Source organism: Pinus tabuliformis, chromosome 1_1, assembly GCF_031772625.1.
Source record: "Pinus tabuliformis cultivar Carrire ecotype Pingquan chromosome 1_1, CPIR1, whole genome shotgun sequence".
Classification (NCBI taxonomy): domain Eukaryota; kingdom Viridiplantae; phylum Streptophyta; class Pinopsida; order Pinales; family Pinaceae; genus Pinus; species Pinus tabuliformis.
Genome location: NC_142297.1, coordinates 107,634,568 through 107,706,656, shown reverse-complemented (window position 1 = coordinate 107,706,656; position 72,089 = coordinate 107,634,568).

Here is a 72,089-nt window from a genome sequence, read left to right as displayed (position 1 = left end):
ACCATCCAATCAGAAGGCCTACATACTGGTTGCCACAGATTATGTGACTAAATGGGTGGAAACAGTAGATTTACCAAAAGCCACAGAGGAAGTTGTAATTAACTTCCTTTTTGGGTTGTTTGTGCGATATGGTTTACCGCGAGAAGTGATAACATATGGGGGAGGGAAATTTGTAGGACACAAGATTACTACCACTCTCAAAAACCATCACATTACGCACATGATCACTTCCTTGTATCACCTGCAGGCAAACAGGCAGGTCGAAAGCACCAATAAGGTCATTCAAGCGATTCTGACCAAGACAGTCTCAACAGACCGGTGAGACTAGGTTGTTAGACTGCCAGAGACCTTGTGGGCCTATCACACAACTTGGAGGAACACTACTGGATACTCTCCGTACCAACTCATCTTTGGCAAAGAATCTATTTTTCTGATTGAATTCGAAATAAAGACTCTAAGAATGGCCTAGGAAGTGGGGTTGGATCTAACAGAAGCCCAAACCAAGCGACTTCAACAGATCAATGAACTAGAGGAGGCTCGACTGCTTGCTTTGTAATGGACTGCAATTATTCAGCAACAAAGGGCAAAGTGGCACAACAACCCTATAAAAAAGAAGACGTTTCAAAACAAGGATTTGGTACTCCTTTACGACTCTAGATTCCAAGATTTTCTGGGAAAGTTGCAAACAACATGGCTCAACCCTTGTGAGATTCAAGAAGTGCACAAAAATGATAACCTTACTTTGACTACCATCGAAGGGTGTGGCCATCCTTTTAAGGTGAATGGGCATCGATTGCATCTCTATCACAAACCACTCACCAAGGAGTCTTTCTGCGAGCAGGTATGCGAGGACCCCTCCATGCAAATCTTAGCTACATGTAGTGATGACCCAACAACTTCTCTTTCAAAAAATTGAGATTTCATTAAATTTTAAATAATGTATATATTCTTTTTAATTGGTTGCAATTCAGTTAGGCATCACCATGTAAATATGAGGATTTTTCTTGTTTTTAGGTGTTTGGTAAGTGCCATTCAATCAATTGAACGATTTATGTTCAATCAATTGAACAACATGTTTTGCGTTCTTTTGATTTTGTTGTTCAAACGATTGAACGATTGTTGTTAAATCGATTGAACAACACTTCCGCGTTTTTATTTTTTGATTTTTGTTGTTCAAATGATTGAACAACTGTTTTTCAATCGATTGAACAACACTTTCACATTTTTTCTTTTGATTTTGTTGATCAAATGATTGAATGATTGTTTTTTAATCTATTGAACAACACTTTCGCGTTTTTATTTTTTGATTTTTGTTGTTCAAATGATTGAATGATTGTTGTTCAATCAATTGAACAACACTTTCGTGTTTTTTTCTTTTGATTTTGTTGATCAAACGATTGAACAACTGTTGTTCAATCGATTGAACAACACTTTCATGTTTTTTTTCGTTTTGATTTTTGTTGTTCAAACGATTGAACGATTGTTGTTCAAATGATTGAACGATTGTTGCTCAATCAATTGAATGACACTTTTGCATTTTTTATTTTTATTTTTCGTTGTTCAAATGATTAAACAATTGTTATTCAATCAATTGAACAACACTTTTAGGGTTTTTTATTTTTCATTATTAAAATGATTGAACGATTGTTGTTCAATCGATTGAACAACACTTTTATGGTTTATTATTTTTTGTTGTTCAAATGATTGAACAATTGTTATTAAATTTATTGAAAAACACTTTTACGGTTTTTTATTTTTTGATGTTCAATCGATTGAACACTTTTACATTTTTTTTTCCGATGTTCAAACGATTGAACGATTGTTGTTGAATCGATTGAACAACACTTTTGCAGTTTGTGGTTTTGTTGTTCAAACAATTGAAAAATTGATGCTCAACCGATTGGACAACACTTTTATGGTTTTTTATTTTTCAGTGTTCAAATGATCGAACGATTGTTGTTAAATCGATTGAACATCACTTTTACGGTTTTTTATTTTTCGTTGTTCAAACGATTGAACAATTGTTGTTCAATCGATTGAACAACACTTTTACGGTTTTTTATTTTTTGCTATTAAAAAGATTGAACGATTGTTGTTCAATTGATTGAACAACACTTTTATGCTTTTTTCCGATGTTCAAACGATTGAACGATTGTTGTTTAATCGAGTGAATAACACTTTTGCGGTTTGCAATTTTTGTTATTCAAATGATTGAACGATTGTTGCTCAATCGATTGAACATTAGTTTTGTAGTTTTTTTATTTTTTTGTTGTTCAAACGATTGAACAATTGTTATTTAATCGATTGAACAACACTTTTATGATTTTTCATTTTTCGCTATTCAAACAATCGAATGATTGCTGTTAAATTGATTGAAAAACAGTTTTACAGTTTTTTATTTTTTGTTGTTCAAACGATTGAGCAATTGTGGTTCAATCGATTGACCAACACTTTTACGGTTTTTTATGTTTCGTTGTTCAAACGATTAAACGATTATTGTTCAATTGATTGAATAACAATTACTTTTTCTTTTTTTTTTATGTTCAAACAATTGAATGATTGTTGTTCAATCGATTGAATAACACTTTTGCGATTTATGACTTTTGTTGTTCAAACGATTAAATGTTTTTTGTTCAATCGATTGAACAACACTTTTGCAGTTTTTATTTTTCACTATTCAAATGGTTGAACGATGGTTGTTCAATCGATTGAACAACACTTCTACAATTTTTAATCTTTATTGTTCAAATGATTAAACGAATTCTATTCAATCGATTGAACAACACTTTTGCGTGTTTTTCCTTTTAAATTTTGATGTTCAATTGATTAAAGAATTGTTGTTCAATCAATTGAACAACACCTTTTGTGTTTTTATATAGGAATAACTGTGAATTCTTTTATTTCATTGTTAGTCGTTGTGCCATCCTCCTTTTTTCTTTTATGTTTTGAATAAACACCATTTGAATGGATTTGTGTCTAACATAAAGAAAAACAGTAATTTCAATACCATTATGACTTATGAAGCCTTTTGATGGTTATCTTTATTCAAAAGCTGATACGGTATATCTTTATAATGACAGACTAAACATCTCTTCTTTGGACACATCATAAAATGATTCATTATTTTCAAACCATGTTGGCTTATGTTTACACTTTCAAATGGATAAATCCATTTGATATGATGATGTGGGGGTAAAAGTATAAACTTTCATTGGCATCTTTTTACTTCTTACACCATCCCTGACCCTTAAGGAGCAAATGAGCTTACCTCTTTTTACAATAAAAAGTTTCAAAGGATGAAAAAAAATGAAAATAAAGAAATATTAAAATGCATCAAACAATGTTTTAAAGAGGATAGGGGGTCTCATCTCGAGCCAGCCTACCATGATCATAGGGATGTAACGAGTGACATTCCATTTTTGGCCACCAAACCAAGGTAATGACCTTCTTGATGATTAAAACTGTCAGAAGGACAGGGGGTCTCATCATGAGCTAGCCTGATCACTTTGTTATATCTTGGTGAATGGCACTATGATCATTTGGTCACCATGCCAGCATAGTGGTCTCTTTATGACAAGAAAAGAAGAACCATCTACATACTAAAAGGAGGACTCTGGCTCATTTGTGGGGTTAAAAAGCAACCCTTTCGAGGCTATGAATGCCTGCTGGTAGCAGCGGCTCTTCTTGTGGTATTGGAGTATCATCTTACAATACCAAATGTTCTTTATCTATTACCACCTATGGATTTGTTTCTAAAGGAAATTTCTCATTTGAATAGCACTCTTACAAGCCAACCTACATGGTAACTTATGTTATATATTCATTACATTATATTTGTCAAATCATTTTATGACAGTCATTAATACTTACAGCCGATTATGCCTTTGTTATTAATACCACTTACAGTGAAAATCCTTTGACATAATGAATTGAAATCTTTGTTTTAATTTTTTCATCCATTTCACATCTGATGACGTGTATTGCTTTAATTTCTTTAACGATTAGCATGTCGTTTTTTGGATTGGTTGCTAGCATTTATAACTTTCCAATGATTTTGCTTGCTTTTCATATACTTGAAGGATGTGGACGCCCTTTTCTCGTTAGAGGGGTGATGGCCTGCGTATGAACGACATGTGTGACAGTTAGGGATAATTGCATGATAATCATTTAAATTAACTTTTAGTTAAGGAATGAATGATGATTATGAATGCGTAATAATTAGAAAGTATTTCTAATTAGAGAAAGGATGACAACCATTATGGTTGGCATGCAGACCGATTATGATCCTGCATCAAGTATTTTTGATGATACAAATGACTTAACTGTATATGATATGAATTCCCAAAACATCATCATTTTCATGTTAAATGCTTTAACATTCTCTATTGTTGTTCTAAATTGCAGAAGTGTAAAACAATTGCATGCAAGTGAACTAGTCACAGGTACAACAGCCATGGGAGGAAGATCTATCCTGAATGAACCCACAGTGCTCATAGTATCATCCCAAGCGCTTGCAATTCTTGAGCGCACTGGCTGGCTACAATATTTGAATAAATTTTAGGGATTTCATGAGGAGATGACATTGGAATTGATGCAGAATTTGCAGAATGACAACACAGTGGTAAAAGGCAAGAACATAACAGTCTCTGAAGTGGTCATAGTTGAAGTCACTGGACTTCCAGCTGAGGGAATGAAATGGATAGACAAACACATCCTTCTTCATAACGCAGTTGAAGTATTCGAGGATCGTGGTGAGAAATTGGTGCGAATAGGGAAAGGGATTCATCCTTCAACGTTAACACAGCCATGGAAGGAATTGGCAGTCATCGTGCAAAGGTACATTACCTATGATGGTCGACACGATGTGGCAAAGCCCCGCCAACTGAAACTTCTAGCCATTTTAAAACAAAAAATTTCAGTTAATTTGACATTTTATTTGAATTCCCTATTACATGATGTCGCTCATCAAGCTAGGAAAGCTAAGGACCCACACACAATAATCAATGATTATGGACTGATCAAATTGATTATCATGAATGGTCTGGCCTAGCAGTAGTTAACTTGGGACAATATTGTAAATCCTACTTTGGCCCCACCTCCAAAAAACATAGCAACAGAGCAGCAAGGGCCAAGAAGCCCAGGTGCAAGAAGGACATTGAAAAGAAAGAATTCCTCTATGCCCTTGAATCTAGCAAAACGTAGGTGCTCTATGTGGGTGATATCCCAACGACATATCTCAATTCAAACAAATGAGGTTGGTCCATCTCACTCACCACCTCCAATTCCGCAAAATGCCCCTTTGTAAGACTATGAGGAGGAAGTGGCTAGGGTATTAGAAATCATGGTGATGTTTGGTGAGGATAGAGAACAATCTGGAAATGTTGAAGGACAGAATTGTACCCCCAACTAGTCTTCCTCTCCTAACGACCTTGGTTGTGAGCAAACCCTGCCATTTACTGATTCCTTAGAATAACAAAGGGAACCAATCCCTTATGTGGGAAAACCCCTTGAAGCCTAGGTGCATGAAGAGGAAGTCATTAGAGAAGAAAATTAAACAACAGACACCGGTCTAGTGGATGCCCGAGCTTAAGAAAATCCTGCAGATGAAACCCTGGGGGATGAAAATCAACTAGGAAATACTATTTTTCTAAGTCCCCTGAGGATGAGGCCTACCGAGAAGAAAACCCGGAGAATAATAATTGTTCAGGAGACACCTTTATTTGGGTCTCTTGAAAGAGAAATTCATGACAAATAAGAGCTAGAAGGTGAAGCTCCATTGAGAGATACAGTTCCAGTTGGAACCCTCTCTGATGGTGACACAATACAACCTGTACAGGAACTAGAGGAAAATGCAGTTACACCACCGCCAGTTGGAAGTCCCAAAATAAAGAAGTCCTACAAGGATAGGCTCAGAAAAATGCTTTAAAAATATAGGAGATAGAAGTGAATATTTGGGAAGCTGAAACAATGGATAAAAGAAGGAAATAGAGCCAGAAAATTAAAAGTGGAAATGGAAACCATAGGAACATAAAGAGAACATTTTTCTAGAAAGGATGCTAAGACCCAAACTGAGATTCTTTTGGTCTGTACAAAGGAAACTCAGACAGAGCCATGTCTTGTAGATGACACTGAAATGCAGTCTGAAGACACCTTTTTTTTCTCACAGGAGACCTAAATGGACTACCCTACCATGAATGCTAATGTTCAAACAGATGCTGAAGAGGACATTCAAATTGATCATTGCATGATTCAAGAAGAAACCGAGGCTATTGTTTAGACTGATCCCATAGAGACATAGGATGAAGAAGCCCAAACAGAGAAGACACCTGCTTACATTCCCTTAGTAAGAGAGGTAGTCATTAGGAGGTTGCAGAATGAACTATTGAAGGTTCAGCAAGAATTAACCCAGCACAAAGAGAAGGTAGTGCCCCTGCATGTACATAAAGAGTTAAGGAAGAAATTCGAGGCACCCATCGTAACTGAAGATGAGAGCTTCACTCAGTACAAGGCTGAGCAAAAGAAGGTTGAAAGAGCACAAGGTAGATTACAAAAAGCTAAAGAGAAATTGGAAACTGTCTGCTCTCTTTATTCATACACCCTATTGTGCATAGCCCCTAGTAAAAATTATGCATTATTCCTCATGGAAAGTTACCTGCTGCTAAAAATAAACGCTGTTAAGGCTGCCAAGTTTGTGAAAATCAAAACTAACCCAGACTTTGTCAAGTGCTTCAGAGAGAAGAATGAGCAGGTAAAATTCCTCCTGTGTGAACTTTATATGCACAATTTCTTTTTTGAAGATGACAGAGACAGCCACCCTAGCCCCTTTATAGGGGATGTTCAATTCTAGGCATTTCTTTCTTTTGCTACCAACCAACTCAAGTGGGCCAAGGCTCACAATATTTTTGAAAGGCGTGAGTATGGCATCGACCTATGGGTTAGGGGGGAACCTAAAAAACCCCTACATCTCTCTGTCAGGCATAAGAAATTTATGAAGCGAGCTGGTATTGTAGGCCAATTAGGGCCATTCCACACAAATATCATACAAGTTGGGAAGGAGTACTTCCAAGAGATCAAGGGAGAAGCCTTGTCTATAGCTAGGTAAAGGTGGGAAGCCTCTAATAGCACTATTAGAAACCGAGAACCATTTGGGTACCAGAACTTTAAAGCTACCTCCTCTTGTTTCTATAAATACAGTGATATGATTTTAACCATGGGGCATGAATGGATAGGATGTTGGTATAGAACCCCAATCATATTGTATCCCCCAGATAAATACCACAGTACTATAATTTGAAGGATCAAGAGGTAAAACGGGCTTTTGTTGTCCTTAATAAGAAAAACGATTTTAGAATTAATAAGGAGGAGGTATATCCTTCCTATTCCCTAACTCACTTGCACCTAAACCATTTGATTGCATGAGGACATGCAACAAGATAAGTTGGGGAATATGTTGGGTTAGGAAAAAGGTATGTTTTCTCTTTGTAAATAGCTTTATTCAACATTTATCCTTGATTATCTTTTTTTATGGATCAAAGTAAGGGAAATGACAACTAAATTTGGGTAAAAGCACTTGGTAACAAATTAGATAAATCTAGCACGAGAAACTGAGTTTTTACTATCTTTATGTGCAGAAGATGCGGATTGGATATTGGTTGTTCAATTGATAGAGCAACAACAACCCATAAAAGGAAAAGACAACATCTGAGGTAGGTAAGACAGCGGGAGACTAGGCAGATCGATGTTATTTCATGATAGAATCAGATCGTGTATTGTGAAATCCTCAGGATCCCTTGATCTCAAGGATTCACTTTTATATATTTACTCTTTGAAATGTTACATATAAGGCTGAAAGGCAAATTGAAAGGAGTTTATAATTTCACAGTTTGTAATTATTCTTTTGAGACATATAATATTGTTATCTCAGTGATGTTGTAACTTGGTTACTTATTTTAATGAAGAAAGACTGCATTTGATGCATACTTATATTCTGAGTATTTCTTAGCGGAGACTTCTGACAACTCTAGGCCCAGTCAAGAGAAGATCTACTACTTTCCTGTGTTATAATCTTTTCTATTTATTCTTTACTATTAGTTAATGTCAAGTTAATATCATTCCACTTATTGTGAGGATTAATGATTCTGATTTATACTTGTTTCTCATTTAGATTTAGATTGAGTTATGTGTTATATATGAGTGATGCTTTGATTGAATTCGTTATGTTAGTTTCAATGGTAGATCGTTGTCCATTCCAAGTTATGTTATCATAGATCTTAGAGATAGAATTGATTGCTTTCCATAATCTTCTTATATAAGTCATTTGATGTTTAGATATCATTTGTCATTGTATTATCGTTTTCTGTTCAATTATCAGTTGTTGTTCAATTAGGATTTTCCAGTCAATTAGGATTTGTTGTTCAATTCAGATTTGCTATAAATTATCATTGTTGTTTAGTTGTTACGGTTCTCTTTTATATTTGAGTGAGTTAGTTTTAATTCTATTTAGATATTACCAAGTGTGATTCTTTGCATTTGTATTTAGATTCATTTGCTTTCGGAACAAGTTAAGTAGAATTGCAGAGTGTGTTACGAGTTCTTTCATAGTTATTTCTTTCAGAATTGTTTAGATTGAGTTTGAAGAGATATTCATTAGCGATTGCAACGATTCATCATTAGGTAACCTCTGAATTCACTGCATATATAGCGCTGACACTCTTGAAATAGAAAGACTTACCTGGGGTTGACAATTAATGTGTGAATTAAGATTACCTATAAAAATACATATTAGTGAACCAACAGTGACATCATCTGAAACCTAACTCTTGCCTCCATAGCATCCGAGTACACTGCTCGAGCTCCTATGTCCAACTCGTCTGAAAGCATGCACATCATTGTCTTAAATGTGTTCGAACCAGAAACATACTTGTGCATGATGTCTACACTGATGGGAAAATCTGGGCTAGTCAACTCATCGAAGTATGAGTCAAGCTCTAGTTGGACCTATTTCTTTGTCTTCGCCTGGGTGAGAGTCCCAATAGATGTGACCACATGTGTGCACACCACAACATCCATACTCTTGAATACTCATGCATGGGAAGCCTGTATGCCAGTGATGAGTTGTGGGAGCTCTTTATAGTTTCAGATCTGACTCTAGATACATGCCTTCAGCTCGACTGCATTGACCCTCATCATCTTAGGCAAGTGAAGTGGTGCTCCCTTGTACTTCATCGTCCATTTTTTCATGTCATCAAAAGCAACATGCAAGTTCATCAAGATACGTGCTCTTCTAGCACATCGTTGCTAACATCCGTTGAGATGGACGACTGCCTTATGCACAATACCAAACTTGGAGTACAAAGCTCACATAACCGTGTCAAGGGACAATACTTCATCTAGTATTTCCTTCTTCAGTTCATCTTAGGCGAACACTGTCACTAAGTCTCCTCCTTACTTGGCCTTTTATAGTTCTTTTGTCATTTGCTCATTCTCAGCTATCAGAAAGTGAACACTTGAGCTAGTGGCTTCAGCATACACTCTAGTTGCATCAGCCAAGGTAGTTGGATGTTTGCACACATCAGTCACGATCACTCATTCCTCAACTTGCACAGGAGATGTATGATCCTATGGAGTTCACACTCTGCGAGACTGCATAACTCTATGATGAGGTTCGTCGAATGAGATGTTGTGCATCTCTCCTTCTAGTTGATCACCAAGGATCTCAGTGCCTCCCTGGTCATTCAAGACTTGCTCATCATCTAGATGCATTGAAGTGGATGAGTCAACCTCTTTGTGGTGAGGCATGAGGGCAGTTTCATGTTCCAACTCCTGCTGCTCCATGTCTGCATCCAAATGTTGAAGTGCTTGTTCTATCTCATGAGCAAAGTCTTCCTCTTATGATAGTTCACCTTGTTTGCCTGATGCCAGCTGTTCTGATGAATTAACTACTTGTATGGGCACTTCTTCATCTGTTTTCACATGTTGTGCCCCTTGTTGTATCTACTGTTGTTGCACTTCCCTCTCCTGTTTGTGTAGCTCTTGTTCCCTTCGGATTTGCTCTTTTAGCTCATGCAACTTCTTCTCTATCTCTTCCATTCTCTTCTTCTCCCTCTTCATGTGATTCACTTATCATGTTGTTGCCTCTTTGCCTCTATAGCCATAGTTTCTTGCTCTACAAGTGGATCTACTCAAAACCTGTGGCTTTTCTCCTCCTCCATGCGATCGACAATCTTCCTCTTACCTTTGTCACACACTGGTATGCTTGCCTCTACTGCTATTGTGCTTATTGGTGCTCTCCATGATGTTGCTTCATGTTGCTTCACTATCCACTCCACAACGAAGCTAACCTGTTCATCGAGTCTGGAGAAACTGTATAAATATCTTCATGGATCCTCCTCGGCCCATTGAAATTCCCCATGGATCCAGTTGAACTGTACTCTCGTGTAGTGATCCTTCAAAATTCAATGTGGGTCATACGGTTTGTAGCTTCGGAGGTCAAGATGATACTTCTTCATCAGTTCTGCTTCATGATCCTCTTGCTTGATACCGTGGATCATATATAACCCAATCCGCAATGGAAGAGCGAGCCAAGGTGCCTTCTTCTTCCGATGTAGTCTAGTTGTCAATCCTACTGAAATGTGATATGCTACTTCCTACATGACAAGTATGTCCAAGGAAAACTTTGGTTGAACATGAGGAGGCTTCTCCATGCTGAAAATTTAGATGAAGATGCCGAACGATGAGGCATGCCAATCAGTAATTCCTATCAGTGCCTCCATTTCTTCCTTCGACATACAGTGTGGCTCCTGTTTGAATATCATCTTATACACTAGGGTGAAAAGATGATCATACATTCATCTGATTACTCCTTTGAAGCTGCATTCGAAAAACAACTTGAAATATGTGTTCACAACAGTCTCAGCTGGTGACCATGCCCACTCCAAGCCCGGGAACTTTTGTTGGGCACAGACTGCATCTAAGATGTAGGTGGTCATGTAAATCTCTGCATGCATACCTCCGGGTGACTATCGAGCCTTGGTTACTTGTTCCTTCATCTGATGAGCCAATATGTCGGACTAATTACATGGTTTTCCTCCTCTAGCCAGTTGGTCCAGTGTAATCACCCAACTCCTGGGGAAGGTTTCCATGCTTGCTTGGCCATATAGTTGACATGAAAATATGACCAAGTATTGATATGCCTTCCTTATTATCTTTGTCTTGTAGATCTGATTGGGTGTCAACCTGAATCGAGTCGGCTCCTTTACCTAGTTCTTCATAATGTCTCTGGAGTTAGCATTGTTGTTGGGTAGGCTAAAGGGAGTCTTCACGATAGTCACGGGCTTAGACATCTGATACATATCATCATAATATCGTGCCCAGAAGGTTTAAAACTTCGTCCCACTAACACTGCTCAAGGTCATCGTCTCGGGATCAGTGTGAGAGATGATCCAGTGTATCATGTCCGTGCATGGGAATGCGGGGTATCTGCATGCAATTTGGTACAAGCTGGAATTGTGAATGTTCACATACACCTGACGGTCTTCGAGGTCTTCCTCAAAAGTGTGTTTGAACGAGATCTTAATGTAGACATTTCTCAGTTCAGGCACAAGATCGAACTTGGGTCTTTTTATTTTCATTTCCAACCTCTTTGGAAAAGGAGGCTGGACAATATGAGATGAGGAAGGTTCTTGTGACTTTGGAATGGTTTGTTCTATTGGTTATGGTGTGTTTTATACTTTAGGTATATCTAGAGTGCCTTCCTCTATAATCTCTTCAATTTTTATGGGCTGAGTCACCACTTTTCTTCATCCGATCTTGATTTCTTGCAGCGACACGAGAAATTCCCATAGCACGGGAACAAAAATTTCCTGCTGAGGTTGTGGTCAAATACAATAGGTAGGAAAAGTGGGATGGTTGGCCACTCTAATATTGTGATTACATTGGACTGCTTCATTGTTGGAATTGGATATTGGCTGGGCAGGAAATTTGGTGGCTCATGGTTGATTTGGTGGGGCCGGCAACTAAAGTTGTTGTTGTTGTGGCTGAATCATTTGTTGTGGCATGGGTTGTGGTGAATAAAGGTTTTGAGGGGGGTAATTTAGTGTAGGAGGGTAAGGAAAATTCCCCTGCCAAGGTTTTTGTGGAGGCGAAAGCTGCCAAAGCATTGGAATGTTCCACATTTGATTATGGGCATAAGGAAATTGAGAATGTTGTTGTGACATACCTGTAGGACATGGCTGCCATGGTTTTTGAGGTTCCATTGCATAGAGTGCATTGGTAGCTTCCTAATCTGCTAGATATGTTGCTTTAATATCTAGAAGAGAAGTAAATTGATCAACAAAATGATTAGCCTCACAGGTTTGGCACACCTCTATACTATCTGTAGGACACTCCATCAAGGGATGTTTTTTTCTACACTTGGAGAAAAACACAGCGAAGGCTTTCTCCACTTCCTCCAACTCCTTCTTAGCCTACAAAACATCTAACTATGAAGACAAAGTGCTAAGAATGTCAATTTTCAAATTTTCAAATAAATATCCCATTTCAGCTCTAGTTACACCAGCCCCTGCAACTAATTTAGTGAATCTGGAAGAAGTATCTCTTGATCCTTTTGCAACCTTAGAATTGCCCCTCGAATATCGTTGACACAACTCACAAACATCATCATAACTCAATTTTGATACATCACCTACTCCCATCAAGTTCAAAACCTCGAGATATTATGGTCTTATGGCTCTTCGTAAGATTGTTCTCATGGTTTCCTTATTCAGCTGGTTCATCTTGGATCTTTTCAAATTATACTAGAATATTTCCAGGAAGTCTTCCAGGATTTTTTCCTCCTTCTGGGTCATACCAAATATTTCTTCCCTCATGTCCCTAGTTTTACAATAATCCTGGTACTTTTTCAGGAATACCTTCTTCATGTCATCCCATGTCGAAATGGAATTTGCAGTTAGTCTCATGAACCATCTGAGAGTTGCATCTTTTAATGTGGCAGGAAAAAAATTCAACTTTTGAGCATTTGAAGAATAATCGTAGCTCCTACACAATACATCAAACTCTAATAAGAAGGAATTGGGATCTTCATTAGAGGTACCACAAAATTTAGGCAAAATAGAGGGAGGAATGTTTTTCATCTGACTAGTCCCAAGAGAATCTTTGATAGGAAATTCGATTGTAAATGGTTCCTCTTCCTTCTCATGATAGTCCCCATTTGTAGTACCAGTACCCTCTAAATGAGCCATATAGAACCAAAAATAAGTGGGACCCTGGTAAGCTACAAATCCTTCAGAGTTTTTTTTTTGGAACTCTGGCTCTTGAATAGGATTGAAGAGGAATTCTTCTTCAGGCTGACCACTAAGCAAAGATGATGTCCCCCTAGTAAGAGGAGATTATTAATGAGCAGCAACAAAGGATTATCTATTAGAAGGATTTTTCTCTGCTATGGGAGTATTTCTCTACTTAGGATTAGTTGTCGATCCCTATCCAGAACTATCAGTCCTTGGTTCAAATTCTCCCAACTCTTTTTCCTTGTTCTTTACAATATTACTTTTCCCTGTCAGTTTATTAGTGAATGAAGTGGTGCTCACACCACCAGTAAAAATACTTGAAAATTTATATTGGCCCCTATTTAAAAAAATCAAAACTTCTACTTACCAAACAATCAGGACGTGGATTTGGCGAATTTTGATCTCTGCAGGTGCATAAGACTTACCCCACATCCTACCACTTTGATTCCCCCAGTCGTGAAAAACTTAAACAAAAATAAATCATACTAAAACACTTTCAGTATCATCTCTTAGCACCTCCCCGACAATGGCGCCAAAATGTTAGGGAAAATTATAGACTTATAATTTGACAGACATAAATTATCAACAAAGGGTAGGTAACCGTGGGAGATGTTGCGCAAAATATATGTAGGCTAATACACTAAGTGTTTTCCCAAACGAAATCACATACACACACAACTTCAATATCCCTTTTTCCCACCAACACTTAGCAGCAAAGGCTATGGAGCGTATTTAATCATCCCTCTAAAGCTCTAAAAATTGCGGATGCTGATCAGAAAGATATAATAGATCAATCAAACAGATTTTAAATTAATTCAACAATTTGCAATGTAGTATTGAAACCTACTCAAATGCTCCAAACATATTCATCACATAGTTTTCACCATTTAATCATCACACATGTGCTGCTACAATTTAGAAAAGAGGAATCAAAAGCTGTGTAATAACTCTATCAACTCATGAAAATAATTAAAAGAACACAATCTACAACTATGGGAGTTGTGAGTAAAGGGGGCCCTCCCTTACTCACAACTCTTTCAACTTCTAAAGGAGTTTACACAACAAGATTAATAGAACATGAACTTTGTATTAATCTCAACAAGTATTACAGTAGCATCAAAGTTTGGTATATCAGCCCCCCCCGCCACCTAACAAATGAAACATAAAAGTATTTATACAAATACAGAGGCATAAACTTGCCCCAGTTAGAAAAAGTGAAATATTGCAACTGTATACTAATAATAATGGAAAAGATAATAAAAATAAGCATGTTGAGTTTGATCCATGACTACAAGCATGGATTAAACTGATCTCGTTTGGCTTTTGAGGTTGTTTCCCACTATGGCCGTCCATGAGAGGTTTGAATATCTGGGTGGTTTCGGTGGTAGTTTTGAGGTAGCCAATAGTACAGTATCCATGTAGATGAATTTCTTGACAAAACCCATGTTTTGGTTCTCTTTGAGGCTGATCGGAACATACTCAATCATCAATATTTCTACAGGAAATCAGAACGGTTACAGGAAATCAACATATCTACAGGAATTCAACAACTCTGCATGAAATGATGGCCTTCCTAAAGGAAATCTTGGAACTGCTTCGGAGGATAGTTGATCTGCATAGGATTTGGTCAGCACTCTTGAAGTTGTAGATAATTCGATTAGGTATCATTTAACTTCAGAAATACTCAAGAATAAAGTGAAATGATACCTTTTAGACTAATTTTCATACCTTAAATCCCACGACACCCTTTTGGTCAAAACACATAGGATATGGAAAAAAGAGAGCCGTGAAGGGTCAAAAAGAGTTCAAAATAGGGGGGCACAAGGCCTTAGAACATTATAAAAAATGGACAAAATCAGGGCTCAACAGTGACCTAGTCACTAATTTCATCATTTTCTACTAGTGATATGTGTCCCATGACTATGGTCTTATATATTTTTACATGGATTTTTAACCAGGGTTACTACAGAGCCCTCCCCCTTGGGGGAACACTATCCTTGGTGTTTAATGACACCTATAACCATTACTGAAAACAAAACATATTGCCCATAGAGATTTATAACATAGCTCATTGCAATATTCACAATGACCATTTGCTAAAACATGACAAACATATCGTTAAGTGGATCTTTATAACACATCTCATTATGGTATTTACAATAATAACCACATATACACACGTACTCATTTTCTTCACCTAACAAATAATCATACTATCTATGGAGCTTTATAAATCCAGCTCGATATAATATTTACAATACTACACACATATACACATTGCACATTTTTGTCAACAAACAAATAAAAGGATACGATGCTTGCATCCAAAACAAGGGAATCCAGAGGCTCACACCTCCACCGTCAAAGTAATACCAGGATTCACCTCCTATCCCAAGAAGTCCAAAATCCACTGTAAGGTAAGCTTTGCATCCAATGTCCAGCGCTACAATTCAATGCCACTTTTCCTCTTAGTGAACAATTATCGACTCATTGTTCCAAGGCACACTCCCAATGTGCATCTGATTCCATTCTGGAAATGCTAATGACCAAAACAAATACATTCCCAACCTTCCCTTCTCTGCTATAGAGTCCCTTATGTTGGGATGGGGTCCCTTGGGTCAAATTTTATAAGTTTTGTTAAAAGTATTGTAAAGTCTCTGCATTTTGAGGAGTGGAGCACGAGTAGTGCAGGTCAATAAGAGTCAAAGGGGGTTTAAGAAGATGAAAGCCCCTTACCTTGTTAGATTCAAGCTATTTTGCGATCCGGCCATGGTTTGTGGACCATGGTATTGTAATGAAGAAGAATATAAAATAAAGTCATAGAAGAGTCATAAGATGGTGAATAAGGAGAAGTACATGAGTTGAGTCTAATTTTATCTGTTCTATACTTGGGCGAAGGGGAAAGCTCTTGTAGCTATGTGTGTGGAGACCTTGGTAAGTCCACAGTTGAGTGTGTGGGCCCCTATTGTGCGTAGGGTTGGGAAGAGTTGTAATTGAAGATCTGAAGCATAATAAAATCTTATTTTGAAGAACTGTCTATGTATCTGTGTACTACTGTTTTATCTATGAATCTACTGTATTTTTTTATTTGTTAATTGCATTTAATCAAGAAAAGTACTTAATATATTCGTGAAGACATAGATCTATTTATTTATATGATTTTATGCATGTTTAGCGCAATCGGTGAAGGACATGATTCTATTTACTATCATTTATTGTAATTTTTGCATTTCAAGGGTTAGGGTTCACGTAGGTCAAGATAAATCCTTAGATCTACAGAAAACATGTCACGTAGCCCTCTAAGTGTAGAAACATAGTTCTACCATCCCCCAATACTGCCTCAGGTGATAATGCAGCTTACGCTATGCAGGTTCTTTCCGAAAGGGCCGATGGTGTAGGGTTTTGTTGGTTAGCGCAGCTAACTCTGAACCTGTGTCCAAGCCTCCTTAAGCCAACAAATGGTTCTATTTCCAGGATCAGGATCTATCTGAGGGATGTGTGATGTGGGGTCCATGAACACCAACAAAGAAGGAGATTCAAAAGTGGATATATTGGAAGTTGCTTGAGTTTGCAACTCATGAAAATTGGAATTCTCGCCTATCAAAAGAAGATTCGTTACAAAGATATTTGTATACAGACGAAAACAGAGTTTTATTTTTCACCTTTTTATGTGAACTATACCAATGGTTGGTTAAATTGGAAAAGGGTCAATCTACCTAGAAGCTGGATAACCCTATTGTATGGACTCCATAATTAGTGAAGCGCTTGGAAGGATCAGAAAATAATGTTGCGAAGGTTTTCGATTACTAGATCGATAGTATTATGGGTGGATTTATCACGAACTTCATGATTGATACATCTACTAGTTATAGTGAAGCTGAACGTCGGTTTTTCAAAGGACCAAGAGGTAAGTATCTGAAGTCTCTAAAAACTTGGATTAAAATGCTATTGTGTGATAAATGGGTTATGCCACTAAATCGATGTTTAGAAGAGACTCAATGGGAGCTACACAAAGTGGGAAACAGTTCAGAAAATATCTAGATACAATTGCTGAGTAAAATCCCCTGTTAGGAGCATCTGATAGTGAAGAAGAAAGCAATAGTCCGAAGACGCCCAGAGTTGCACCGTAATCAGTAGATCAGGGCATTGCAAGAATACCACATCCATCCACTCCACCTCCGACATCACATGTGCCATCACCTCCGCCTCACACACCTATGCCTCCACCTCCACCTCCACCTCTGCTCTTCCGTATGACGAACACTATGAAGATGCCTATATTTCGGTGTCTAGGGACAGAAGAGCCTGATCAATTCTGGTTTGTAGCATATGTTGTGTGGAAGTCACAGAAGATAACGTATGATAATCTAAAGAAAGCGCAATTGGTCACAACAATGAAAGATAGGGTGTTGAGTTGATACATTAAGTATAGTACGACTCATCCAGCTACGTCATTGAAAGACACAAAAGATGCACTGAATAATGAATTCATAAAGCCAAAGTCTCAAGCCCAGTATGTGACTGAGGTAAAATAAATTAAACAGAAGGTGAATGAATCTGCATGGGATATTGATCAAAGGCTAAAGGGTCTGCTGCAATAGACTAATCTACAGATTTAAGATGAGCAACATAAGGACTGGTATATTGCTACGATGTTGCGTCATTTACGGTTACCATTTTCACAACAGAAGCTTGGATTATAGGCTAAAGCACTAGAAATTTCTATGAAGTTGGAGGCTTCTCCTATTCCGGATACAAATCTTGGAATGCAATAGATTTAGTCGTAGTTTTCTAGCCGGCATATGGAGTTGGAGAATCTCAAAAAGGGGAAAGAGGTCCAAAATGAGACCCATTCTGAAGTATGGTCCTTAAAGTGCAAAGGAAATGGTCATGAAAAGGATCATTGCCCAGTATATCATAACTATCTAATTTGGGGAGGTCCTATTCCCCTGAAGCCAGAAAATTTCGTTGGATCAAGTAACGGTGTAGTTCCACGGTGCACTATTTTCTTAATAACAAGAAAACACTCAACTGACAATTACCATTTGTTGCAGATGTTTGTATAGACTCCCCAACAATTACAATTTCTATAAGTTTGTAGGCCATGATGAGCAAAATTTCAAAAGCTATGATTTAATGATGGACAAAACTATGACATATAGAGTACAGGATGAGACTCATCTGCATCAGGATCAAGGCGCACCTGCAGCACGTGGAGGATTTTAGGGACAAGGAAGAGGATGAGGGGTAGGAGTTAGAAGAGGTCATGGATAGGTTATTTTTTACAATTGTGGGGAACCAAGCCACTATGCGCGAGATTGTCAGAACCAGACACACCTGTCTTGTCAGTATTGCAGACAATTTGGCCACGTAATATAAGATTGTCTTGTACTCATCACAAAGATGCAAGAGAAGAAGAACCATAAGCCCACTCAAAAAACCCAAATGATGAGGTCAAAACCACACGAGGATGACCCCAGGGTTAATATAGTTACGCGAAGAAGTATAGCCAACAGGGAAGATAAAGCTGCAGGGAAACAACCAGAAGAGAATTTGTGTGTGCACAGGGTTGCTGACAAGGATACTGAATTTTATTTGCATAAGGAAAAAGAAACATTCATGGAGGTGAGCAAGAGATTTTTGGATTCAGGAGCTTACACATCAAATAATTAGAGTGCATGAATAGAGAAGCCTGAAGAGGTCGTTGTTGCGCAGGAAACAAATCCTTTAGTATTGACATCCTTCTTACATACCTGAATGAAGCTCTTAAGGTGTTACAGTTCCATTTGGGCACATCAACCCCTAGTGCAGTTGTTATATGCCCTAAATAAGTTAGTCATCAAAATGCCTTACTTCCAAAGAAGTTCCATCATTGAAAACTTCCAAAAACCACCTCTAATAAGATCGTCGCAGGTAGGCCTTCATTAGGGTGCACTGCAATGCAAACCATGCATTGACAGGGTGCTATCCAGTGCACTTGGTCCCTCTTTGGCCTGGGCTGAGCGAACTTGAGCAAATTTCCATGAGGGTTTGAAGATTCCTTATCCATTGGAAGCCTCTATAAGTTTCTCAATGCCACCTGCTCCTTTGATTTCGCATTTGGATGAGAAAGGGAATTAGGAAACATCAATCCCCTATCCCTTCTTCCATGGAACTGATTTCTAAATTTAGAAAGGCATTCATTACCTCCATTGATGGCATAATCTCCTTGACTCACCTATAAATAGATCACTCATCTAAGAGATCTAGGCTGAAAAATATTGATTTGTAAGGAGATGTTGGTGCTATGAGATTAGAATTGAGTGCAAGTATTGTCATTGTGTTGGAGTGTTTTGCTTATCATGAGGCCGATGAAGGATTGAATTGGAAGGATCACACTAGATCGAACTCATATGGGTTGAAATATTTCATCTTATCAATAAATTTTTCAAGATTTTTTCCTTATGCTTGTGTTATATGTTAATGCTTTCATATGTATATCATGTTTTCGATTCCATCTTATTTATAAGAAATAGATCATTATGCTTTGACAAGTTTTTGTTTCTGTAGTTGTGCAGGCACTTCTCAAGCGACTTAAGAATGGGAAGGAGCAATAGAATCGGTCAAGGGAGATAAGGAACAAGCGGAAGCTACAAGTAGGTTCTCTGTTCTCTTATTTTATCTGTTGTTTGTAGGAAAGGTTAAGATTACTTTGTCTGTTTTTTCTAGACATGCTACTAGATCAAGAGGGTTAGGCATTTGTCCAAGAACATTAAATATTCACAAAATAAATTGGGGACCATATTGGGGATCATTTATCCTTCTTAGTAGCTTATCAACCTCTTAAGACATTTCTACATACTGTACTTGTGGTCATTTATTGATATCTGTCCTCTTTCATTGAAAATTGAGTCGAAACTGTGCCAAAAATTGCCTTCAAAATTGCTAACTATTATCAGCGCACTGTCTTTCACTGCTTCTTGCGCTGTAGTGCACTTCCCGCATAGGTACAGAGTGATTCAATGCACTATCTCTAACTGTAGCCGACGCTGATCCCTTGAGGGTTAGTTTCCCATCTAGGAACTGAAAGTTTTTGCCAGTTTTCTCCTGTTTGAATGAGTTACTAAATGTCAATAATGTTCTGTCTCTGAAAATGTTTTTTCATCTTCTTAATTTGGTCCTATTTAGACTGGATTGTTGGATGTTTTTTTATGTATTTGTTTTATCATTTGCAATCCATTATCAAAAGATAGTTTTTGATCGATTGTTTTGTTGATAGAAAAGTGTCGTAAAATCGTCATTTTCTTCGAAAAAACTGAAGTGTCGTAAAGTATTCCTTCATAAATAATCAATTGATTTATTTATGCATTTGATCTGTATTTTCATTCAAAGGGTCGAAAATCTTCATTTATTTAAAATTGAAAGTGTCGTACAATCTTCCTTTCCCTTCTAAAAAAAGTTGTCATAAATCGTCATTTTTTATGAAAAAGTTCTGAATCATTTGTGCATTAGTTTTTCTTATTGCATCATTCACATTAAGAAAAACTGAAAAGAAATACATGCAATTTGCATTTTACAGCTTGAGTTTGTGTGCTAAAAGGAATGGTTTAGGGAATTGCATTAGTTTGTGCTCTTTTTTGTTTGTTCAAAAAGTACTTCTATGCTATATCCCTCATAGCTAGGATTTTCATTGTTGAAATTAAACAAAAAGAGTGCTTCTCATTCTAGTTGCATTATTAGGAATTTCATAACACATCTCGCGGTGAACCTTCAAAGCCAAATTTCTAAGCAAGATCAACTTAAAATAAACATCAATTAATCTAAAACCGCATTGGAACTTAATGAAAAACATCTAGAGGTCTAGGCTAGAGACGTGTTCCGGTGTCTTTAAACCTAGTGGCTATCGTTTTCACTGAAGGTTAGGTGATTCCTCCTCTTTGATCCGATAAGTTCTAGTACGGACTTGTGCTCCCTATACTGTCGAGTATATAGTGGGAGACCCCAATAGGTTGAAATCCTTTATCCCTAGGAAGCCAAGTCTGCCACCTTATCCATTGCAACGCACCGAACATAGCATTCGGGAAGATTGGCTACCATATGTAAAGTCCTTGGTAATTTCTCTTTCATTTATCACCAAGGTGTATATTGTAGTTTTGTAATTTGTTTTGTAAACCCTCTTGTCTAGAATCTCCAGAGCAGTCACTTTCATTCCTTTTCGACTCTTTAAAAGTAAAAGGATCATCTGAGCACTTGTCCTTTCAGGATTATCAAAAATTGAAGGCGACTAGAGTCATCTTTTGTTTTTTCTCAACTCTTTAAAATTAAAAAAGCAAAGTTGTGTTCTAGTGTGGTAAAAATTAATTGACCATGAATAACATCCTTATTCCTTAGTTGAGTTTAAGTTGATAAAGTTAATCAGCAATCATGGAGGAAAATCAACCCAAACCCCATCGTTCATAGAGAACAGCGAGCCAACCGCCTTTGCCTCCCGAAGCGACACCAATTCAGACAAAGCGGTCTCGTTTAACTAAGTCTAGGACATCAAGAACTCCTAGTTCTTCATCTAAGTTACCTGAAACATTTGTTTCAGTAGCAACAGAGACTCCAGTTACTCCAACTATTTCTGGTACATCCGTTCCTAAAGAAGAGGTTTCACAGTTACCTGAGGACATTAGCACTAATCCTAGTGTAACAGTATCCGAGGTTTTCCAACAATAAGTTGATACTCAACTTGAAACTACTCGACCAAAAAGTAATTCTGAACTTGAAAAAACCCAACCAGGAGTTGGTCTAGAATCTATCCCAATTCAAATAGAAGTTACATCTGAACCAGAAGTTGTTCAGGAACCTCCCTTTCAAATTATTGTTCATTTACCTGAACATCTGGACTTCAAATTTCAACATTCAGAAGTTGTTACCCCTACGACATCAGTGACTGTTGAAACTACACTTTCATCAACACCAGAAATATTTTACGGACCTGACAGTCAACCTCTTCCACCAGATTTGATTCCCATAGAGGAGGAAATAGTAGAGGATTCCACACCTGGAACCCCATTTCACTTTGGAACTGGGATTAATATTTATCATGCTACTCTTCATTACTTTGCTTCATATGATCCTTCTTCCTTGCAAGTTCCCGTCAAATCTTTGGGACAACTTTTGGGTGAGTTAACTATGGTTGTATAACCGTTAACATCCCAAACTGTAGAATTTGATGCAGCTGTAGCAGAATCTTCTATTGTAACTCCTTCGATGTTTTCTACCACACCTGAGTTGCACCTGTATGGTGAATCGTCTGTCTCGGTTGGTTACCAATCATTGTTTGGAACCCACTCAGGGGTTTCTTCTGCACCATGGTCATCACCCATGTACTCATCTAGAATTCTACCTAGTTTCTCTTAAAATGGAACTCAATAGTTTGATCCTACACATCAATATCAGGATGGGCAATCTAGTCATCAAAGACCTGTATCCATTAAATACTGGATTGCCACCATATGGAGAGCAATATGCTTAGTCAACCTATCCTCCCTATTCCGGAGGACAACCATATGGTAGTTTCCCACAATATTCAAGTCAACTTGGAATTAGAGTTTTTCAATGGCAACTAGTAATGCCAAATCAACCAAGACTTGTGTATCCAACTGAAGCATAAAACGTCTGGATAGACAGTAATATATATAGAAATATTTTATTAATAAGATGAATTACAGATGATGAATGTTTACAATGGGTTGCCTGGCTTATATACCGCCATGGGCACCCTTTGGGAAAGGGCATGATCTTATGATCGTGCCCTTTTGTCTGATTAAAATTAAAATTAAATAATAAACCTAAAGTTAACTAATTTTTTACATAACATTGTCTTCCTCTCGAAGGAATGCTTTGTCCTCAAAGCATAAGTAACGACGGATGTTGTTGAATAATGATTCATTCTCCTAGAAAGCGTCTTCTTCAGGTAAGTCCTTCCACTTGATCAGATATTCCAAGATGATCAAGGTCACACACTTTAAAAGGTCTTGGATTAATCTCTCAAGTTCCGTTTTTTGGTGATGTGGATATCGGTATGGCTTGATGTTGATGGGGTCTGACCCTGCCTTGACTTCTATTCTATGCTCAATTTCCCTATTAGGCGGCATCTTCATAGGTAGGTCTTGAAATACTTTTTCATGCTTCCGAATCAGATCTTGTATCTCTAGTGACTCTTCTCTGGTCATATTTGCAGATAACATCTCTAACTGGTGACATTGTACTACATAAGTCGGTGCTCCTTTTTGACTTAGCTTCATCATCTGAGATGATGATACAACTTGATTTCCTGATGCTTGGAATCCATGTAGCTTGTACTTTTGACCTCCCCATATGAATTTTATAAACTGTACTTGATGGTTGGCGGCATAAGTACCTAAAGTTCGTAGCCATTGGATACCTAAGACTACATCTACTCCTCCTAACGGTACCGTGAAGAATGGAGACTCTAGATTAAAGTCTTGAATCTGCAAATTGACCTTATGGCATTTCCCTACCTTTTCGATCTTCTTACCATTAGCTACCATCACTTTTATGTTTGGTAAGGGAAATGAAAAAATATTGAGTCTCCTTGCCACGGTTGCATCTAAAAAATTGTGTATGCTACCCGAGTCGATGAGAACCACTACGTTGTTCTTCTTTGTGTCCTTTTAACTTTAAAGTCTAAGGTTGTGATATACCTATCATAGCTGATAATGACACTTGCGGAATACTTCCGTCATTTAATTCTGGTGAGAATTCTATGGCATCTTCTGTGTATTCTATGTCATAATCTTCACTGTTTGAATCATTGGTTGCTTCACAATTATATAGGTTCTTTGGTTCTTTTCCTTTAGCACATCTATGTTTGGGGTCCCATTTCTCACCATAGCGTTTACATTTACCCTCTTTTATCCTTTGTATTTCCACATTAGATTTTCATCTTCACGACGATGTGGTGGAACATATCTTATATTATTTGAGTCCACACACTGGGGTATCCTTCGTCTTGCATAAGTTTTTTCCACTTTTGACCAAAATATTGGTTCAGATTTCTTTTCGGCTGTTTTTGCTTTTCGTCTTGCTACTTCTATAGATGTAATGTCATGCATCTCAAGTTCTGCTTGTAAATGGGTTTTGAGTCCTGAGATGTATGACTGAATTAGACGAGATTCTGATAACCCAGGTACTCGTGTTACTAAGGTCTCCCATTCTTGAGTGTATTTGTCCACACTTCCTTTTTGTCATAACTTGATGAGTTTTGAAAAGAACTCTTCTTCTCTTACACCTTGGAATCTTTTAAAGAAGGCATCTTTAAATCTTCTCCAGCTAATGACGTGTGTTGTTTTTTTTCCACCGCATATACCAGTTATATGCTTCTCCTTCCAGTTGCATGGATGCATGCCTGAGCTTTTCGTCATCGTCATTGATGTCATATATCTCAAAGTATTCTTCTGCTTTATTTATCCATGCAACATTGTTTTTTTCGTTTCCCTCGAATTTAAGCATCTCGACTTTTTCCCTTCACTGGTATGTTGCTAATGGTTGAGAGAAAAAAGGGTGTTGATTGGTAAAGTTATCCCAGAGTTGCTTGTTTGCAAAGGCTGTGTTACTCGCTTCTTGGTGGGGTGTCGCTGATTTTTTTGGGGATTCAATTTTTTCATGAGAGTCTGTTGACTTTGTTGAATCTGACGAGATGTGTTCTTGATTCCCTTCACCTTCTTTTAGTAGTTTTTCGGGTGTACAATTCGACCTTTTACACAAAATTTTTAGCATTGTTAAGACCTCTTTGATCCCTGCTTCTGTCTGGACATGGTAATTTTCCATCTTTTTTTCTATTCGATTTGTCGTATCGTGAAGATTTTTTATTTCATCAGCTTGCTCCCCAAGCTTGATCTAGAATTCATTTAATCTTTTATTGACCTCATCGTCGTTGCTATTTATCTTATGCTCTGCATCCAACAATTTTTTTTGGAAATCCGCCATTGTCATTGTCGACATTGAGCGGGTTTGCGGGGGCGTATATTTATTTGCCAGCTAAATTATTTTTCCTCTCTTTTTTTTTCTTTTTTTTATTAAATTAGCTAAAATAAATTTTATACATATAACTTTTAATTAATTAAAAATAAATTTAATTAATTAAATTAACTTATATATATAACTTTTAATAATAAAATAAATTTAATTAATTAAATATATATATATATATATATATATATATATATATAACTTAACTTTATATATATATATATATATATATATATATATAGATATATATATATATATATATATATATATATATATATATATATATATATATATATATAAATAACTTATATAATTTATAATATATTATATATATAATATATATATATATTATATATGTGTTTTATATGGACAGTCACGTATTCCTCTATAATTATTTTAATGACCGAATGGACAGTCACGTCCAACCGTAAAGTCACGCTTAGGTTGACTGTTCAAAACACGATGGCTGATGGAACCCTTGACTGTTTTAAAAAAGAACGCAGTTCTCACCAAGAAGATCTTTAACGCAGTTTAAGTAGCAAAGCCAGATGTTCAACGTAGTTTAGGTCTCAACGCAGTTCTCCACAGACAGATTTTCAACGTCGTTCAGGTCTTAACGCAGTTTTCCACGGATGGCTACGGGTCAACGGTGGTGTGAACAGGTGACAATGCGTGGAAACTAGTGCGGAACAAGCGAGCGGGAGAACAACGTAAGTCAGCGTGAGGGTTGACACTGATGATGGACGGTTGACGAAGAAAAAAGTGTGAGGAACAGACAGGGCCAGTGGACCGACGAGAGGAGCGGAACTTGGGCGGATGGTTGCAAAGATGATGACTTCGAGGGCAGAAGGAACGAGGGACTAATGCAATAGACGGTAGCAACAATGGTGTTGCGAGTAGTCAGAGAACCGTTAGCTGTGCTGTAGTGAGCCCAGGAGCGACTCGCTCTGATACCAATGAAGCATAAAACTTCTGGATAGATAGTAATATATATAGAAATATTTTATTAATAATATGAATTACAGATGATGAATTTTTACAATGGGTTGCCTGGCTTATATACCGCCATGGGCACCCTTCGGGAAAGGGCATGATCTTATGATCGTGCCCTTTTGTCTAATTAAAATTAAAATTAAATAATAAACCTAAAGTTAACTAATTTTTTACATAACACCAACACAACCAATGAAAACTGTATCAAATATTCCTACTACACCTGTTGTTACTACTGTACCACAGTGACAAGCTCAAACTATTGTATCTCAACTGGTACAAACTGATCCTTCTTCCTTGCAACCACAAGTTTCAAGTCAAGAGGTTCAAGTTTCTCAAGTTTTTTTACAACAACCACTTGTTTCTGGAGCCCAGCAACAACCTCAGTTTAGTATACCTTTATTTGGATTGACTCAGGTTTACATTGGTATAGTTGATTCACAGTCAGGTCAATCTTTCATTACTGGGAAACAACAGTTGTCTCAACAACTGTGGTTGCCACAATTCCAACAACCCTAATTCCAACAGTTCCAACCTCAGTTTGGACTTGGTTCACAAGCTCAACCTGGTTTTGGTCAATATCAAGCTTACCAAGGACCTAGGCAACAAGGCTTTGCAGGTTATCAACAACCACCTTATATTGGTTTTGTCCAACAACCTTACCAAGGTTACCAAATTCAAATGCCCTACGATGGTCTGCAAAGACCTATTGCACAGGAAATTCCATCATATCCTGGGTATTCTCAACCTGACTTGAATCGACAGCTGCCATTCGTAGCAACTTTAGAATTACCAGATTTAAATCGGCTCACCAACGATCCAATTGCATATGTACCTTGGTGGCCGGTGATTCCGCACAAGTTACCATCTGATATTCCAAAGTTTAATGGAAATCCTGGAGAAGACCCATCGAATCATGTTATGACATTCATTTATGGTGTTCATCCAACACTTTGAATGATGATTCGATCAAACTTTGTCTTTTCCAAATAACGCTTACTGGTCCAGCTACTAAATGGTAGATTGAATTACCAAGAGCTTCTTTCAATAACTTCACGACGTTAGCCACTACCTTTTTGACCCACTTCCAGTTACCTATCAGGTACGAGACTAGAACGGAACTCTTGACCAACTTTAAATAGACTACCTCCACCCATATATCAGATCATATTCATGAGTGGCGGCATCGTCGTCGAATGGTTAAGACATATGTTCCTAATCAGCTTTTAGCTTAGTGGTTCATAAAGTCCTTGTTGCCATCAATCACCGAGGATGTGGCAAAAGGTGGAGTTATCACAGAAGAGCAAGTTATCACTCATGCCCAATACTTGGATTTGATATACACACAATTTGGCATGCTCTATGATAAAATCTCTCATGCACCTAGACCAGCTTACAGTGTTCCACCACCTCCACAATCGAGTAAGGACTCTCATGCCGGTGACGGTGTGATCAGTTCTTCAAGCACACAAGCAACAGGAAGACGATCTGGTCAAACTCTTACTATTTCCAATCAAGCTACAAATGCATTAGAAAACACTCTTGCCTAAGAAAACACAAGCAACCAGGAGGTAAGAAAAAGGGGAAGAATTCCACTCCTGAGAAATCATCGAATTCCCCTACCGTAGCTAGGAAACCTCGTTATCCATGTCTGATATGTAATGACGAGAATTATACAAGAGATTGTCCATATTGCTCTGAGGTATCTAAACTTTTAAAGACTTCAAACACATCAGTAATGTTGACAGATCCATTTCCAACCACGGAGACACATTTGGTTGCAACTGATAATGCTTCCAAATCCCAAGTGCTTATGTTATCCATCGCAAATCTGCAAAACAATGTTTTGATGTCAACAAGGAATAAAGATTATGGAAATCCATCGTTGTCGAATAACCAAGCTACTGATCAACCTAGTACTTCGACATCGACTTCATCAGAAGTTGTTCCACCAATTGTACCTGCATTGACAATAAAGCCACCAAAGGGAGTTGTGCACAAATCAACATTCAATCCTTGTGCTCGAGCAAACTATAATATAGTGGAAGATCTAGCTCAATCACCTTCCGCTATGTCAACACTCGAGGTGTTGCAAAACTGTCGCTCCCAGAAACAAGATTTATTGTCAGTAATAGGTGGAATAGATCCTACGGATTCAAATCTTGTGGTTTTTAACCATGTTGGATATTCACCACAGTTACCGGTGCAATTAGCTTTCCTAATACAAGTAAAGCTCTCAATAAGAATGTTCACCAAACTATTATTGATGAGGGGGCATCTACTTGCATTATGTCCATGAGTTGCTAGAAAACACTTGGTTCAATGCCCTTGTCATGATCACCAACTACATTAAAAGAATTTGATGGAAGAACATATACTCCATATGGGATTTTGAGTAACCTGCAAATCAAACTAGGGTGCAAGACAATAACTGTTGAGTTGAGGTAGTTGATGGACTCCTTGATTGCAAAATTTTACTGGGAAGGCCTTGGGTATATGCTATGGCTGCAGTCATTTCCACGTACTTTCGTACAATTGCATTCCATTTCAAGGGTGGAATCACAGTCATTGATCAGCTAGCCTTCTTTGCCAATAGTTCACAGGCCACGGGAAGCATTCCGTTGATACATAGAAACCCACCATCACTTCAAAATGTTGGAGTAGGTCTCCTTAAAGATCCTTCCCTGATGGGCACTTTTACCCTCCCGTCACCATCTAGTTTCACAGAAGTGGCAAGAGTGGAGACTTGCAACATGATTTCTTCAACATCATCTAATTTTAAGAAGATTTCCAACTACTTTGAAATTGATGGTCATGGTGAGGCGTTGCTTGTTATGAAACCAGCTCAATAAAAGATAGAAAAGATAGATCAATGCCTTAGAATTCAGCCTCTTCGAGGGGGAAACCTCCTTTACATTACATAAATGAAAAATTCTTGGATGATTCAAATGACAAAACATCCTTTCTATATATAGGAGTCTAAGGAGTCACAATATAATCCAGCCGACCTAGCAATAATAATATAAATCCACAAAAATAACAATAGAGGGATTCTATGGGGCACATTAATAACAATATGGGGGCAATAGGGGCACAACAATATTAATAAGGGGTATAACTACAATAGTAATGGGGTAATCACTAGTACTATAGGGACCCAACATTGCTGCTAAGCCCCATTGAATCATCATAGAAATCAATTTTTTGGGCTTGTGTGGCAAACCCTAATCTGCACTCAAAAATTGTCTAAGTAGATAGATCATTAGAATATGGTACCTCTTCAGATCCTTTTTCACGTATACATTCTACGAATGAAGGAATCGTCCAATCAATGATGATAGGAGAGATGTCATGGGAAGATTATCATCATCATTCCCACCTTCTAGATGACAATGAAGATTATTCAAATGAACTAAATTACCCATCGGTCATTGATTTTTTGTCAAATTCCGTAAATACTATAGATTCTGAGCGTAATCTGTCCAATATAGAAGAAACAATTTCTATAAACATTTTGACCAAGCCTAACATTGTAGAAAACATTCATGTCAGCAAATCTTCTTCTCCATTGGAACTTGATAATTATTGTGCTCTTTTTCACGAATTTCGAGATGTCTTTGCATGTTCTTATGAGGATATGTCGAGCGTTGACTCAAGTATTGTTGAACATGAGATTAAAATGTACCCTGATGTCAAACCAGTATGACAGCGGCTTCGACCTGTTCATCCTAAGAAAGCTACTGCCATTAAAGTAGAGGTTGAAAAACTTTTGCGTGCTGGCTTCATTTTCCCTATACCTCTTACTGATTGGGTATCTAATATTGTTCCAGTGATGAAAAAACAAGGGACAATTCGAGTGTGCATCGATTATAGGGATGTAAACCAAGCATGTCCAAAGGACAATTATCCTACACCTTTTATCGACCAGATTATTGACGAATGTGCCAGATGTGAAATCTTTTCATTCATGGATGGATTTTCTGGCTACAATCAAATCAATATCTGCCCACAAGACCAATCAAAAACTACTTTTATATGTCCATGGGGCACATTCGCTTATCAAAAGCTACCTTTTGGTTTGAAGAATTTAGGGGCTACATTTCAGAGGGCGACGAATTATGCCTTCCATGAAAACAAACACATTGTTAAACCTTATCTTGATGATTTTCCTACTCATTCGCGAAAATGGACTGATCACCTGCAACATTTGAGAGCAATATTTTTACGATGTCGACACTACAAGATAAAACTCAATCCACACAACTATGTGTTTTGTGTTGGCTCTGGTCGATCGCTTCGATTCGTAGTTTCAAAAGACAGAATTTGACTCGATCCCATTAAGGTTCAGGGAATCCTTGACTTGCCTCCCCTTCAAACCTGTTACAGATAGAAAGACTTCAAGGGAAGGCAAACTTTCTGAGGAAATTCATTCTAAACTATGTTGAATTAGCTAAAGGTTATACACGTCTATTGAAGAAAGGGGTATCCTTCCATTGGGACCAAGTTGTGCAAGCTTCTTTTGATGCTCTTAAAGATTCCCTGATTAGAGCATCATTAATGTATGGCCCAAACTATCAAAAAGAAGTTTACCTTGCTGAGAATGCAACAAGATGATGGAGCTTAGTGGAAAGGAGTCGCCTTCACTAAGTGGGCCCGCAAGCTATTTTTGGCACAAATTCTATTTTTAGACATATGGATCATGGTCTATGAGTTGCAGGATGCTATTTGTGGATGATTGGTCATGTTCGTAAAAATAGATGGACTTCTATTTTTAGACATATGGGCGGAGTCTAGTTTTAGACTGCCAGTCTAAAAATAGAACAGTCAAATATTATTAGCACTTAATAATATTTGGACTATAAACATTATCTTATCCTCTTGGAGCACTTTAGTTCGAGCTACAGATGTGGCACATGCAACTACCAGAAGGAAATACGCTTTTCTTATGGGTTAGTTGAGCTATTGCATGAGGGACTTCGGTTAGAACTCAAGTGATTGAGTTTGGTGGAGTTGATTGAGGAGTTGATGGAGTTGTGTTCAGTTTGACTTGGTTGAACTAGTTGTATTTAGTCTAACTGCAGAATACACTAGTGATGAGTGATGTGAATTAATTATTTATTAATTCACTAATTATTAACTCATAAATTAACTAAAGAATACATCAGTTAACTCAGTGCATGGACAGTTTAGTGGGGACAAGTGTTAGAGGTGAGTGAAAGGGCAAGACAGCTATCAGTTGTGACTATAGTTGTGCATGAGATCTTGCACAATCAGTGGGATTGAGAAATTCCAATGAGGATTGTGTGGTTCAGCCAAGGAAATACGAGTTTGCTTCAGCCATTGATCATTATTCTCTTGCAGGATTGCGCAGTAGAGGCAGGCAGACAGTGGAGGAGATTTGAACCTGTGATTGATTCAGATCTGAGCTAGTTTGTGTGTAACAGGTGGAGATAGTACTGAGTACTTGTGAGGAGTATTGTACTATGTATTGTTACATGTTCTCAATCATTATAATATACAGATAGTGTGGGGTTTTCAGTTGTATGCTTTCCCCGGGTTACATACTGTGTTAATGTGTGCATGCGATTGATGTTTCATTGTTTTTAATGCTGCAAAATTGATGATCAATGTAGAGGAGGTTATGTATTATGCATGTATTTCACAATAGTGTATAATCGGGATAATCTCTGTGAATAAGTGTTTAATTATTCAAAATTTCTACATGGTATCAGAGTTGTTGATCATCAGATCTATTATTCAGAAAGTGTTTACATTTTATTTCCTCAGGTAGAGTCTGTAATCGGGCCAGGTAGTCTCTGGATTCATCCTTCCTTTGGAAGGTGAGATATCTGGTAAAAACCCATACAGTCAATCTATGTACGAGAAATAATTTTTTCTCACAAATTTTAGATCAGAGGCGGTTGAGTTTTTGAGCTGGTGGAATTCGAATTTGCAGTAGTGTTCTCTTGGTGTCAATGTTGCGATGTCTTTCAACGGATTGCGATTGGAGTATGCTCTTGAGGGAAGCTCAAATTATATTGCATGGAAAGACAGGATGGAGGTGATGTTAGATGATAATGGGCTGAAGGAGTTCATAGAGGCTAAGGTCCCAAAGCCTACTGATATTGTGCAAGTTGATGCTTGGCAAAAGAAGATAGCAAAGTGTCGAAGGATTCTGTTGGAGGGCGTGAAGGATCACATTGTGCCCAGCCTGCATGGAAAGGCTTTTCCATACTTGATGTGGAAAGCGTTGACAGATATATTCCAAAGCAAGAGCGACCAGAGGAAGTTGGTGCTCAAGGATAAACTCAGAAACATTAAGTGCGAGAAGGGAGACAATATGCCCAAGTATCTCACGAAGTTCACTCAATGCAGGGATGAGCTGGGAAGTGTGGGGGTGACTGTCGATGATGAGGACTTGGTGATCTTGGATGTCCTTGGTCTTCTGAAGAGTTGGCATTCCTATCAGGACTCTGTCAATGGTTAGGAGAAATTGCCAGGATGGGAGAGACTTTGGTCAGATCTTGTGCAGGAGGAGATCAGGCGGAATACCAGGGACGGATCTTCATCAAAGGCAACTGATGAAGAAAATTGCGCTTTGGCTGCCAAAGCAAAGAAGGGGAAGAACAAGAAAGCTTCTCATTCCAGTGCGGAAGGCAAGAAGCAGGACATGTCCAAGGTTAAGTGCTTTCAATGTCACCAACACGAACACTATGCCAAAAATTGTCCGTAGAAGAAGAAAAATAAGCAAGCTGCTGGATCTACAGTAGGAGAGGCCTTAGCCTCGCAGTTTGAGCTTGATTTTTTGTTGATCGCATGATTTCTATCAAGTGTGATGGGATCTGTATGGTTCTTTGACAGTGGTGCGTCTTTTCACATGACATGAGATCGAGATTTTTTTTCTGATCTGGAGGAGAAAGATCTTGGAGTGCACATCGAGATGGGCGATGATGGTAGATACAGTGCAACCGGTATCGGTACCATTTCCTTTGAGAGGGAGTCTGATAAACCCTTCATATTGAAGGAAGTGATGCATGTTCCAGGATTGAAGAAGAATCTTATCTCTGTGGCGATGTTAGAAGACAAGGGATATGATGTTGTTTTCAGCAAGGGAAAGGCTTTCCTGCGCAGTAAGACAACTAGAGAAACCCGGAAGATAGGGGTTCGAGTCAGGAACCTTTATCAGTTGCATGTAGATGGCTGCACAACAATGGCATGCAAGGCAGAAGGATTGGTGAGCCGAGATGATGGCGAGCTATGGCACAGGAGGTTGGGCCACCTTCACCATGGAGCCTTGAAGATACTGCAGCATATCACTACAGGGCTTCCTAAAGGCACTCTTGCGCAGTCAGATCAGTGCAAGGGGTGTACTTTGGGAAAATTTGTGAAAGCCACCTTTCACGAGAAGGATAGTCGTGCCACGACGATCCTTGAGAGAATTCACACAGATGTGTGTGGACCTTTCTCAATGGCTTCGACAACAAAGCACAGGTACTATGTGATCTTTGTTGATGATTTCTCTCGAAAGTGCTGGATCTTCTTCATGCAGAAGAAGAGCGAGACATACTCAAAGTTTTGTGAGTTCAAAGCACTGGTCGAGGAATCGGGGAAGAAGGTGAAGGCTCTTAGGAGCGACAATGGTGGTGAATTCATCTCTGGCGAGTTCAAGGACTTCTGCAGCGCAGAAGGGATTCGAAGAGAGCTCATAGCTCCCCATAACCCACATCATAACGGGGTTGCTGAGCGAAAGAATAGAACAATCATGGGTGCTTCACGGGCAATGTTGCATGACCAGGGCCTACCCCTTCACTTGTTGGTAGAAGCATGCAATACTGCAGTATATGTGCAGAACCGTTGTCCTAACAGAATACTTGGCATGAGTACACCCGAGGAGGCTTATTTTGGTAAGAGGCCTGATATTTCTCATTTGAGGATTTTTGGTACTAATGTTTACATGCATGTGATGAAGGATGCTAGGAAGAAGCTGGAGCCGACCACAGAGTTTGGGATATTTGTGGGGTACACCGATACGCCCCACAACTATCGTGTGTATTTGCCAGACAGTGGCAAGACTGTTGTGCGACGGGATATAAAATTTCAGGAGGAGAAAGCCATGAAGTGTTCGCTTGAGAGGGAGCCACACTTACATGCAGATGAGGAGCTATTAGTTCCTAAGGATGAGCTTCAGGATGTGGATCAGCCACAAGATGAAGTTTATGGAGTGGAAGAGACCATTCATGCAGCGCCAACCATTAGAGGGCGAAAGCGCTTGACAGAAGCTGAGCGACTGGCTCAAGATGCAGAGAAGGTTGTAGGACCACCTACAGCTCAACGTAGACAAAGACAGTCACCTGATCGGTACACTGGATACATGGCTCTTGTGATCAAATGTGTTGTGACTAAGCCATCCTATTTGGAGGAAGCTGTGGAGGACCTCGCATGGGTAGAAGCCATGGTGGAAGAGTATGATTCGATTGTCAGAAACAATGCATGGGAGATTGTCCCAAGACCGGAAGGGAAATCAGTGGTGGGTTCGAGATTGATCTACAAAGTTAAGCAAGCGGCTGACGAGAGTGTGGAAAAGTACTAGGCAAGATTTTTTTCCCGAGGCTTTTCACAGACAGAGGGGATCGATTATGAGGAGACCTTTGCACCTGTCGCAAGGTATTCTTCCATACGGACGATTCTTTCTCTCTCAGCGCAGATGGGGTGGCACATTCATCAGATGGATGTGAAGACTATGTTCCTCAACGGAGTAATTGAGGAGGAGGTGTACATAGAGCAGCCCGAAGGTTTCAAGATCTTCAGCAGCGAGTCGCATGTGTGCAGGCTCAAGAGAGTGTTGTATGGGTTGAAACAAGCACCACGTGCTTGGTACACACGGATAGATAGTTATTTCACCGGATTTGGATTCTCCAAGAGTGAGGTGGATCCTAACCTATACCAAATTGTGGTGGAGGGTAAGTTGCTTATCATTGTACTTTATGTAGATGATTTGATTCTAAAAGGTGATGAGCTGTTGATACTTTCATGCAAGGATGATCTTGCTAAGGAGTTTGAGATGAAGGACTTGGGCCTCCTTCATTATTTCCTGGGATTGGAAATTTGGCAGCGCAGTGATGGACTATTTGTTTCTCAGGGTAAGTATGCTCAGGAGATACTGGAGCAGTTTAACATGCATGGCTGCAACCCTGTTGATACTCCTCTTCCTAGAGGTTGGAGGAAGGAGGATGCTACTTCAGCAGAAGTAGTGGATGCCACTATTTATCGACAGTTGGTGGGGTCGCTTATGTATCTGGTCAATACACGACCCGATATATGCTATGCTGTTAACCAGCTTTCACAAGCTATGGTTAAGCCAACCAAGCTCTTCTAGAAGGCAGGCAAGCATGTATTGCGTTATCTCATAGGCACATCAAGATATGGTTTGTGGTACAGACAGGAGGATGAGGTGAAGCTATGTGGCTTCACCGATGCAGATTGAGTAGGGAGCCCAACAGATAGAAAGAGCACATCTACAGGGATCTTCAGTATCGGGTCGACAGCAGTTTCTTGGTATAGTAGGAAGCAGAGATCCATGGCACTCAGTTCAGTAGAGGTCGAGTATATGGCAGCAAGTTTGGCTGCATGCAAGGCTATATGGATGAGGAAGATCCTGGTCGATTTGTTCAGTTCATACTTGGAGCCTACTATGATTTATTGTGATAACCAGAGTTGCATTAAACTCTCAATCCAGTATTTCATGATAGATCTAAGCACATTGACATCAGGTACCATCATATCAGAGATTGTGTGCAGCGAAGAATCATGTTACTTTCATACATTCCAACGGAGGATCAGGATGCTGATATCTTAACAAAGGCGCTCACCAGAAGTAAATTCGAATACCACCGAGGCAGGATAGGGGTTGCTGATAATCCATATCTTGTTGAGAGGGAGTGTTGAGAATGCAACAAGATGATGGAGCTTAGTGGAAAGGAGTCGCCTTCACTAAGTGGGCCGCAGGCTATTTTTGGCACAAAGTCTATTTTTAGACTATGTCTATTTTTAGACATATGGATCATGGTCTATGAGTGGCGGGATGCTATTTGTGGATGATTGGTCATGTTGGTAAAAATAGATGGACTTCTATTTTTAGACATATGGGCGGAGTCTATTTTTAGACTGCCAATCTAAAAATAGAACAGTCGAATATTATTAGCTCTTAATAATATTTGGACTATAAACATTATCTTATCCTCTTGGAGCACTTCAGTTCGAGCTACGGATGTGGCACATGCAACTGCCAGAAGGAAATACACTTTTCTTATGGGTTATTTGAGCTATTCCATGATGGAATTTAGTTAGAACTCAAGTGATTGAGTTTGGTGGAGTTGATTGAGGAGTTGATGGAGTTGTGTTCAGTTTGACTTGGTTGAACTAGTTGTATTTAGTCTAACTGTAGAATAAACTAGCGATGAGTGATGTGAATTAATTGTTTATTAATTCACTAATTATTAACTCATAAATTAAATAAAGAATACATCAGTTAACTCAGTGCATGGACAATCCAGTGGAGACAAGTGTTAGAGGTGAGTGAAAGGGCAAGACAGCTATCAGTTGTGACTATAGTTGTGCATGAGATATTTCACAATCAGTGGGATTGAGTAATGCCAATGAGGATTGTGTGGTTCAGCCAAGGAAATACGAGTTTTCTTCAGCCATTAATCAGTATTCTCTTGCAGGATTGCACAATAGAGGCAGGCAGATAGTGGAGGAGATTTGAACCTGTGATTGATTCAGATTTGAGCTAGTTTGTGTGTAACATGTGGAGATAGTACTGAGTACTTGTGAGGAGTATTGTACTATGTATTGTTACATGTTCTCAGTCATTATAATATACAGATAGTGTGGGGTTTTCAGCTGTATGCTTTCCCCGGGTTACATATTGTGTTAATGTGTGCATGCGATTGATGTTTCATTGTTTTTAATGCTGCAAAATTGATGATCAACGTAGAGGAGGTTATGTATTATGCATGTATTCCACAATAGTGTATAATCGGGATAATCTCTGTGAATAAATGTTTAATTATTCAAAATTTCTACATACCTGTATCTTGCTGCTGCAGATACAACCATTGGTATGGTTTTAGTTCAAGAAGAAAGTGTAACTAAACATCCTATTTATCATTTGAGTCATAATCTCAATGATACAGAAAGCAAGTATTCATATGTCGAAAAGTTAGCCTTGGCAGCCGTTCAAGCTATGCAGATATTTCATCATTACATCCTCCTTCACAAAACTACCATTGTATCAAATTGCAACCCTATGACATACATCTTGTCATGTCAATTGCTGGGAGGCAAGTATTCTAAATGGATAGTTATCTTACAGGAGTTTGATTTGGAATTCATCAAATCTAAATCAAATAAATCTCTTGTCTTTGCTGAGTTACTTTGTGATCTTCCCTCGTCCTCCAATGATTTAACATTAGAAGCATCAATCTTGGATGATTCTTTGTTTCTGATTTCGTCAAGTGATCCATGGTATGGAGATATACTGTTCTATCTCCAGACCCAAGCTTTTCAGCCTAATACCTCTCGCTCTAAACAGTGACATACTCGATACCAAGCCAAATATTATCTGATCATTGGTGATACACTTTATCGTTGTGGTGTCGATACGATCTTACGTAGGTGCCTCAGTCATGAGGAGGCCGAAAAAGCTTTGAATGAGTGTTATTTAGGTGCTTGTGGGGGGCATTTATCTGGTTACAAGACTGCACAAAAAATTCTACGAGATGGTTATTTCTGGCCATCCATATTCAAAGATTGCATTCACACTGTCAGAAGTTTCCATGCTTGCCAGATTTTTTATCATAAAACTAGATTACCACCTGCACCACTGCATCCAGTCGTTGTTGTTGGCCCATTCGGAAAATGGGGCATTGCTTTTATGGCATGTAACCACACCTTGGCCAGGGGGAATGGGTATATTATAGTCACTATTGACTATTTTACCAAATGGGCTGAGGCGATGCCAACATTGAACGACAGTGGCGAAACGGTTGCTCTGTTTTTTTCAACCATGTGGTTGCCAGGTTTGGAATACCACAAGCTATAGTTATAGATCATGGGTCGCATTTTTGCAACCACATTATGGTTGAATTAATTGCCAAATTAGGACTGTCACATGATAGTTCTACTCCATACTATCCGCAAGCTAACGGACAAGTTGATGTTATCAACAAAGTCCTTAAGTGCATGTTGCAAAGAATGATTGGAGTCCATAAAAGGAATTGGCATTTAATCGTGTACTCGACTTTGTGGGCATATCGAACCTCGGTGAGAAATGCGACCGGATTTACGCCTTTTCAGTTGGTGTGTGGTTTGGAAGCAATCTTACCAATCCAATGTGAAATCTTGTCTCTCAAACTTACGATTGACCTGCTACCTGACACTTCTGAAGAAGAAGCATGTTTTTTGGAATTAATTGTTGCACCGCCAAATTAGCATACAATTTGACCCCATTTTCACCTTTATCCTCATTTTGTCACCTCATTTCATCACATTATGATCATATTTCCATTACCGTATGGGTTCATATTTTCATTTTCAAAAGTTATTTATTTTATGTATTTAAAGTGAATTTATAATTAAAAGTTATAAAAATAACATGTATTTTCTTATACCTAAAGGTGGAATGAGTTTGGTGACATGTGTAGGTGATCTGGAAGGTTCTAAGACACTCTTATGTCACATCCAAGACTCAAATTCGAATTCTCTTGAAGATTTGAAGGAGATTTGAGATAGGGGTCAAGCATATCTCATGGAGAAAAATCATGGATAAAGGAATATGTGTCTCATATTGGTTGTAACCATATGAGGGATTAGTGGATCCCCATTAATGAGTTAGCTGCTTATGTTTTCGTATAAATAGGAGTACCTCCTCCATTTCAAAGAGGAGGACTCTTGGAGCATGTATCCTAACTTATGATGGAATAAGATAAAGTTTTCTCTCTATGGTTTTAGATATAAATTGGGTAAATGTAGTATATGAATTTATGGAATAGCTTGTCACTTTGTTCTTAAGAGAATTGAGCTCACTCTGAAAAGATCAAAGAAACATTTTATTTCATAATAGATCATATTTCATTTAATTGCCTAGATGTTTGAGGATTTGTGTGTGATTGATGAATGAGTTTTAAATTAAAATCTTATCAGCATATGAGGGGACAACCAAGGGTCTAAGTTAGGCTCTCTCTCTATTTGATTTGCATGATAATTGAAATTCATTCTTTTGCTTTTAAGTTTCAAGTTATTTCATTTCTTATGCTTATGAATGAATCTTAGTTTAGTTTGGATCAGTATACAAGGGGACGATCAAGGGACTAAGTTAGTCTCTCTCTCTATTTGAATCTGAACAACAATTAAAATTCATTCTCTTGTCTTTATTTCAAGTTTCTGGTTTTATGTAATCAATGATTTCTTTTCAATCTATAATACTGTAGGGAAGGACAACCAGGACCTCCTCAATTAGGAGCCTCTTCCCTTGCATATTATATTAAATCAAAAATCATTTAGTTAGACATAGAGTTAGTTGCCTACTCCTGCATATATTTTGTTGGCATCATCACAAGCTTATGAGTATCCCTGGTTGATAATTTAATGAAAGCAATTTAAGCAATTGAATTGCCAACATTTTGGTGCCGTTTGCGGGGATGGTGCTAAGGGATTAAGCATTAGGGATTTAATTCAGTACTAGTATTTTTCTTTGGAAAAACTAACTCTTGATGAAAGGATGACTTGGTGACAACAAGATCTTAGTAACATGGGGAAGTGTACATAGGAGTTAGCTTTGAATCTAATTTTTAACTGCATATATAAATCATGATAAATAGGATACATAAATTTCAATCAATCTTTTCACTATAAGAGTTTCGAACTAATCCATTTATCGACAGGATATCTAGAATGATATTCAAGCATTTGGAGGAGAGACAAGAGAATGAGGACTACATTGAATATTGGTTTCAAAAGGTGACTAGGCCACAACATTCTTCCATTCTTCAACGAATCCTAGCATTTAATCCAAATGTGCAATTGATATCTCATATCCTTGTGAACATTCAGGCATATTTTTTAGATTTGGATGTGAGCATACTACATATTTTGATCCATAAATGGCTTCATTGGAAATACTCCTACACTAAAAAACAAAAAAAATCTCATTCTCAAAATAGAATAGTATAGAATAGGAAAATAAAACCAAGCTTGGAGAGTTTTTTTTTTATGTTTTTTATTTTCAAATTTGATTTCATTTTCTTGGAAATTTTGGTGGTGCAGTAAGAGCCACCTCATTCACTAACCATTGGCGGGAAGATCTACAATCAAACGGATATTTGTGAAGAAGGAAGACAAGTGGAGTTTAGAAAGTTAAAATTTGAGGTTTGAAATCAAATTCTTCTTATATTTCTTTTCAAATTTCAGATTTCAATTACATAAAGAATTCATAAGTATGCTCTCCTCTTGCACTTTGTGTGACCTAGAGGATCAGAAAAAGGATTTCATGTTAGTATATCTTCTGTTAAAAAAAAAATCTTTCATTATTTGTTTCTTTTAAAAATAATAGAAATAAATAAAAACACAAAAACGAAAATGAGAATAAAGTAAACAAATAAAAATTCATGGAAGCCAAGGAAACAAATTGCTGCAAATGTTATGTGTGATTTTGAAAAAATGAAAGATAGTTGTGCATTTTCCTTATTTAAAAAAGAAAAAAAACGAATTGCACCTAGCAGGTAACTGAGCAGAGGCCAAATTCGCAGAGGTTAAAAACGTCATTTTTAAAATGCATTTTGTGACCAAATGTAAACGAGTCTAAAAAATATAAAACATGGGTTTTTCTCAGAACGGGGCTAGTTATGTTTTACATAGAATATTTTTGCAAAATTTGTAACCATTTGAGGGATTTCCAGGGTTCTCTGGAGTGTTATTTGTGAGGTTGCGTGAAGAAAAACAAATTTTCAATTAAATGTAGCCAGCAGCCAAGGCCACGGCCATCCATTGGCTCAACAACAAAGCCATGGCCAGCTACCCAGTAGTGTTTCCAAGTTGCAGAGAAAAAAATCAATCAATAAATTTAAAAAAAAGTGATAAAAAAAATTATTAATCAAATAACAAAAAAAATATTAATTATTAAAAAAATTCTTACTACAAAGATGAGATTTTCTCCATGCTTACAACCTGCAACACAATATATATATATATATATATATATATATATATATATATATATATATATATATATATATATATATATATATATATATATATATATATATATATATATATATATATATATATAGATATAAAATCATAAACATTTCCCAAGATTTTATAGAATAAAAATTGGTTAAAGAATCCACTTTCTAGGCAAAAAGGATGAGTTCAAAATATATGAAAAATAATTTGGCAAATATTTTGGAATTCCATTTTCCTAAAAATCTTGGAAATGATGAATTCAAAAGATATGAAAAATAATTTGGCAAATATTTTGGAATTTCATTTTCCTAAGAATCTTGGAAAGGATGAATTCAAAAGATATGAAAAATGATTTGGCAAATATGTTTGAATCATATTTCCTAAAGAATCTTGGATTTAGATTGGCCACTTGTCAAGTTGTTGTTTCAATTTTCATTTTAGAATAATTAAAATTCCAAAATTCCATTAAATTCATAAATGTGACTTGTGATTGATTGGTAACTCATTAAAATTACATAATGGAGGTCATGAGTTTAAATCTTCTAGGGATTGGTATTTGTTAATTATTCTTCAATTTTGAAACAACATTAATTAAACAACAATTTTTCCACCACATGGAAGCACAACATTGACCAATATTTCACATTCACTGCCACATCGTCAGTCAACATGTCACATCATTCATTTGTCATGTCACCCACTACCACATCACTATTACATAGTCACCCTCCATTTGTCAGCTCAATTTTCAACACTAAAAATGGATTAAGAAGAAGAACGATAAGGGTGCTTCATCTACAAAACTATTGGTTTACAAATTTCCTTGAAGAGGATCCTGTAGATGGAATATTGAATCCTGTATACATGCATTCTCGTTTCATAAAGTATTTTTATATGATCATGTTTCTTTGAGTCTTGCAGGTACAGAAGCCAATGACATCACAAACTGGAAAATTTTATGTCATGGCTCAAAAAAAGAAGATAGATAATATTTTTAGATGTAGGAAGGGCACAATCTTGCAACTGAGAAACCTTATGACAATCTTCATTGTTTCACCCAAATTTCAAATAAGCACAACTTTCTCATAAGACATTGGATTTCTATGATTCAAGCATCGTTGGAAATACCTCGACAACATCTACAGAATGAGAACGATTTCAAAAGAGGTTGAAATAGTTCAATAATGAAGAAATTGTTGACAAGACATAACAGGTAAAATGAGGCACTAGTTTTAGTTTCGAGACAGGTAAAAGTTCTTTTGGTTTTTCTTTCATGAATTTGTTTCATTAGTACCAATTCTCAGTTTCTTTTTGTAAATGTCATAAATAGAGAGATTTATTGTTGGGTCCCTATAATACTAGTGATTACCCCATTACTATTGTAGTTATACCCCTTATTTATATTGATGTACCCATGTAGTGCCCATATTGTTACTATTGTGCCACATAGAAGCCCACTATTGTTATTGTTGTGCCCTACAATATTATTGTTATGTAGGCTCTGATTGTATTGGGACCACTTAGACTCCTATATATAGAAAGGAGGTATTTTCACTGGAAATTTTTGGACAGAATTATTTTCTTGTCTGGGTACTCAGTTAGCTCATAGCTCATCTTATCATCCTCAATCTGATGGGCAAACTGAGATAGTAAACAAATGTTTGGAAGGATACCTTCGTTGCTTTGTATCTGATAAACAAACACAATGGGTCAAATGGTTGCCTCTGGCTGAATGGTGGTATAACACTTCCTTTCATACAGCAACAAAAATGACCCCATTTATGGCACTTTATGGGTATCAACCACCATCCATCACATCATATTTAAGAGAAAATTCTAAGGTTCAGGCAGTGGAACATCACATCGAACATCAACAACAAGTCCTCCAACTCTTAAAGGATAACCTTGTGTTGGCACAGAATAGAATGAAACAACAGGCAGATCAGCATCGCAGTGAAAGAAGTTTTGATGTAGGTGATTGGGTATTCCTACGGCTACAACCATATAAGCAAATGTCCCTCAAGCAAGCTAAGAAGGATAATAAATTATCACCAAAGTATTATGGTCCGTACAAGGTGTTGCAAAAGATTGGTACTATGGCATACAAATTGGAGCTTCCTGCAGCTTCTCGATTGCACCCAGTTTTCCATGTTTCATGCTTAAAGAAGGTTATAGGCGACAAGCTCCCAGTTCAAACAATATTGCCAGAACTTGACGAAGAAGGAAAAATTATATTGGAACCAGAAGCAGTTATAGAAACAAGAACTCGACAGCTACGAAATCGATCAATTTCAGAGTACCTTATCAAGTGGAAGAACTTATCCGCTGAAGATTCCACATGGGAGGACGAGAATTTTATGCAGAAGTATCCTGAACTACTCAAGCGTTGAGGACAACACTTTTTGAAGGAGAGGGGCATGTTGGGTCCCTATAATACTAGTGATTACCCCATTACTATTGTAGTTATACCCCTTATTTATATTGATGTACCCATGTAGTGCCCATATTGTTACTATTGTGCCACATAGAAGCCCACTATTGTTATTGTTGTGCCCTACAATATTATTGTTATGTAGGCTCTGATTGTATTGGGACCACTTAGACTCCTATATATAGAAAGGAGGTATTTTCATTTGTATCATCCAAGAATTGTTCATTTATGTAATGTAAAGGAGGTTGCCCCCTCGAAGAGGCTGAATTATAAGGCGTGGATCTCTCTTTTCTATCTTTTTGTGAGCTGGTTTCATAACATTTATCACCTCTCTACTATGATAAACTTACATTTCATTGTAGAAAAAGTACTAAGTTTTTGCAGGTTCGAGGAAGATAAACAAATGACCACAAGAAAGCAGTGTCTTTTAAAGACCACATTTCAATCATTAGGACGTGCTTTTGGGTAAGACAAGGGGGAGAATGTCATCATATTCGATATTTTCATTTTCCAAAGTTATTTATTTTATGTATTTAAAGTGAATTTATGATTAAAAGTTAGAAAAATAACATGTATTTGCTTATACCTAAAGGTGGAATGAGTTTGGTGACATGTGTAGGTGATTTGTAAGGTTCCAAGACACTCTTATGTGGCCTCCAAGACTCATATTCGAATTCTCTTGAAGATTTGAAGGAGATTTGGGATAGGGGTCAAGCATATCTCATGGAGAAAAATTATGGATAAAGGAATATGTGTCTCATATTGGTTGTAACCATATGAGGGATTAGTGGATCCCCATTAATTAGTTAGTTGCTCATGTTTTTGTATAAATAGGAGTACCTCCTCCATTCCAAAGAGTAATACTCTTGGAGCATGTATCCTAACTTATGATGGAATAAGATAAAGTTTTCTTTCTATGGTTTTAGATATAAATTGGGTAAATGTAGTATATGAATTTATGGAATAGCTTGTCACTTTGTTCTTAAGAGAATTGAGTTCACTCTGAAAAGATCAAAGAAACATTTTATTTCATAATAGATCTTATTTCTTTTAATTGCCTAGATGTTTGAGGATTTGTTTGTGATTGATGAATGAGTTTTAAATTAAAATCTTATCAGCATATGAGGGGACAACCAAGGGTCTAAGTTAGGCTCACTCTCTCTATTTGATTTGCATGATAATTGAAATTCATTCTTTTGCTTTTAAGTTTCAAGTTATTTCATTTCTTATGCTTATGAATGAATCTTATTTTAGTTTGGATCAGTATATGAGGGGATAATCAAGGGACTAAGTTAGTCTCTCTCTCTATTTGAAACTGAACAACAATTAAAATTCATTCTCTTGTCTTTATTTCAAGTTTCCGGTTTTATGTAATCAATGATTTATTTTCAATATATAATACTATAGGGAAGGACAACCAGGACCTCCTTAATTAGGAGCCTCTTCCCTTGCATATTATATTAATCAAAAATCATTTAGTTAGACATAGAGTTAGTTGCCTACTCCTGCATATATTTTGTTGGCATCATTACAAGCTTACGAGTATCCCTGGTTGATAATTTAATGAAAGAAATTTAAGCAATTGAATTGCCCAACATTAATCCATCTGGATGAAACCCGTCGTGATGTTGCATTGGATAACGAGGCGCATAAGAAATGCATCAAGACCCAATATGACAAAAATGTTAAGCATCGTGTCTTCTCAGAAGGTGACCTGGTCTTTCTTTACAATCAGGATGCTGACAAACTTGGAGCGGAAAAATTTAAACCATTATGGATGGGCCCTTATATTGTTAAACGTGTGTTGATGAAAGGTGCCTACGAGTTAGTGGACTATGATGGGATTCCATTGTCGCAACCCCGAAACGGGTTGTATCTTAAACATTACTATGCTTAGTTAAGTGTAGTAAAACTCACTGTATATATGCTTTGATTATATTTATGTGTGTTTATTTTAGAGTTTTTATTTGGTTAGGTAATCCACTTCACATTTGTTGCAGATGTCAAACTTTTCAGAACCATTTGTTGGGTATGCCGATGGAGCTAGTCGTAGTACATAGAACTTATCTTCTGCAACATGGCCCATTTTCGCTCCGAGCGATGAGTTAGTGTGTTTTAGAGGGATATGTATTGGTCGATCGACAAACAATATCGTTGAGTATAGTGCGTTGATTGAACTCCTCTCTAATGCCATTTCACTTGGCATACAACGAATCATCATTAGGCTAGACTCACCACTTGTTGTACTACAACTTACTGGTGTCTATACCGTCTGAAACCCAGCAATTCATCGCATGTTCCTTAGAGTTCATATTTTGGAAAGGTATTTTGAATTTATTCAATATCAACATATTTCTAGAAATTTAAACACATTAACTGACTCTCTAGCAAATTATGTGTTAAATAGACATTTGCGACATATGTAAAGTAAACATTTTCAACATCATTTGAATAGGATTGCATCACTTAACCATAATAAAACTCTGAAAGTCAAATAGATAGTTGTAGATAGTTGTATATAAGTTTTTACAAATAGTTTGTGTCCAAGACAAAAATTGGTCATCTGACCCAAAAAACTCAAAAATGTATGCAGAAAATATCCCAATAGACAAGTGCTGCTAATGATAACACGTCACAGCTTGTGCTATCATATGTAGGAGTCTCATCCAATGAATCGGCACGCCAATGGTATGGTGTTGCAATCGCATAGGTAACTCCTCAATCCGGACATCCGGAATACCAAGGGTCAAACCCTCTATGTGATCTTGTAGCTCGGCCAAGGTCTCTGCTAAATCCAAGTCTCTAAGAACTGCCCTCCCAATAGCTCTCTGCACTGGCGCACCTGCCTCCCATTGGTGTACCACAGGTCGAACGGATCCAACATCTGCATACATATAAAAGTTTGTTTAGTCTTGGCAACAATCAAAAAACACAAAAAAATAGAAACTTTAAAAAGAAAAACATTGTGGTCAAACAATTTACCAATAACACTCCACTGCGCCCCAGCTGGCAACACCAGATCTGGATCACCACGGAAATCCATCCTTGAATATGGATATTTCACGAAGGCCATCTCCCGATGGTCGAACCACTTAAAGAAAGTAGAGGAAAACGAGATTAGTGACTAGCCAGCATGCCTAGCCATAAGATCCACTCACCTCTGCATCCATGGGTCTCTAGGTCCAGGTACTCCCAGTGAGATGTGTTGTGGTTGCATGAGTGGGATTCTCTCCAAGGCAAAGTAAATCAAGATAGACCCATAACCAAAAAATTTTGTCTTTCCATTCTTTACCCTGGTCAGTTGTTCTCTCATAGAAGGAAGAATTGCCTCACACCAGTTGAATACCTTTGGCTCCAAGCACTCTAAAACATACTGCATATAAGACCTGTTTACCAAATGTAAAGTTGCTCTGCCAGCCAATTTGGTAAGGGTAAAGAGGATTGTTTTCAATGGTAGATCATTGACATCTCTGATATTGATCTTTCCATCTCTGCTGGGTTGAGCTCCCTCCTGGTAGAACTATCATATATAATCCCTCACTGATTCACCTCCTCTGGTAAATCCTGATAATGAGATGGGGCACCCCGCCTCGACAGTCCAGTCAGAAAGTAAATATCCTCGATGGTAAATGGGATCACTTTGCCCCTAATGTGAAAAACCAAATTGGTGGGATCCCAAGAACGAACAAGATACTGTAACAGTTTGATTTGTTGCCGCATGTTGGATAATCGAAAGTACTTCAGCAACCCACAGTTCCTTAGGGCATCAATTGTTCCCTGATCATTTAGGGAAATCATGTCTTGTTCTTCATGCTCTCGTTATCTCCATATAATGACCATTTTGATCCGATGAATGTTTGAAATGCAACCATTAGACAAATTAGGATCCAATTTTTGCAAAAACCAGTTGAAAATTTGGGAGAAAACAGCTGTCAAAATTTGGTTTTTGCGCCCATCGCACCCCTCCATTAGAGATAGTGCACTACAATGCATACTTCCTTCTAGGTGTAGGCAATTCAATGCACTTTTAGATATAGAAAGGGTGCATTGATCCAGAGTGTGCAAAATGAAACCCTAGGGGACCTCAAAACCCAAAAATGTTTGCTCAAAATTGAAAATGAATGGAATAAAATGGAAGAGAATAGGGATAGCTCCTACTTGATCTGGACGGCACAAGAAACGATCCATAGAATCCTCCACAATCATCTGGTGAAGTTTGGGATAAAAACTGCTCCAGAGCTCCAAAATCAAAGGGTAAAAGTGAAATGGTAAAAATGAATTACAAAACTTGTTTTTATGTTTATTTCTTGCATATTAATCAGGTAAATGTTGATTTTTATTCATTTTATCCATGAACATGTATTTTTAATCCTCTTTGATGGAGTTTTTTTAGCAGGTTTAACAACTGAAAGAAGAATTCAGTGTGCTAAAGTGTAAATTGAACATCTTTGACCACAAAGCAAACTTTTGTTTCTTTTTCAAGCTTTGTTAAAAACGAAAAGAAACCCACATAGAGTCCTCTTTAAACTCTTTTCAGACTCTCTAAATAAGAAAATACTGTTAAGCGCTTATCTATTCCAGCTCATTAAAGGATTGGAAACGACATCTCTCTTGTATTATTTTACACTTTTTCGGACTTGAGAGATTATTTTACAAAAAAGAACTTATGGAGTTTCCTTTTCGTCCCTTTTCAAACTCTCTAAACATGAAAAGGACCGAGCTGTCTTTGTCATTAAACTCGTTAAAAACATCAAATAGCAAAAATTGTCCATCTAGACAAGGTCGAGTTTCACGTTCGCTGGACTCGTTAGAGCATCAAATAGTGATGGGTTCGCCTGAAGGGTGAATTATACAACAAGCATATGTTATCCTCCTCAAGCCTAATAAAAAATAAAGAGGTGCTAGTTAGCAATGACTGGGGAAAATGGAAAAAGTCGAGAAAACTTTACAGTAGCGAGTCGCTCTTGAACATGACACTTTCACCTCATCACCGTGACTATTTGGGTTGCGTCATTCTGCTTGATAGTTATCATACTCATGGTCTATCACACCATCCATCACTTTTGTTTTGGGTCAACGCTACCGATTCATCTTAATGTCATCGACATGTTCAAGAGAAGTCATCCAATTAAAACTTCATTCGTTGCAATACTATAAACCTTCATTTTCATGACCGCCATTCCTGAACCTTGTGTCGTCAGTCGATTCTCATCTCCAAAATCATTTACCTCATTTCGTGCCATAGATGTGGGATACATAAAGGCCCTCATGTGACGAAGTTGCTTCTTGTAAACATCAGCTCACCATCCAAGAAGTTGACTTACAAACACCCCTTTAGTGCCTTGAATCTTGCATACATCAATGGCAGGTTTCTCGCTTCCGGCGATAGGTTGACATCAATGGCCTTCAACTGAAAGAATTTGTATGGTGTTCAACATCAAATCATTTATTCACACCATTCAAAATGTATTGTAGTACCTTGAGGGTCATTTTTATTATCGATGATTCCTCTCACATCTGTTAACGCCTTACATCATTGGTTGGTAATCAGACGATGTCTTTCCATGTTCGACTTCAAAACATCAATTCACATGGTTAGACTTGTACCTAAGCGAAAGATTGGACGAGATTAAAGACCCAGGATCTAGTTTCATCCATCCGGGCTGCAATATTTTCAGGAGTGCTAAATCAAAGGTACAATGGCCTCACATAGATGGTCATCCTAATCATGGGTCTATATCTGTAGAAACATGAGTCTATATATGTAGATGACTATCTGATTTATGTACATGTAAGGAAAGTTTATAAGCTGAGCATGGGTATGCCTCCCTTAGCTAGTGCATGAGAAAAATCAAATTATCATGATATACGTATTGTAATTGATGCAGGTCACCTTTTGTTCGAAACCTCCTCTCCTCGTCATAAAGCATTTCACCCGAAATATATATTTACAACTTCATGCTTTAGGGGGCAACTGTTACAAATTCATTTGGGCACATCAACCCCTAGTGCAGTTGTGACATGCCCTAAAGAAGTTAGTCATCAGAATGACTTACTTCTAAATAAGTTCCATCACTAAAAACATCCAAAAACCACCTCTAAGAAGATCAGTGCAGGTAGGCCTTCATTAGGGTGCGCTGCAATGCAAACCATGCACTGACAGGGTGCTATGTAGTGCACTTGGTCCCTCTTTGGCCTTCACTGAGCGAACTTGAGAAAATTTCTGTGAGGGTTTAAAGATTCCTTATCCATTGGAAGCCTCTAGTAGTTTCTCAATGCCACTTGCTCTTTTGAGTTCGCATTTGGATGAGAAAGAGAACTAGGAAACATCAATCCCCTATCCCTTCTTCCATGGAACTAATTTCTAAATTTAGAAAGGTATTCATTACCTCCATTGATGGCACAACCTCCTTCACTCACCCATAAATAGATCACTAATCTAAGAGATCTGGGCTGAAAAATATTGAGTTGTAAGGAGATGCTGGTGCTATGAGATTAGAACTGAGTGCAATTATTGTCATTGTGTTGGAGTGTTTTGCTTGTCATGAGGTTGATGAAGGATTGAATTGGAAGGATGACACTGGATCAAGCTCATATGGGTTGTAATCTTTCCTCTTATCAATAAAGTTTTCAAGATTTTTCCCTTATGCCTGTGTTATATGTTAATGCTTTCATATGTATATCATGTTTTCGATTCCCTGTTATTTATAATCAATAGATCATTATGCTTTGATGGGTTTTTGTTTCTGTAGTTGTGCAGGTACTTCTCAAGAAACTTAAGTACGGGAAGGAGCAACGGAATCGGTTAAGGGAGATAAGGAACAAGCGGAAGCTACATGTAGGTTCTATGTTCTCTTATTTTATCTGTTGCTTGTAGGAAAGGTTAATATTATTTTGTCTATTGTTTCTAGACCTACTGCTAGATCTAGAGGGTTAGGCATTTGTCCAAGAACACTAAATATTCCTGAAACATAAGGGACCCGAAAGTGGTGGAGGGACTGCAAGAGTTAATAGACAACTGTGATGGCAAGGGTGCACAATATCTTGAACAACCTGCAGTGGATAAAGTAGACAAAAGTAATAAAAGGACTAGTCAGGAGATGATATTGACTGCACAAATCAAAGAATTTGAAATGAACCAGTTGATCCTAGATCTAGGATCTGATGTAAAAAATTTTCCTAAACAGACCTGGGAAAGAACGGGAAAGTTGGCGTTATAGTGGTCCCTAATTTAGCTACAAATGGTGAACCAAGAGAAGATTATTCCTATGCAGCACCTGCATGGAGTAACTGTAGACATTGAAGGGGCACATGCTATAGCTGATTTTGACATAATCGAAATAGTGGATGATAGTAATCCCTACCTAGCACTGCTTGGAATCGATTGGGCATTTGATATGAATGCAGTCATCAACCTGAAGAAGCGCAACATGAAATTTGAGAAGAAGGGACTGAGAATCATTGTTCCATTAGATCCAGTCGAGGGTGTGCAGTATACTGAACCAATCTGAGATTACTATGAGGAGGATGATATTGAGAATATCTATAAGCTTACTGCGTGGAACAAGGATTGGATCAATCCTATGGTGGATGGAAGAATTAATTGGGAAAAGGACAACTCAGATTCAGATGAGGAGATTGAGCATTGGCAGAATAGATGGCATGAAGTATCAACGTTGCGATGCAATAAAATTACTAAATCACTCTGTTGTATATCCACTGAGGTACACAACTTACCATATTATGATGGCTTAGAAGATGTAAATTTGTTTCTTGACAAATTTGACAAGGATGTATCAGAGGAGAATCAATTTCAGGCAATGGACATCGTGCTGAGAGCTACGCCTACTAGATGGTGGGGTACACATAAGAATAGTTTTACAGAATGGAATGAGTACCAAAGGATGATGAAGTTGCAATTTGGCTATGCAAATACCCCTATTAATAAAAAATATATAGGGAAGGATGATCCACACAAGAATCTAGCTCGTTGGATGAAAGCATGGGGAGAGGAAACACAACCTAAATAGGTACATATATTTTTCCTAAGGTAGAGGTTCCTAACATTTCAATACCATTGAAGACCAAGCAAGTGAACCTTGGGTCAGAAGCGCAGCCGAAGTTTATGAATATAGGTGATTAGTGGGTTGAGGACACAGTTGACAAGGTCGCAAAGTTATTGCGGGAATATTAGGACCTGTTTCTAACAAAGTTCTATGATCTAAGGGGGATAATAGGTGATCTGGGTGTTATGCAGATCAATCGGAAGCCAAATGTGAAGCCAATAAAGCAGCACCCATACCAATTGAATCCTAAATATAAAGAAAAAGTGAACGAAGAACTGGATAAGATGCTCGCAGCATGAATGATTGAATTTGTAGAAGAATCAGACTAGGTTAGGCCTATGGTGGTTTAAGAGAAGAAGACCAAGGGCGAAATCAAAATTTGCATAGATCTAAGGAAGTTGAATGATGCTTGCGTACATTATCCATTCCCTATGTCTTTCATGGATGAAGTCTTGGAAAATGTTGGTGGTCATTGGAAGCCTACTCTTTTACAGATGGATTCTCAGGATATCACCTGAGCAAGATCACGCTAGAATATTGAAGCAAGACTACCTTCACCATAGAATGGGGCTCTTTTCAGTATACATTTATGCCCTTTGGACTAAAGAATGCCCCTGCGATCTTTTTGAGGATGGTAGTCACAGCCTTTAAGGAATTTATTCACAAGTTTTTGGAGGTCTACTTTGATGATTGGATGGTGTTCAAGTTAGTTAAAAAGCATGTTTCATGTCATTTCATAATGCTGGATACTTGTAGGAAGTATATAATCTCCCAAAATCTGAAGAACTGTATATTTTGCATAAAATATGGAATAATTTTGGGCCACATTATTTGTAAGAAAGGGTTGATGGTGGACCCTACTAAAATTGCAATGATTATCAATTTGGAGCCTCCAAGGAATTTAATATAGTTTCACACAACCTTGGGCCATACAGGATACTATAGAAATTTTATTAAGGCATACACGCAGTCACTGCGCCGATGGAGAAATTATTGAAGAAAGATGTGACACTTTTTTGGGATGATGATTGCTAGAAAATCTTAGATGTTTTGAAGGAAAAGCTGGTTACAAAACCTATTCTAGTGTTCCCCAATTTGAAGAAATAAATCCATGTACATGTGGATGCATCCTGCATAGCATTAGGAGTAGTTTTAACCGAACCAGGCATAGAAGATATCGACCATCCGATTGCATTTGCGAGCAGAAAATTGTCTATGGCAGAGAATAATTATTCAACCATGGAGCGCGAAGGGTTGGCAATGGTATACACGCTCTATAAGTTTAGGCATTATCTATTGGGTGCGCACTTAAAAATGTATATGGACCATTCCACTCTAAAGTACCTTGTCAAGAAGCCTGTGATGGGGCGGGGGAATTTGTAGGTGGCTACTGCTATTTTAGGAGTATGACTTCGAAGTAATTGTGAAACCAGGAAAATTAAATGTTGGAGCCGATCACCTTTCACGAATTGAGAATGGTGAAGAACCTATGAGTCTTCATGAAGGATTGCTTCATGTGTAGCTCTTTGCTATGTGCATCATAGATGAACATTTTGTGAATATAATCCAATTCTTGTCTATGGGTGTAGCTCCTAAAGCATATACGAAACAGCAGAAGAAGGAATTAATGGTCAAGGTTGTGGATTTCTCCATAATTGCAGGGTACTTATATAAAATGGGGTCGGATGAAGTTTTGCACAAGTATGTACCAGATTATGAAAGACAAAGTATCCTCATTGAAGCACATGGAGGAGTTGTTGGAGGACATTATGTTGGAAGAGCAACTGTGCAGAAGATCCTACGAGCTAGGTTGTGGTGGCCAACTGTGCAAAAATATTCCAAGGAGTATTTTAGGGCATGCAATGTCTGTCAAAGGATCGGGAAGCCATTGTGAAGGGATGACTTGCCTCTGAACCTGCAAGTCTCATTACAATAATTGGACAAGTGGGAAATAGATTTTGTGGGACCTATTCAGCCACCAGGGAAGAAGACAAGAGTGCACTACATCATCATGACAAAATAATACTTGACCCTTTGGGGTGAGGCGCAACTCGTAAAGGATTGTAGCACAGCTATAACTGCAAAGTTTATATTTGAGTACATTTTATCTAGGCTTGGTTTTTCTAAGATTTTGATGAGCGACAAGGGTTCACATTTCCTGAATGAAACAATTGTTGCTTTGCCTGAATAATTCCAGATGTATCATCATAAAAGCATGAAATACCATCCTCAAGCAAATGGAACAGTTGAAGCTTTTAATAATATCTTGGAGAATGCTTTAATGAAGATATGTAATGAAAATAGGAACGATTGAGATGTGCACATACCAGTTGTTATTTGTGCATATAGAACTACCTATAAGAATTTGACTGGACAGACACCATTTCACATGGTTTATGGATAGGAAGCAATAATGTCAATAAAGTACATCATGCCTATTTGAGGATTGTTGCGGTCATAGAGATGGAAGATCAGGATATAATGGAATAATGCCTCATGCAGATACTTGAGTTAGAAGAAGATCGCTTCTTGGCAAGATTTCAACAGTGGGTACAGAAGACTCGAGAAAAGTTGTGGCATGATCACCACATTAAGCAGCACACCTTTAAAAATGGAGATTTAGTGTTGATGTATGAGAAAGTTTACTAACTTCCTAAGAAATTTTCAGATGCATTGGTTGGGGCCTGTTAGCCCTGCTATATAACTATGGTTTTTTTAAGGCTAGAGATAAGCTTGGTCATTGTGGTTCTGCTCAAAACAAGCTCATGGAGGTCATTTTCCTCCTTCTCCCTTACTCCACTTGTTCTCTTTCACCTCCGCTACTTCTTTTTTTCCTCTAAAACCCAACATAAACCCCTTTTTTCCCCTAAGCCCCGAGCGCAAAGGCTAAAACCCCAGAAAACCATGCCCATATGACTCTGCGCCTCCATAAACTCATCGCCGAAACCCCAGCCATTGATCTCTACCCATCGATCTAACAGCTCTCGTCGTGCCTGACATAGAGACCTATGCAATCAAATCCCCACCATCCGATCATCTCCACTACGATCGGACAGTGTTCGCTCTCCCCTCGTCCACAAAGTGTCGGGACGATAACGCGCGATGGAGAGTGGTTTTCCTCTCTCCTCCACCGCCACATGTCATGCGCTGAATGGCATCACGCACCATCGCTTTTTACCGCCCAACTCCTCAAAGCCGATGCGATCAATATCGCTTACCGCTCAGTCCTCCGTCCTCACCTGATAACCACCATGCGCTTCCGCCACAAGATGACCGTTGGATCTGTCCGCCTGAGATCCAATGGCCCAAAATAATCTCGCTCCCGCTTCTTCCGATACCCTCCACCAAGTCATCCCCTCCGTCTATCCTCCCGATCTGACAGCCAATCTTGCCCCTTCATCCGACCCGTACATTCACCACGCAATCCACGTCCCTTGATTGTTCCGTGCACTCGAAGGACAAAGGTGACTATTCTTCCAGTACCATTTTCAGTTGCTCCTCAACCACCATATTTAACAAACAGTATGGCCAAGGAGGAAAAGGATGGAGCACGAATCGATAACTGCATTTAACAGTTATTGGGCCTCATCGATACAAGCACTCCAGCTACCTGAGAGGATAGCAGAGCGCAGGAAAATATCAAATTCATCCACTAAAGCAAGAAAACACACTGAGAAGCTCCATCAAGCAACTAAATGTGGTTGGTGGTCAATTATGACCCCTCCATACCTAGAATGGCCAATTTCCTTTGTATTGGAACTCTATATATACCCAGAAACAAGATGTAATCAGGGTTGATGGTTGATTTTTTGATGTAAAGTTCAGCTTCTAGAGACTGTAACTATTTTGATACTTGCAGCATCTTGTCTTCATTTTTAGCTAATACAAGATTATTTTGCTATTAATTGCTCACTTTCCATTTATCTTCTCTTCCAAGCTATGCCTGATATGTTGTATTCTTGAACTCTTGATGTTTAGCATTAGAGTAGCTGTCATCCTACCTCTGTGTTAAAATCTTACATGTATCATTGAATAAGTTATTTAGGTTTCTCTTCTTCTGGTGCCAAAGAGCTATCATCCTATCCATGCATTAGTAGATTAGATTTGCAGACTTCTTTATTGATTGCAACCAGCCATCACATGGTCTTGTGCATCTACTGGTGTGGTCAGTATTCTCCATATTCACCCAATCTTAAAATTGTGAGTAGTTGGTGGTCTAAAGCCTTGTAGTCTGGGGGTGTTCACGCATGTCTGGAGTCAAGCAAAGTAGAAGTGGTTATCTGGCTTGGACAAGCATCATTCCTTCCATTCATTCATTTACAACAATAAGTTGAATTTATATGTTACCAGGCATCTCCGAGCTACAACTTAGGAGAGTTTCTTGGAATCCTAACATAATTGGCGCCATTTCCGGGGAGAGGAGATTGAAGCTCAGCTTCCCTGGGAGAATGACATAGCTCCAACTTTGATGATAGACAAAGTCTAGACACATCTCTAGTTGTAATCATCTATCTAGTGACTCTACTGGAGGACCAACCTAGTGGTGACTCCACATTACAGTTCTGGCTCAGTTTGTGAGGCGTACTCGAAGAAATCCTCAGAAATCACCAGCTGACCCAGTGCCTAACCCTGAGAAGATTGTTAAGCAGAGGAAGACATCACAGAAAGGAGCATTAGGATCAAGTAAGCCTAAACAATTTTGTGTATCTCTGCAAGAGAATATTGTAGCTAAGGATATTCAGTTTGAAGATGTAGAGCCTAACATTGTTAGTGAAGAAATACCCTCAGAGATTCGTAAAGCTCCTTGTTCATTTAGTTCCCCTTTGGATCTCAGTCCAAAGACAGCCTCCCATATAGCCCATCATACTCCTTTGTCCCTGTCATCTATTTCAGTGCTTCCTACCATTCAGTCTGCCGGTATCTTTCCACCTATCCCAGTCATGACAGGTCAACAAGCACCCACGAAGATGGAAAGAATCATACCTGCTAGGTATGGACACCTAGTCTTGCCTATTCCTCTGAATGCCATGCTTACAGGAGAGTATCAGAAATACATGCCCAAGTTCACTAGTACAGAAGGAGTAATAGCTGAAGAACACCTTGAGTCTTTTTATAGTTATGCTGATAACCTAGATATCAGTGAGGATGATGTGTGGATGAGAGTTTTTGTCCAAAGCCTTGATGGAGAGGCTAGAAAGTGGTTTAGAGAATTGGCTCCTAGGTCTATAGCAGACATTGAAGCATTAGATGATGTGTTTTTGAAGCATTGGGGAGATAAAAAAATCTACCATACTATCATACTGAGTTTGGTAACCTCAAGAGGGAAAATGGGGAATCATTATCTGATTTTAATAAAAGATTCAATCGTATGTATAGTAAGATACCAATTGAAGTAAAGCCTACCCCCACCTCTGCCAAACTCACCTATGCCAATGCTTTTGACTCTGATTTCTGCCTACTTTTAAGAGAAAGAAGATGTGCCACTCTAGCTGAAATGCAAGATGCAGCATTAGAGGTGGAATCTAATATCATGGCTGTAGAGAAACTCAAAGGTCATGCTGATAGAAGGAGGCAGAGAGGTGAGACTTCTTCTTCCTCTCATTCATCTTCAGAACCTAAGTTAGACAAAATGACTAGAATGATAAAGTCATTGGCTGCTGAAATATCCAAGTTAAAGGTTGAGCAGAGCTCTGGAAAGGCAAGGGTTCCAAACACATTTGCTCCAAGAAATCAAAATCCATTCAGAAGAACAAATGAACAATCACAGAACATTCAGAGAGGTAAAGAGGCCAATGAAGAACAAAGAGTTAAGGCTCCTTTCCAAAACGTAGTCATGGAGGAGGAGCAGTTTGAAGAAGAGGATGAGATTCATTGCATGGAAGATAAGGGCAGTGCTGCCTTCTTGACATTGGCTGCCTATGAAGAATCATTACTCCAGGTCCAAGCCAGTCAAGAGTGGGACAGAGAGGCTATTCTACAGACTAATGAACAGCAAAGATATAATCTGAGGTCAAGAATAAATAATGTCAAGGAGAATCCTTCCCAAAGAGCTGTTGTCACAACAGAACAATAGAATATTAGACAAAAAAGACCAACAACTGATCCAGTCATCCTCAAAGCACTAGCTCAAGAGGTAAGAGGTCCTAACAAGTCCCCTTCCCCTTTCAGCTTTGAATCAGAAGTCTAGAAGTTAAAAATATATGTGCCTTTGATAGAACTTGTAAAGAGTGATGTTTTTAGAATACCTATCTTTGATGCCCTTGAGCTAAAAGCCTCACAAGCCTCTCATGACTATGTAAATTTGCAAGATGATAAGCCTACAGTTGTGCTTAGCCCAATGATTGAACCTTCTGATAATAGCTCCCCATCATTCTATGTCTCCTTGGCCATTCATGACAAAACCCTCCATAACTGCTTGCTGGACACAAGGGCCAACCACAATCTGATGCCTAAAGCTGTCATGGAAGAATTAGGCCTTGATATCACCAGACCATATCATGATTTATTCTTGTTTGATTCAAGAAAGGTAAAATGCCTAGGATTAATCAAAGACCTAGCCATTACCCAACTCAGCTGCCCATGAAGATTATGATTATGGACATTGTGGTAGCAGATGTCCCCCCTAATTTTGGCATGCTACTGTCTAGAGGGTGGAATAAGAGACTAGGTGGGACATTACAGAATGATCTGTCTTATGCCATTGTCCCAGTCTTTAGAGGGGAAAGCAGGAGATTGTATAGAGAAGCACAGCTAACCTACATCATCAGTGATGAGAAGAATCCTTCTAATTATCCCATCTATGTTGTGGATACTGGTTTTGGAGCATGTATTCTCCAAATTGAAGAATCCCAGAAGGCCCCGTTGCAACTCAAGGAGCCAATAGTCCAAGCTAAGGGAGAGCAAGGAAGCCAGGTTTGGGAGATGTTCTTTGATGGAGCATGTTCAAGGGAGACTGCAAGAGCAAAGGTGGTGCTGATATCTCCAAAACAAGAAAGAACACATCTGTCTTTTAAGCTGGCTTTCCAAGTCACCAACAATATAACAGAGTATGAGATTCTGATATTGGGCCTTAACGCAGCTAAAGACATAGGAATCAGAAACATAAAGGTGTTTGGAGATGCTGATCTTATCATTCAGCAAGTTAACAAAACATTTCAAGCAAAGCACCCAAGGATGAAAGCATATAGAGATGAGGTATGGAGACTTAAAGATTATTTTGATAGCTTTTGCATCTTATACATCCCTAGAGTCAAAAATCAGCTCGCTGATTCCCTTGCCATGTTTGCTAGCATGTTTATCCCTCCCATGCCCCCCAAACTATTTTATGAGGTTCAGATGAGATATAGACCATCCTTGCCTAATAATGTCCAGCATTGGAAAGTTTTTGAAGATGATGATGAGGTAAATAGGTTTCTGCAAGTCATTGATGAATTCTCTGAAATGAAAATTGAACAAGAGAATGAAGCCTTGGAAGAAAGTCCCCAGTCCCAGCTTAGAAACAAAATTGGAAAAAATAGCATTATCCAACTACCCAACAATCATATAGCTAAAGGCCTAGTTCCTTTAGAAAAGTTGTTTGACCAGAATGATGTGCCTTATAAGGCTGCCCAAAAAGAAGATCAATTTGCAATCCATAGGCATAACATAGGGAGTCCAGATCATCCAAGATATGTAAATCTGTCCACCCATCTATCTGCTACCCAAAGCGCCGAGTACTGCAAGTTAATGAAGCACTTTACTGATGTTTTTGCCTGGGAATATAGTGACCTGAAAAATTATGACAAAAAGATCATCCAGCATAAAATCCCTTTAGAGAAAGACACCATCCCTTTCAAGAAGAAGCTGAGACCCATAAACCCTTTGCTCCTCCCTCTAATTTAAAAAGAAATCAAGAAATCACTGGCTGCCAAAATCATAGTCCCCCTGAAATATTCAAAGTGGGTAGCCAATCTAGTTGTGGTGAGGAAGAAGAGTGGAGAAATAAAGCTCTGCATTGATTTCAGAAATCTAAACAAGTGTTTTAAAAAGGATAATTATCCTCTACCCAAGATGGAGAATTCACTGTAGAGAGTCTCAGGAGCCAAAGTGATGTCTTTCTTGGATGGATTTTTAGGATATAATCAAGTTTTTGTGCATCAAGATGACCAAGAAAAGACTACATTCACCACTCCTTGGGGCACTTTTATGTATTCCAAGATGTCTTTTGGGCTGATGAATGTTGGAGCCACCTTTCAAAGAGCTATGGACATAGCATTTGTAGGAGAGAAGGATATGTTTGTCCTTATCTACCTTGATGATATAACAGTATACTCTAGCAGCCGTCATGACCATTTGCAGCATTTGAAGAAAGCGTTCCTGAAGTGCAGAAGGTTTGGGATCTCAGTTAATCCTAAGAAGTCACAATTTGCTTTAGAAGATGGCAAGTTGTTAGGACACATTGTTTCTACTGCAGGTGTCAGAATTGACCCAGAACGAGTGAGAGCAATATAGACCTTGTCGGTCCCGAGGTCAAAGAAGGATGTCCAGTCCTTTCTGGGCAAGATAAATTTTGTAAGGAGGTTTATTCCTAATTTTGCAGAACTTGTAAAACGCATTACCTCCATGTTGAAAAAGGGGTCAGAAATCAAATGGACTGATGCAGCAAGAAGATCTTTTGAATCCATCAAGAGAGCTATTATGGAAGCTCGTACTTTGATCAACCCAAATTATAGCAAGGTCTTCTATATATTTTCATTTGCTTCAGGTGACACCCTTGCAGCAGTTTAATTGCAATCAGATGAGGAAGGTTCAGAACACCCAGTGGCATTTTTCAGCAAAACCTTAAGGGATGTTGAGTTGAGGTATGATATCATTGAAAAAAAGGCATATGATGTTATCAAATCCTTGAAAGATTTCAGAATTTACATTCTACATTCCAAGGTAATTGCATATGTACCCTCTGCTTCAGTGAAAGATGTCCTAATTGTTACACTAAAATTTGTCACCATGACTATTTGCAGTTAGTATGGCTCCATCAACTGTCATACTATCCTCCTTGGCAAGCCTCATACCTCTGCTCTCCATGTCAAACTTCAAGAAAGAGAGAAAGTCATTAAAAATCTATATATCTCTGGGTACGCAGTTTCTCTTGGCCTTACCTGCGTGTACGCACTCCAAGTTCACAATACCTGCGTACTTGTACGCTCTGTATGTAAAGCAATGGGTGCGTACTCCTGTAAAGGTCAAAAGGCGCAAGTTTCACTCCAAAAAGTTACTTGTGGTCATTTCTAGAGCCTTCTAGAAGCTTGTTTGACGTGTATGGAGCGCCTCCAGATGGTTCATGTATCCCTACCAAAGAGGAACTTATCCCATCAAGAAGGGAGCTATCCCATCCAAAGAGGGGGTTATCCCATTGATGGTGGACCTGAATAACTTCCTCTAGAGCACTATAAATACAGGCATTGGGCCAGAAGGAGGGGAGGTTGAAAGCTGAACATTCCTAAGGGTAGATGCTGCTGGAATTAGGACTCCCTTGTAAAGCTTGAGAGGAGAGATTCCCATCCTTTCCTAGCCTTATTTGAGAGTGGGTGAGCTGATCAAAGTAAAGGAAAACTCTTGCTGGACCCTAGGAGGGACCTGCACAACACCAAGGCTCAGGTTGTAATGGTTTCTTTTGTTTCCTCTTAATACAAATGAACTCATTTTTCTCAATAGATTGTTATTCATGATTTGTTTCATATACTCCTTGGTCTGTATGATGAATATGTGTTATTTTATAAGTTTATCAGGTGCTATTTAATCTTTTGGCTTGTTAGTGAATACAGGTTTCGAAGAGAAGGAGGAGCTCATCCGGATCGGCGAGGCTGGATTACTACAAAGCATTGGACTAAAGGTATGTTATAAACACCTGTTTACTTGTATTCTAAATGCATATTTAGAGAAAGGTAGTGTTTACTTGTCTTGTTTGTCACTAGAAAGCCTTTGCTTCTAGGGAGGTCGGTTGTGTCCGCACTATCGACTCTTTCCGCATGACACTAATGCAGCCAGATGTTGATGGAAGAAGGGCTAAGTGGATTGCAAAACTAATTGAATTTAACATAGAATTAAAGACCACCAAGCTAGTCAGAGGTCAGGGCCTTGCTAGACTAATGGCTGAAGAAAATTGCAAGATGCTGGACATGAATTTGATAAGCACAAATTCAAAGGATGGTTAAACAGAAGAAGAAACAGTTGAACCAGCGCAAAATCAGTCATTGGCAGAAAATTTAGCTTCTTGTGAATGGTATTCTGCAATAGCTCAATTATTGCTAAAGCTAGAAGTTCCTCTAGGCCTTAGTTCAAGCCAAGCCAAAACTATCAAGCTCATGGTAGCCAAATATTGCATTCATGAAAACCTGCTCTACTGGAGGGACCCCTCTGGAATCCTTCTGAGGTGTCTGGACAAAGAACAATCCATGGAAGTAATGCAACAGTTTCATTCCAGCTTATGTGGAGGGCATCATTATTGGAAAACTACAACCCATAAGATCCTCAGAGCAGGGTACTATTGGCCCACCTTATTTTCTGATTTCTTTTCATTTGTTAAATCTTGTGATAGGTGCCAAAGATTTGAAGGGAAACAACAATTGAAGTCCCTACCCTTAAAACCCATACATGCCAATGGCCCTTTTCAGCAATGGGGATTGGATTTCATTGGAGAAATCAATCCACATTCCAGTGGCCAGCACAGATGAATCTTAGTAGCCACTGATTACTTCACTAAATGGATTGAGGCCGTCCCTACCAGAAAGGTTGATCATCATGTGGTCGTGAAGTTTTTGACCAAAAATATTTTCACCAGATTTGGTTGTCCACATAAACTGGTTACAGACAATGCAGCAGCCTTCAGGGCAAAAGAGTTGGTGGACATGTTTGACTTCATGGGCATTAAGCTGGTTCATTCCACCTCATATTACCCTCAAGGCAACGGTCTAGTAGAATCTTCCAATAAGAGCCTGATAAGGATAATTAAAAAGATGTTGGAATACAACAAAAACAATTGGGATTCTAAGCTCAAGTATGCACTGTGGGCTGACAGAGTGATCACCAAGAAATCCACAGGGAATACTCCATTTAAGCTATTATATGGCACTGAAGCTGTATTCCCAATACATTTGACCCTCCCTATGGCAAATTTCTTGCAAGAGAAGAAGAATGAGGTAGAGGACATGGAAAAAAGAATCACTGATTTGGCAGAAGTACATCAGATCCAAGAACAGCTGGTTGAAAAGTCTGCAGCACATCAGGGAAGAATCAAGGAAGCCTTTGACAGGAAGGCAAAAACAAACAATTTTTAGGTTGGAGATTTGGTTCTTAAGTGGGATGCACTGAAAGAAAAGAAAGGCAACCATGGGAAGTTTGATGCCCTATGGACGGGACCTTTTGTCATCACTCAGATCCAGGGGAACAATACTCTCATGCTGCAAGGTGTGGAAGGGGGGACAATTTTTGATGGCCCAGTTAACAGGCGTTTTCTGAAAGTTAATTTTATTTAAGGCCTTTTTGCCTTAAATTTGTAAATAGGTTGTTTTATCAGTTTTTAGAGTAAGCTTAATTAGACTCCATGCCTAATGGAACACTATGAAACATGGCTAATCTGGTTTTTGTAGGAAAGGAAATGGTCTGCAATTCTTGAGACCTCACAAGGAGGATCTCATCCCCAGAAGGAGCCAGTGTTAGCCCTACTATATAATTATGGTTTTTTAAGGCTAGAGATAAGCTTGGTCGTAGTGGTTCTGCTCAAAACAAGCTCATGGAGGTCATTTTCCTCCTTCTCCTTTACTCCACTTATTCTCTTTCATCTCTGCTGCTTTTGTTTTTCCTCTAAAACCCAACATAAACCCCTTTTTTCCACTAAGTCCCGAGCGCGAAGGCTAAAAACTCAGAAAACCATGCCCATATGACTCTGTGCCTCCATAAACTCATCGTCAAAATCTCAACCGTTGATCTCTGCCCGCCGATCTAACGGCTCTCGTCGCGCCTGACATAGAGACCCGCGTGATCAAATCCCCATCGTCCAATCATCTCTACTACAATCGGACGGCATTCACTTTCCCCATGTCCACGAAGTGTCGGGACGATAACGCGCGTTGGAGAGTGGTTTTCCTCTCTCCTCCACCGCCATGCGTCACACGCTGAATGGCATTACATGCCATCACCGTTTACCGCCCAACTCCCCAAAGCCAGTGTGATCAATACTGCTTACCGCCCGGTCCTCCGTCCTCGCCTGATAACCACCACGCGCTTCCACCGCCCGATGACTGTTGGATCTGTCCGCTTGAGATCCAACGGCCCACGATCATCCCGCCCCTGCTTCTTCCGATACCCTCCGCCAAGTCATCCCCACTGTCTATCCTCCTGATCCAACGACCAATCTTGCCCCTTCATTCGACCCATCCATTCGCCACGCAGTCCACATCCCTTAACTGTTCCATGCACTCGAAGGATGAAGGTGACCATTCTTCCAGTACCATTTGCAATTGCTCCTCAACCACCATATTTAACAAACAGTATGGCCGAGGAGGAAAAGGACGGAGCATGAACAGATAACTGCATTTAACAGTTATGGGGCCTCATCGATATAAGCACTCCAGCTACCTGAGAGGACAGCATAGCATAGGAAAAGATCAGATTCATCCACTAAAGCAAGAAAACGCACTTAGAAGCTCCATCAGGCAACTAAATGCGGTTGGTGGTCAATTATGACCCCTCCATACCTAGAATGGCCAAGTGCCTTTGTACTGAAACTCTATATATACCCAGAAACAAGATGTAATTAGGGTTGATGGTTGATATTTTGATGTAAAGTTCAACTTCTGGAGACTGTAACTATTTCGATACTTGCAGCGTCTCGTCTTCATTTTCAGCTAATAGAAGCTTCTTTTGCTATTATTTCTCACTTTCCATTTATCTTCTCTTCCAAGCTATGCGTGATATGTTGTATTATTGAACTCTTGATGTTTAGCATTAGAGTAGCTGTCATCCTACCTCTGTGTTAAAATCTTGCATGTATCATTGAATAAGTTATTCAGGTTTCTCTTCATCTGGTGCCAGAGAGCTGTCATCCTGTCTGTGCATTAGTAGATTAGATTTGCTGACTTCTTTACTGATTGCAACTGGCCATCACATGGTCTTGTACATCTGCTGGTGTGGTCAGTATTCTCCATATTCACCCAATCTTAAAACTGTAAGTAGTTGGTGGTCTAAAGCCTTGTAGTCTGGGGGTGTTCACGCGTGTCTAGAGTCAAGCAAAGTAGAAGTGGTTATCTAGATTGGACAAGCATCATTCCTTCCATTCATCCATTTACAACAATATGTTGAATTTATATGTTACCAGACATCTCCGAGCTACAACCTAGGATAGTTTCTTGGAATCCTAACAGGGCCATACATTGTCAAAGAGATCACGGATGGGGGTGTTTTTCAGCTCACAAAGCTGAATGGGGAGCTATTTCCATGAAGAATCAATGGGAGCTAGTTGAAGTTGTACAAGGGTGATGCCACCCCTATGCAATGACTATATGAATGCAGGAGATTCTTAGTACTTCAGGGAGTTGCAAGGAAGTGCGAGACTATAAACTACACTGCTAGGAGGAAAGTTTGGCGAAGAGAGTGGGTTACGCAATGATTAGGAGGAAGGCACATATGGAAGTTGTGACAAAGGATCTATGCTAGCAAGGTGGGTCCCACATAGCTTGGCTAGAAAGTGACTGTTGAAAGCTCTGTAGATGATTGGATGACTATTTTTTTGTTAAAGGCAGTGGGGGAAAAACATTTAAGGATCATATCTTTGGAAATCTGCCACCAAAAGAGCATTAATGAAGGATATCTGGAGGGAATAAATGGATTTTAATTCAAAACGGGTTATAAATATAGCATATCGCTCCACATTCAAACACTTTTCTTCCAAAGAGAGTGTCCTGAGATTTTGCACCTAAGTTTGAGCATAGACGATTACTACATGTCCGAACAATATTGGCAAGAGATAGAGGAGGAGTTTTCACAGGAGTGGCTTCGGTTTGAGGCACATTTGTCTGAGTGATAGAGGAAACTCTTCTGGGAGAGCACTAACAAAATGACTGCAACACCACCAGTCCCTACAACAGCGCCTAGGAGAAGACTATGGAAATGTGGACCTCATTGTAGGAGGACCCACAGTTGCAGATGATCGAGGTAGACATCCACAAAAGGAAACGACAGTTTGATAAGATCAGGGCAACATTGCAAACCTTAGCACCTGTGCAGAGGTTCACCAGGCTTCAAGAAGGGAAATTCATACAGACCCAGATTGATGAGCATTATCGGAAGGTCTCTATTATTTCCTCAAGGACACAGCCATGGGCTGGCGAGGAAAGACAACTATCACACACCCTTCAAAGCAAACTAAAATATCTTCACCAGAAATAGAGAACCATGGATCTTGCAGTCGAAGGTCCAACGACAGAGAAATTGGTTGAATAAGTTCGCCAGGCCGCTACGCAGTGAACAAAAGATCTTCAAGCGTTGAAGATATAATTTAGCAGCCTACAAGCAAAGGTTGAGGCACCACCAATAGAGTGACTCGGGACGAGTCACAACTTTGTGTTGGGGGCCTATTAGGATGGGGTCACTTGGGTCAAATTTTGTAAGTTTTGTTAAAATTATTGTAAAGCCTCTACATTTTGAGGAGTGGAGCAGAAGTAGCACAGGTCGATAGGAGTCAAAGGGGATTTAGGAAGGTTAAAGCCCCTTAGCTTGTTAGAGTCAAGTTGTTTTGAGACCTGCCCATGGTTCGTAGACCATGGTATTTTAATGAAGAAGAATATAAACAGAAGTCATAAAAGAGTCATAAGATGGTGAAGAAGGAGAAGTACATGAGTTGAGTCTGATTTTATCTATTATGTACTTGGGCGAAGGGGAAGCCTCCTACAACTGTGTGCACAGAGACCTTGGTAAGTCCGTAGTTGAGTGTGTGGGCCCCTATACTTGTGTGCTCAGGGTTGGGAATAGTTGTAATTGAAGATATGAAGCATAATAAAAGCTTATTTTGAAGAACTATCTGTGTATTTTTGTGCTATTGTTTTATCTCTCAATTTACTGTATTTTTTTTTATATGTTAATTACATTTAATCAGGAAAAGTACCTAATAGATTCGCGAAGATATAGATCTATTTATTTATATGATGTTATGCATGTTTAGCACAATCGGCAAAGGACATAAGTCTATTTATTGTCATTTACGATAATTTTTTGGTTTCAAGGGTTAGGGTTCGCATAGGTCAAGATAAATCCCTAGATCTACAGAAAAGAAATCACATAGCCCTCTGGATGCAGAAACCTAGTTCTAGCATCCCCTAATATTGTATCGAGTGAGACTGCAGTCTACACTACTTAGGTTGTTTCCAAAAGGGTCGGTAATGTAGGGTTTTGTTGGTTAGTGAAACTACTTTGAACTTGGGTCCAAGCCCCCTCAAGCCAACACCTTTTGTGTAGTCACACACCTTCCAAGTTCCGCTGGCACCCCCATCCCGAGCAGTCCATCCCTTGGAAAGGATTCCTCACATTAGAAGACACTAAAAAACAATGCATATCCCTGCCTTAAAACCATCATAATGGTCATATAATTCTCATGGCATTCAATGGACATTATTGGGTACTAGTGTCCCACAATGGCCCTGCTCCTGAAGTGCTTTACCAGCATAATATTGCATGTTCCAATTCCTTTCACTATCGTTGCTAATTCTTGTAGTCATTTTCAACCATCCAACCGAGCATTTCTATGCTTCTTGTATCAAGCACATAGCTTCCATTAGATTCAAAGTAAATTGAAATAACTTCAAATTATACCTCACTAGTGGCTCGTTGACAAGTTACACTTGCAATTTTTTTCAGTTCTTGTCACAACAAGTCAAAATAATATCTTTGACCAAATCATCATGTATAAACGTATCACATCAGGTTGGCTCAAAACACAACCATCATAGATCAAATATATAAATCACATGTAACCATCATAAACCATAATCATAGATCACATGTAATCATCATATACCAGAATCATAAATCACATGCATAACAAAACTGAATAAAATATTGATACTTATCCTTTAATCAATCCTTAGCTTCTACCTTTGTCCCTCTTCTGTATGCACTTTGGATCGGTTTCCATGACCAACAAACACCCAATGCCTTCTTCTCAACCATGTGAACATACACATAGTGTGCATCACACACATACAACCACACATGGCATACAACACCATGCGATACATGCACCTACACCTGACATACAACACATACACTTATACCCATTGTACAACACAACACGATACATACACCTACATCTAGTGTACACCACCACACAATACATACACCTAGACTCAATGTACAACACAATACATATACGTACACAGAGTACAACATGATGAATACACATGTCATGATACCTGACTACACAATGCACATAAATAGTACTGCATGCCCTCAACACAACATGTATGACATGCACACAGTACCACATGTACACTAGTACCATATGTACAACATGTACATAGTACCACTTGTACACTGCACCACCAGCACAACATGTGCACTATTATCGCTCTGATAATTCCTTTGAAGTAATAAGAAGGAAAAACCAAAGGTAACCACCATCCACTTTTGGATATCAGGACCTAGCCTTCCTGATGCATAGAGAGGGCTCTCTCTTTAAGTTTTAACTTTGTTTTAGTTAAAAAAAATTAGGCTAGCTATGATTGTTCAAGGGGTTTTGATTTGTTTGAGATTGGGTGGTGGGATCTCTTAAACAAATGGATAAATTGATGTCTTTCAGACCACTGGGCTATTGAGTCAACTGATAAGGAAGCAAGGTTGGATAAAATCACTAAAGGAGATGTTCCAAGGGCAAGATAGCATAGTGTATTTCAGATGTTTGAGACAGAGGGGTAAAAGGGTTTCACTCGAGGTGAGAGAGCAGTTAAGGGTTCTCAGACCTGGATAATGAATGAGGAAGGGAGGGGTAAACGAAATCAAAGGGCATTTAAGAATCCTTTAATCTGGATTATTTATGAAATCAATTTAAACTAAAGAGAAATTAAGAATTATTTAATTTAAATATTAGAAGAAAACATTCAAATTCTTAACTGTTAAAACAGAATGTGATTTAAATAAGTTCTGAAATGCATTTGCAGTTATAGCATTTAGATTGAAACACATATAAGATTATGAATAAATTTTGAGAAATTGACAAAGACACATGAAAATACTTGTCTGAATTTTCGCTCAACACATGAATCCTTGGAACAATCTGATCTTTATTAATCAATCCTGATTGCTAGCTCATCAATTGATACAATAACCTTCTGGGTATTCTTGATCAAAAATTCTATAGAAATGTCTAATAGAATTCACCCTACATACTTTGAATTGTGAAGTATTTATACAAAATTTTATTACAAAATATCTCAAACTAATTTGAGATTTAATCTAGGAAATAAAAATATCTTCTTGCAAGAAGATAGAGACAGCTATTGAATTGCTTCATGCTGTCCCTTTTATTTTGGTACTGTTGGCTTTTATGGTTTGATTTTAGCCCTTTATGCTGCTTTGTTGTTTGATCTTTCACGCTGGAAGCTTCATTTACTTTAGGCTTTCATCTGATACACTTTGACACTAATACACTTTAACTCTGATGATTTGTCTTCATCTTCTTACCTAGCTATTTTACTTTTACTGTACTTTAACCTTTTACTACATATTTCTTATAGTAAATCAGTTAATTTCTCCCATACTTCAGCATAAAGTAATTGGATTTTTAGCATCCTCCTATATATTTCATTTGCCTCGGTGTATTTGGCAAAAGTAGGCTTATTGATAAACAAGTGTTTTACCTCATGCTAGAGGTAAAACAAGTTTTCAAATGTCTGATAGAGTACTTTGCTTGTTCAAAATGCCTTGATTGATGATGTATTGACATGTTCTTTTGATAGCTCTCTGATTTTACTGTTGTAATCCTGTTGTGTCATGATCTTGTCATTTATCACCAAGGGACTGGGTAACCCTTTCTCTCTCAAAATTTGAAACTTAGCCATGAATCTGTCAATGGCTACCTGCATATTCTGACACTTATCCTCCAAGTTTAGCATTAAGTTTCTCTTGGAAAGGACCTTTCTCACCTCCAAAATGTCTCTATTCTATCCTCTATTTCCAATTCCTGAAGATCATACTTATTCTTATTGTTAAGGAACTAGATAATTTTGGTAGCATCTTCTGGCATTTCTCCTAATTCTTCTTTTACTCTTTGGATGGCCTCTGTAGCTATCTTTATTTAATCTATCTGTTCAACAATCACCTGAATAGATGGCCAAATATCATTGATAGAGTCAAAGATATTGGCCCATAGTAGCTCCTTAGCTCACCCAAGGGGTTATTTGAGTGTCAGGTCCTTCTCCATGACTTTTAATCTCTCACTCATCCTGGCAGCTTTTTTCACTTCTTCTTTGTGCATGATCTTGGCAAGCTTGTAATCAGTTTCCAAGCTTGTCACCTTTTCTTTGAGCTTATTCATCTCTATTGCCTATATGGACATGTCTTCCATAGCTTTAACCAACTTTGCTGCTTCTTCACTTGATGTACCTACTACTGATGTAAACTCTGTGGAAACCTATTGTGTTGTGGCCATAGGAGCTGTGAGAGCCAATGAGGCTACCAATGTAGAAGAAATAGCCTTTGATACAGTTGGGATGACATTCACTGATGTAGTGACAAGATCACTTTGCTTCAATTGGATTAAATTATCAAATTCCTTCTTTGTCTCCCTTAACTGATCATTTAGTTTGAGGACTAAGTCCATCAACTCCTCATGCCTCGTTTTGTTTTCCAAGACTTCCTATGTCTGGGGATGCTGTAGCTGAGGTATCTTCAATTTCTTTTTGAGTGCTACAATGTCATCATTATTTTTCTTGATTAGTTGTTCAATAGCTTTGATATCTTTGGGATCATGTCCCAATTCAATCACTAAGTCTTCTAAAGACTTGATTCTGGTGTCTTTGGCCTATGAGGAGGCCTTTTCTGACTGATATTGGGTTGAAATGTTGTCCAATGAATTCTGCAACTAATGGGCAGCTATGGCTTTCTAGTAAGTGTGGAGTAAATCATTTCTCCAGCATGTTTGTGAAATTCAATTTGGTTAATGGGATGAATATCTCTTGCCAATACCTCAAAATCGATCTTCTTGAAATCAGCTGATGTCCTTGGTTGTTGTACAGTTGGCTTTATGAAAGACATCTGCATCTTCCCTTCCTTGATGTCAAAAGCTGACATCAACCTGGTTTGATTAGTAGGTGTAAGCTTGAGATACTTTGCATAAGACTATGCCTTCAGTTTCTCATTTCTCATTTTTATTTCTTTAAACCTGTCCTTTATGTCCTTATCTTTATTAGCAGGCCTACTAAATGAGGAGACTTCTACACTAAGCTACCTTTCTAACATCTGAGTCTGTGATGCAGATGGCTCCTATGTTTATCCAGATGGAGTTGTTCCCGTGCTCATGTCTAACTCAGTATTAGGTATTTCTACTAAGCCTTCTGTGTCTTCCTATTCTGAAACAGGATTGAGCCTTGGCCTTTTACTCTGGCTAGTTTCATAGTCATATTTGAAGTGTCCATACCTGAAGTGGAGGCTCCCTCTCTGTTCCTTTTGGGATTATTTTCCTCATTCTGAGGAGTCTTCAAAACAACAGGGGTACTCATGGTTGCTTCTTGTTGTGGTACCTGTAGGAATGAGCTTTCATCAAGTTGTCTTTCTAAATCACACAAGGTATTTTCAACATCTACCTTTGTACTATCCCTGTCTATGAGAGTGTTCTCCAACCACTCAGATTGATTGGCATATCTTTCTATCTCTGGTATGGGGTGATGAATGTAAGGTCCCAATTTGACCTTTTGTCTAAGTTTATTCATAAACCCTTGAGGGTCATATCTCCACATGAAACTATTTTGGAACTTTATCTGTTGCAGAATTTGATCTACTTCCTTCCCTGCTTCTCTAGAATTTCAAATG